Here is a 71,680-nt window from a genome sequence, read left to right on the forward strand (position 1 = left end):
TAGGTTTATTATGATTGCTTAATACAGAATTAATAGTTTTATGTTTATTTGGATTAAACACATTAAATAATATTTTATCTTTATTTATTCCTTGTATTTTCTTTAAGTGATAATAATCATATGGAGGAGGAAGCTTTGGTATTTTTATCTCTTTAATAAACTCTGGTTTATTAAATTTACTAACTCTATTTAGATCACGTGATGCAGGATGTAGATAAGCAATTAAACACCACAATAAACATTTGTTATCAGTATTATGTATATTAAGTATATTTCTAGACATGAATGGTAACTCAGTAGTACAACCACCAGAAGGATAAAACCTATGTATATACATAGTTCTCTTAACAAATCTTTGCATGCTCCAATCAGATTGATTCATCTCTTGTTCTTGCATTCTAGTCTCTAGTTCACTATTCAACATATCCAAGTCATGAGGACCATTATATCGTCTAGTCATTAGACTAAATGTGAATTCGTTTTCTTCTAACTTATCATCTGTAGATTTTGTATACTTTACTACATCAAAGGTGTTAAGCTTGATATGGGGATGTATGTTATACAATTCCTCTAATACATTCAAATATTCCATATCTTCATAATTATTACTTGTTATCATTATTTGATTATACTTCGTATTATACTTCATATTATATCCAGATTTGTCATCAGTATCAGAACGATTAATAAACGAAAAGATTCAAGCTAATAATAAACTTAACAACAATATTAACATTAGAAAAGATATTATGAATTATTATGGAACTGAAACTAATAACTATAATAGGAAGTTAAGTAGATATAAAAATTATATTAACGTAGCTGAGATAACAGAATTACTATTATCATCAATAGCAACAACGGCAACAACAACATCAGTTGCATTAACAGGTATAGGATTACCTTATTCTATACCAACAGCTTTTGCTACAGCAACTGTTTGTGGTTCATTATCAAAAACAATTAATACTAAAATAAGAAATAAAATTATAAAGTATTCACAAATTTATACTTTAAGTAAATAGTTTAGCGACAATTTTAATAAACTATATAATAAATCAATGAAAGATAATAAAATAGATAATGATGAATATAATGAATTAGTCAAGGTATATGAAAAATATCAGAAGAACAAGAATAATAAGTTAAGCGTTTTTTTAGAGTAAAGCTATTAGTGCTTAGTAATAACAATGTTTTTAGTAATAACAATATTAGTATTAATATTTATAGATTAATATAGAGTTTTAACTGAATCTATAGTCTTAGCCTTAGTCATAACTAAATTATCTTATCTTTGTACCTAAGTATAACCCTTTTCCTTTTTGTACAACCTTTATACCTTCACCAGTAGTTGCAAATTTAATTAAATCAGGGGTGGCTGATAAAGAAGCTCTAGGGTTTCTAGATGCAGCTGCACTTCCTATTTTACGTGCTATTTCTAATGCTCTTATTGGATTATTGGCAACTTTCTTTCCAAAGTTAACCGTAGCTTTAACAACACTTTTAAAGAAATCTTTCAATCCCTCAGCTTCTATTTTTCATCACTAACAGTCATTGATTTATTTCTCTCACACTTAACGCAATTACCCTTTAACATCCTAGTACCTTTTGAAGTAATAAAACCTCTTATGTTATTAGTACCAATATAATGTCTACCTCCAACGCAATATGAGTTAGTTTTAAATTTCTGTAAAAGACTCATTTCTATATAAAAAAATAATGGAAGTTAAAAAGTATAATCCTTTTGTTGTTAAACCTAACCCTAACACTACAAGGTATTCACAAATGTATATTTTAAGTAAATAATTTAGCGACAATTTTAATAAACTATATACTAAATCAATGAAAGATAATAAAATAGATAATGATGAAAATAATGAATTAGTCAAGGTATATGAAAAATATAAGAAGAACAAGGAAAATAATTTAAGCGTTTTTTTAGAGTAAAGCTATTAGTGCCTAGTAATAACAATGTTTTTAGTAATAATAATATTAGTATTGATATTTATAGATTAATATAGAGTTTTAACTGAATCTAAAGTCTTAGCCTTAGTCATAACTAAATTATCTTATCTTTGTACCTACGTATAACCCTCTTCCTTTTTGTACAACCTTTATACCTTCACCAGTAGTTGCAAATTTAATTAAATCAGGGGTGGCTGATAAAGAAGCTCTAGGGTTTCTAGATGCAGCTGCACTTCCTATTTTACGTGCTATTTCTAATGCTCTTTTTAGATTATTAGCAACTTTCTTTCCAAAGTTAACCGTATCTTTAACAGCACTTTTAAAGAAATCTTTCAATCCCTCAGCTTCTATTTTTCATCACTAACAGTCATTGATTTATTTCTCTCACACTTAACGCAATTACAATTTAACATCTTAGTACCTTTTGAAGTAATGAAACCTCTTATGTTATTAGTATCAATATAATGTCTACCTCCAACGCAATATGAATTAGTTTTAAATTTCTGTAAAAGACTCATTTCTATATATAAAAATTAATGGAAGTTAAAAAGTATAATCTTTTTGTTGTTAAACTTAACCCTAACACTACGTGTTCCACCCGCGAACGAAGCTCGAAGACTAAGCCTAAGACAAATCTTGAAGCTAAGGGCCTATCTCATGAGATTAAAAAGAAATTAGATATTATTTATGCAAAGGGTTTTGTTAAGACATGTAAGAAATAGTTTAGAGCTATGGGGCTTCGCAAATGTTTCACCATAACAATGTCTATGGGGCTTTGCCCATGTTTCACCATAATTATAACAATGACTAACAGGAACTGCTTCGCAGATAACAATGACCATGACTGTAACTAGGCCTAAGATATAATATCAACCATCTTATTACCATCCATATTAACACTAATAACCTTTCTTGTTAATACTAATGCATGACATATAACATCTGCAACTGCAGCACTAAATTTAAAATTAAGTTGTATTGGTTGTGGTCCTATATGATCACTTTGATATCTAGTATCAAATACATATATTCCATAACTACTTTTGAATGTTCGATGATTTATATATAGTTTTATATTATGTGGTAGCCCATCATAATCTTTATTAAAGCTAACAATCTTTTTAAAAGCCTCATTGTAATTATTGGTACCATAATTCATATCCATTCTATCCTCGGGATAAAACTCACTACCAATCTTACAATAACATTCAGTAACATTCATTATATCAAATGTACTTGCATCATGACTTTGTCCATTAACATTATTATTTTCAGAACCAACTATTATATATTGTGGTCTTTCCGTACCGCTTTCCATACCTAGATCAAACAAGAAGTTAATAGCATTGGGTACATTCTTATGAAATGTCTTTCTTTCATAATAGCTAAAGTCTACATTATTCTTTTTACTTAAACCCTTTCGCACAATAATTCTATTGTCATTACTAGGATCAATACTGGGCACACACCATGATATATCTCTAATATCTTTATTACCATCATTACCAACTGCATCAGCACCAGCATTAACTCTAAATAGAGCTCTGTCATTATTATTTCTTTTTAATATGAGTTTAAATCCTAAACCATATATAATCTTTTCTAAATCATTTTCGAAACCAAATAGACCGCTCATCTTAATCATCATATACATATGACCTCGTTATGCAGCAATATGGTCATCTTTAAGTTGACTATCTCTATTACCTTGATTTCTAACAAAACCACTCTCATGTTCATAAACAGTACTAGTTAATAACTTATACATCAATAGATTAGGATGGCAATGATCTATAAATTCAATAGTCCTAACACCACTAGTTTCGAGCTTAATTGAATTAAACAATGCCATCATACCATAATTAACTAATCTGATATTAGCATTTTTATTAAATACACCACCAGCATCCTTTGATACAACAAACTCTATCTCTAGATATGAATCATGTAAAATTAAATGATTCTCTTCTCTATTGAGAATGATATTAATATTAGTATTAACCGTAATAATTGTTGCTAGATTATTAGGTTTATATTTTATAATCTTACTCCTATGTATATCATTATAATAACCAAAAGTTGTATCCAAATTGATGTCCATTTTTATTAGATAAAAAATGACAGACAATTTAATCACCGGAGGTGCAACTTCGTTAATGTTATGGGAACTACAAAAGATAACTAAAGAATTAACTAAAACTAAAGATGAACAAACACTTTAGAGAGATTAAACCAAATGAAAGATTTCATTTTATTAACCCTATACTTAACACAAAAAATGGTTTAATTAGATTATCTGTTTATAATTCAGTGTTTAATATAATTGAAAGAAATAACCAGTTTAAATTTACTAAACCACAAACTTTCCATCAAGTAGATGCAGCCAAAGAATTTATTATACCACCAGAGTCACACGAGTTAACTGATATGGTAGATATAACAAAACAGGAAACAAATGATAATGTTTTAACAAAAGTAGATAAAAATACATTGAAATGTAAAATGGAGGTGTTACAAGGTGTTATTAATTTTGATGTAGAAAACTCGGTAGCATCATTACTAGGATTTGATAAACAAATATATTCAAGATGTAAGTATTCTTCAAATAAAATTATCGATATAATGGGTTTCAAAACTATTAACATCTATTGGAATATTATATCTGGAGCTAAAGATAATGGTAAAGATACAGATATAATATATACTTTTAATCTAACTGAACCAGCAGTTTGCTTGATATATATTATACCAACTAATATTTTGTATCAAAAGTTAACTAAAGATAGAATAGAATATATAGAGTTTCATATTAAAAATGAGAATGGGAGACCTATAGATTTAATGGCGATGTTTTATGTTTTACTTTATATCTGGTGTAACCAGCAACTTTGTTGATCTTGTCTAAATTATAGATCTAACTCTAGATATTGATTTAAACTGAAACTAAACTACAAAACTCTCCGATCCCAATTAATTCTTAGTTTACCATTAATTTTTTTTTAGTTATATCAATGACAATATAATTATAAGGCTCTTTCCATACCTTATTACATATATTAGCAAAATCATTATTACTAAGTTCAACATTATTAAAGAAATCTTGATATATAGATTTGAGGACTTTACCTCTATGTTAAAACAAAATAAATAGATTACATTTCTCTCTAACACTCTGTCTATCTATTGTGAATAGATTTTGAAGATAAATGATATTGCAATTATTATGTCTACCCCTACAAAAGTATTCATTGATGACCGGTTCTTTGGCTCTAACATAATCGAATATCATAAGTTTCTTTAGGTCTTTGGGTAGTTGATCGGCAAAGGCTAAATCTTTTATATCTTCAACAAACTCAACATCTGTTTTATCGTTTATTCTCTCTACACCTTCATATTGATCACCAGTAGGACCAATGATGTATAGCTTATCAAAGTATATTCTAGCCAGAACTAATTTTTCAAATAAGAATGTCTTACCGCATTCACTAGGACCAGATATTATTCATCTAAAGTTCTCTGGGAGTGTAGCTTCTGTACTTATATTATCATCATTTAGCCATGATTGTAGATCTTCATTTATATTAACAGAGATATTGTTACAAAGATCGTTGAAACCGCTTGGTTTACCACAAACGGAGTCTGTTCGCGGATACTCTTTGTTGTTAGGTTTTCCCCTTTTGATGTTTTTCATCAAATAGATAGAAAAAATTGTCATAAGCATTATCATTAACATTATCTTTAAGATTATCATTAACATTATCATTATCATTAACATTAACATTATCATTATCGTTAACATTAAAATTATCATTATCATTATCATTATCAGTAAAGCTACTTCGTAGATCATAATCTTTATCATTAACATTATCTTTAACACTATCATTATCTTCATCATCATCATTATCATTAACATTATCATTAACATTATCATTATCATTAACATTATCATTAACATTATCATTGTTAGCAAAGCTACTTCGTAGATCTTTACTACAACCTAAACAAAAACACTCATTATATTTTCCTGGATATTTACATTGATTAACTAAAATATTCAAAGCATACTTAATTCTAAATCCTCTATCAATAAGATAGATCATATATAAACAATAAGCCCCACAATAAGATTCATCATATTGTTGTATTCTTTCATTAGAGCCCAGATCAACATATTCTTCTAAAAAAAATGGTTGGGTCTCAACTCCAAAACTATCATAGTAATACACAGGACCACCTTCTCTTCTTATAACTAAAACCCGATGTGTACCATCAGTTGGATGTAGATTGACAATAATGTTGAAGTTAGGTTCACTTGTGTTATCTAGAGTCTGATCTCTCATTACTATTTCAATTGGTGTTAGCCTTATATCTTTTCCTATATCTTTCATTCTGATATCACTCATAGCATTATTATCAATATTAAATTTATTATTGAATTCCTCAAAAGTTAGGATAAGCATTTTTAATAGGTATAAAAATGGAGACAGGTAGCGCAGTTATAATTTTTATTTTCTTAATTGGAATTTGTTAAATAAAATATGATTCAATACCAAGTAAATATACAAAACTAGAAGAAAGCTGTGGTTGATTTATGAATAGGGGTCTATTTAGATTTGAATATGAAAAGTCACCATTACATACTATAGTTTATGGTAGAACTGGTACAGGCAAAACATATTTGATTAGACAATACTTAAAGTTATTCTTAGATCCGCGAAGCGGTTACACCGATCAAAACCAAAACTAAAACCAAAACCAAGACCAAGATCAAGCTAAAAATATAATCATAGTATGTAAAGATGGCAGAGATTGGATAGATCCTGAGACTGGTGAGTTTTATATTGGGTTTAATACATGCGATATAAATATGATCACATCAAAAAATAAGTCTAAATTCAAAGATAGTGTAACTGTTCTTGATGATATGGGTGATAAGTTAAATAAGGATATAGCTTATTATTTCACAGAAGGTAGACATTATATTATTCAAATGGTTGTAATCTGTCGTAAACCAGCTCAAATAATTAATACAGCAAGAATGAGTTGTGATACTATTTATTTAACAACTTATAATGGAGGTGATCTATTTAAAAGTTTTAGTGAAATATGTAAATGTGAACATAACTTCAATAAAATAATTAGTGAGTTAAATAGTAACTATTATAATTGTACAGATGGGATGTCAGATGAACTTCGTTATGGTATAATTAAATATAATAGGAAAGAGAATACTTTTATTTTTATTGATAAGAATAGAACTATGATATATGACTCGAGAGTCGGTTTCCTTGATTTAAAAGCTCTTAATGTGAAAGATAAATTAGAAAATGAAGACAAAAATAAACTTATAGCATATATGAAACCACTCATGATAAAATGCTACAGATAGAAATACTATTAATCATGATAATTATCAGTTCTATTTTAATAAACTTCTTACATTAAAAGGTAATAAAATACAGAATGATGTTTTATCACAAGAAATGGTTAAAGCGGATGGTTTTAGACTAGCATCAACTATTTTAGGAATTATAGGTACATGTTTTATGACATATAATTATATGAGTCCTGATACAACAGTAAAAACTGCTGGACATGTGGCAACGAGTGCAAGTAATATTTTAAATAGAGCAAGTACGTTGGTTACCTTTGGATGCGGAGAAGAAGAGCAAAGAAAACAGTTTATCGATAAGCTACAAGGAGAATATATAAATAAAGAGAATGGAATTTTAAATAAAGAGGGACAAAGGTATTTAAACAGACTATAAGGAAATAATGAAGAATTTAGAGAAGAAATTATAAATTTTGTTAGAGATAAAACGGAATTAGACCTCGAAGTGATTTTAGATAGAAGATATAAAACTAATACACTCAATACGACGGGGAAGAAATATTTGACAGAGTGTGTTGCGTCTAAAGATAATACTAAAGATGTAATTGAAATCTTGGCTAAATATGTTGGGTATAATTGAAATTTGACCAAATATAAATGGTTATAAAATGTTTAGAGTGTAAACATAAATGTGGACTCCCTTTCATTTTAGCTTTTCATTATTCAATATATCATGAAGATAAAATTAGTAAATCTGCATTTGGTGACAAAACATTAAGTGGTATTTGTATGAAAACTGATTGTTCTTTTAAAGATGAACCTGGATATAACTCTAGCTCTAGTATTAACTCTAACTCTAACTCTAGCTCCAGCATTAACTCTAACTCCAACTCTAACTCTAGCATTAACTCTAACTCTAGCATTAACTCTAACTCTAACTATAACTCTAACTCTAACTCTAGCATTAACTCTAACTCTAACTATAACTCTAACTCTAACTCTAGCATTAACTCTAACTCTAGCACTAGCTCTAACTCTAACTATAGCAATTACTCTAACTCTAACTCTAGCATTAGCTCTAACACTAACTCTAACTTTAACACCGAAGTCTTAACTAGAAAAAGTAATAAATGTAATTCTGTAAAACCATTAACCGATTTTGAAGAGAATAAGTATACATGTAGAAATTGTACTTCGGCTAAAGTTAATTGTCTATATTGTCTTTCTGTTGTGAGATATGATGGGATAAGAGCTCATGTAAAGAAACAACATCCAGATGTAGAATTAACTAGAGGATTTAGTAGAAATTTAACTGAAAGATCAGCGAAGCTGGTTCCCAGATCAGTGGAACTGGTTCCCAGATCTGTTATTACTAAAACTGGGGAAAGTTGGTCGTGTAAATATTATATTTTGTATCATTTCTTATTAATAATGGAATAAATATAGAAAAAGTAAAAGAGAATATAAATTTATTGAAGAGTATAGATAATTTAAAATAAAAAAAATATAGAAAAGTAAAAAGATTAAAAATTTTATTAAAAAATTTAGATAATTTTTAAAATTATCTAAAAAAAGAGGGAAATCACTCTTTAAGCGCGATAAATAGTGATTTTGTACTGGGGCATCACTCCGTTAGGGGGCGGTTTCGCTCTTAAAGAGTGATTCGCAAATTATTAGCAAAATTTAAAATTTATAAAAGAGTTAAGCTGGTTTTTTGTTCCAGTTATCCACGAAGTGGTTATATAAATTTTCGCAATTTGGTTTTACGTGCTTGTTACACGGTCTCACTAGTTTTATACTAGTATCTGGGGACGTCCACTGAAGTCAGTGGGGATAGAACCCAAACTATCTGTCTGATAACGGTTAATTACCAGCGTAACTCGACACTCGTGAATTGCACTAAGTGAGACAAGAAATGATAGATTTTAAATATAAAAGAAGTGAATATAGAGTAGTGGATATATAAAGGGAATTAGAGTAATGTGTATATTGGTACCGTATCGCGGCTCTATGCTGCGGAGGTATCAATATACACATTACTTATAAAGTCTCAAGTCAGGCTCTAAAGAGTCTTCTCAGTCTGTAATTGGTGGACAAATCACATAATAGATTTTCATCTGCTGCATCCATCGAGAGTTAAGAGTTTTTACTTGGAGCGTTTGCTGCAGCTAGAAAATCTGTTTGATTCTATGAATTCTTTAGATTGAGTTGATGACGTGTGTAGTCTTTCAATGATTCACAGTTCTTCCTCTGTGAGGTCAGTAAGGATGCCAGTTACTGGATATTATGGCCAGTAACGTCCTGTCCGTGCCAGTTGTCTCCCCCTATCTTGTAGTAACGAGAGTTTAGATCTATTCTGTTTCGCCCCCCCCCCCCCCCAGTGTTTTTTTTTGACCCCCAGTTACAATTTATATGTTTTTATATAGCACGTTACTATGTAAGAAAATAGCACGTGCGCCTGGGGGTCATAAAAGATTTACGGGATTTTTTCCGTTTGTGCCCCCCCCCCCCCCCAGCTTAGTGGGTGCATATTATTTGCAACCCCCAGACGCACGTGCAATATTTTTACATAATGATTTACTATGTAATGACACGTGCTCTGTCACTGGGGGGAGCATAACGTACTGGGGGAGGGGGGGGGGGGGGGGCACAAACGGAAAAGATCCGATTTACGCTCACTAAGCTGGGGGGGGGGGAAACAGAATAGATCCGAGAGTTTTGTGTTCCAAGGAGGTTTTTTGTTATCTCTTTTATTTAATTACAATGAGTTTTTACCATTATATAGCTCCATCACCCATTTTAGTGGTCATACAACCTATACCCCCAAACAGAAATGCTCATATCAGTATCTGGGCAGATCAAAAATACAGACTGAAAATACCATGCTTTTGTTCTGGTTTAAAAATCTTATAACTACAAAAAGCTTTTTGCACACGTCATTCAGTACCTTACAATACTAGAATTGCCATCACATAACCAATTTTTAATCACGTGCAAAATACCAAATTATATGCGCTGTATTTTTATTCTAATGTCCAGCCTTATTTTCGACTTTGGTTAGTTAAATGTAGTATTGTTGGCATTATGGCTATTTTTGCGGCTATTATATCATGTGTCGCAAACTTGGCCACTGTTGAAATTATTCTATCAGCTGTTATTTATGCTGTGCTGGTAAATTATGTCATACAACACTTCTCTACAGAAAAGTATCTGAAACCAAAGTCTTCCACAGATAAGGTACTTCCCCATTACTGCCACCTTTGAAGTATTCATGTTGATTTTTATTAAATGTTTGGGATCTTTTCCGTTCGTGCCCCCCCCCCCCCCCCTAGTACTTTATTGCAACACCCCCCCCCCCCCCATTACAGAACACGTCCCATTATATAGTAAGTTAGTAAATCATTATTAAGCATTTAAGAATTTGGCATGTGCGTCGCGGGTTTTGGGCCCTGGGGGTTGCAAATATTACGCAACCACTAAGCTAAAGGGGACAGAAACGCATGAGATCCAAATTTTGTTTCAACAATTGCGTCCAAGTTTATCACAACTATTATTGTTATCGAGGAATAATCGATTTTGTAGATTAATGGGGGGTTTGAGGGGTTTAAGGGTTCACAGGTTAATAAAATAAACATACCCGGGGAGAGGGGAGGGACACAAACGAAAATCCATTAAATTTTATTTATGATAGGATTTTCACATGGGGGTGTTAAAGTTATATGCCCACTAAGCTGGGTGGGGGAGGGAAACAGAGTAGATCCGTGAAAATGTGGCACGTGCGACTTGGGGTTTTAAAGTTGAACCTTAACTTTACCGTATCAACGATTTACCTTAACTCCGTTAAGAAAAATTACCTTATCTTCATTTAGTGTGCACAACACTGGCAAAATCTAAAGTAGACGACATTGCTCATTGTCCATTCACTTTCTAGAACAATTGAAACCGATCAAGCCAAATTCAAGGACAAAAATTTTATTGTAAAGTCAAATTCAAGGACACGTTTTAATTGTCTATTCAAAATTGAGGACGTTTGCTTTAGTTCCAGCCAAAATCGAGGACGTTTGTTTTAAGTCCAGCCAAAGTTGAGGACATCAGTTAAAGTCCAGACAAATTCTTTTCATACCAAAAATCTGTCGGGGACGGTCTTTCCATAGCTCAAATCGGTCGAGGACGTTCTTTTCATAATTCCAGGTTTAGACTAGGGCGGGGGGGGGGGGGCAGAGTGTATCCGTGATTTATTTATTATATAAGCTAAATAGTTTTGAGTTTCCAATAATGGGGAAAATCAGGTGTACAATTCATGGATTGGACTCTTCTCGATAGTGTGGGACTACTTTTATGTCTCGATCGCGGTCATTATTATTGGTGCACTTATTGTAGTGGTTATCCGAGAATGGAGAAACGTCACTGAATGTTACCAAAAGGAAAAGGCGCTCATAGAGTTTTAAAAATTTAAAAGAACGACAAGCTGAGATAATAGACACAAAAACGGATTGTAATTAGCTGTAGGCTGTGATGACTGGCAGAAGGAAAATACCGCAATCACCGCTCTTAATTCTTACATTTTCATAAACTTTTGTAAGTAATTTGGGAAAACAGATAAAGTGATTAAGATTGATTCCACAACCGAATCAATATTGATTCGGCTGTAAATGTTCTTCATTTTTCAACTGCGCGCACAACGTGTTTTGCATTAGATACCTGAGAAAAGGCTTAAATATAAGTTATTTTTATTAAAAAAAATTCTAAAAAACTGCACGATTCGGCAAAGAGAACAGTTTTTTGAGAATTCGTCAGTTGATTTTTTGGGTCTTTCCCATTATAGCCCCCCCATGAAAATATAGCCCCCCCCCCATTATGGTATAATTACCATGTTTGGGGGGGGGGGGCGATAGGTTATCTGACCACTAAGCTGGGGGGGCTATAATGGGAAAGACCCGATTTTTTTAATAATTGAACAATTAGTTTTAGTGACTTGTCCCATCTGTTCTGAAATGATGAATATTCCTTTTGTTCGCCCTCGTTTTCAATGCTTCAAACAGTTCCCGGGTCGATGTTTGTCGGTGAATATTCATAAGAAATGGGGTGAAATGCGGTGAGAGAAAAATCTTCACATCGTAGGACTTACATCTTTTTGCGATGAATGCGGTGAATTGCGGTGAATTTTTTATTTTCACCGCTTTCTCAGTATTCTTACAAAATATTCACTTCCATACACGGGTTCGAACTTCTTACCTCCTGCATGCCTTTAACTTGTTATTCCAGTGCGCCACCTGTCACTTACTTCTATGAAAATTTTTGTGAAATCAAATCAGATTCAGTAAACATTGGAAAGCAAATGCTGTTAATTTTTGTAAGATATGCGGTGAATTTTCACTGAAATTTTGTAAAACAATGCGGTGACATGCGGTATTAAATTTTTCACGGCATTCACTGCTTTCGCCGCATTTCTTATATTAATTTGCCACAGAAGTCTATGAGGTAAATTTTTGCAAGAAATGCGGTGAAAAACAAATTTTTCACCGCATTCACCGCGTTCACCACATTTCTTACCAACATTCACAGCATTCACCGCATTTCTTACTCACCCAAAACCTCAACCCGGGTTAAGTATTTAATGACGTCGTTTCCTGTACTGCTGAGAACCTGGATATAATATCGCCAGGGTATGTAATTTTGTAAAACTGAAGGTGAAAATGACGTTGTTATGTTTGATGATGACACTAGTTTAATGTGCAATTTTGAAAATATTGATAATATTCCACAAAAAAATGAAAAAATTATTAGAATAAACAGACAATTAACTGACAGAAAATCAACTCTTTTTAAACGCCGATAAAACAGAGATGTTATTTTTTACTAATCAAACTAATTCGGATCCAGAGTTTACTTTTAAAGTTGAAGTTGTCAAACCAGCTCATTCTTGTCGTTATCTGGGAGTACAAATTGATCCAAACCTAACTTCTGAAAATCATTTGAACTCAGTTTTAAGTAAAATGTCAAATGCAATTCGTTCTTTGTATAATTTAAGCAATTAATTTCCTTTGAAAGTAAGAATTGATGTTTTCAAGTCAGTTTTGATCTCTGATCTTTCTATTGGCCGAGTATTTCTTCAAACTCAGGCAGCAAAGAACATAAACCGCATAAACAGGCAAATTAACTGGGGAAAAAAGTTTGATATTTTCGACAAGGATTCGACCACTCTATTGATATTTTCATTGAGGATCGTATCCTGCCAGCCGAATTGTTATCTCAAATTTTAGCCTAATGAAACTACAAGCAGATATAAGACACTGGGAAACATCCAAAGTTTTTAAAATCTTTACTAATTGCCATAACGCTAGACAGAACAAGAGAACAAATCAAATTGTTTTAAAAAAGACAACGAAATGAAGTGGAGTAACCAATCTTTGATCTTGAAAAGCGTTCAAAAATGGAAGAAATTGCCCTCTTCAATAAGAACTTTTTTTAGTAAAATTGTCTTTGAAAAAAATTGGGCCTAATTTTTGCTCAATCAGCAGAAGAAAGTACCCGTTAATCGACAAATAGGAGCCTTCAAATCTTATTTTTACATATGAGAACGAACAGCCACAATTTTATGATTATTATATTAATAACAACACTGATTATTTAACTTAACATTTTAAATGTAGATATCTAACCTTAGGGTTATTTTCTGAATAATTTACATATTCCATCAAAAAAAATTTGGAAGATGAAAGGTGTTTAGTCTTCTCGGCCCAAAATGGAGTCTTTATTCTAATTAAGAAACCAAATTAACTTTAACATGAGAGAATTTGGGACTTTTTTTGCATAATTAAAGTAAAAACAGTTCTTGGACATAATTATAACTCACTTTTGAAAAAATTTTGCTCGTCATATAAACTGCTCGATTTTTTTAAATTCTGTGGCGAATAGTGAGATCTCTACATTCTCCAAGAAATTTGCTGGAATTTAGAAGCAAAGACCCCAAATCACCTTAGCTGATTTTTAATTCTACAGGATACACTATAAAATTTTTCTCGAATCTTAAACTGTCCTCCAGACTCTTAATGATTTTTCAGCTACTGAGTTGTTTCTTCTGAATGAATTATTGAAAATTTTTTTAACAACTACCAAAAAAGAATTTCGGAAAACACTCATAGTGTGATAAAAAATGTTTTTAATTGCTAAAGTTATTGAAATCATTTTCTTAAATATTTTTCAGATGTTGTAAAGCTGATTGCTTGGAATTTTTTTTGAAGATGAGTCGAAAAGACTGAGCTCTCAACTTGAAAATTTTTTTTATTACCATCTCTTTGTTCATCCTTTCCAAATCTTGACTTGTTTTAAGATCAACTATGATGTCTCTACGAACCGGCTCGTCGTAAGAGAAGGCTGGTGAACTTGTAGTTTTTGTGAGGTTTGACATTTGATTCATTTCTTCTCATTTTATAAAAAAAACGTTGCCGATTGAGGCGCGCGGCTCAGGTTGATGCGTTCATCTTTAGTCTGGACATATTTGAATTTGTCTGGTACCTCAAACTGGGAAGTCTCTCGGTACTAGATCAATAGATCGAATGAACAACAGATCAAAAGCCAAAATTGGGAAATATAACCAAAATGAAATTATTCAAGTTGCGTATTGTCCACTTTGTTTTAAGCGCTCATTGATAATACAGGGCATAACATGTTCGGATGTCACAGATTCATCGAGTTGCACGGGCCGCTAAGTCATATCCAAATGTCTAGGGAGCCATGGCGATATAGTGTTATTTTATGCAAGTTTACGCGGTTAAAAGTTTGTCGTGGGGGTATTCTGTATAATCTTAAGGTCGTGCAAATATTTGTCTAATACATCGCGTAAATAGATTTACCCCTTTTATCTAAGCGACCATTATGAGAATAAACTTAAATGTCCAAAGTCTGGAAAAGGGCCCAATAAGTCTTATTCAACGGACAAAGGTTTGATTCTGATCTTTTAAAATTAAAAGGAAAATCCTAAATGAACAGACATCAGTTTACACAATTAATTCAATCACACAAAAGTAACTGATAAGGGTGAGACTTACTTTGTTCTGGTATACACTTATTTTCCAATACCAAATTGCTAACTCGACAATTTCCAATCTTTAAACTTCAATTTTGACAATTCTTAATATTCCAACTTCAACTTTCCAGATTTTCTGAATCTGAGCTAAACCGGTTAAGCAGACTGGATTCTGTTGTTCAAATTCTATTCCTATAACATTCAAGCCCAACTGGCTTCCGCAAATAGTTTTTGGTGTTCTGCTCAACCTAGAGTTCCCGTTTTTTTCTGGTTTTCCGCCATGTGTTTTTAACAAACCTAAACCTGGTTTTTCTGATCACAACAAAGATCAGGCATAATTATCCGATTCTTCGCAGCAATCTGCGACACACACGCGCCTAAATTTATAAAGCTTTGAAATGTGTGGAATCGGAATTATGCGGAATTTCGGGTTCTTATTACTTTCACTTCACTTCTGAATAAGTGGCAGCAGCTGTAATTTTTTAAGAAAAGTCAGACTAACACTTTGGTGTTACCAGGTGAAAACCGAAACTTTGGTTAATAGCAGTTTTAGTTCCCTTATTTCGTAAAAACGTTAATCCGGTCTGCTTGTTCTTAGTTTCCTACTTGGCGCACGCTTGGGGGGGGCTCCCTTTTACCCGTTTACATCTCACCCCAGTCAAATAATAGCAAAAGAATTTAAAATAAAAACATCATAAGAAAACATATAAAAGCTTGAAGCGGATAATGTATAAAATAGTCAAGATGCCATATTGAGGATTTGTTTGTCATTATCTCTTCTTTGTCAGGCGGTTCACAGTTTTATAAAGACTTTTGATCTTTTTCCTCTGACTAGCAATCTTTTTCAATTATATTTTTTCGTTCTTTACGAAGGTATGGCATGTCTTCTCATACTTTTGTAGGGTTTCAGCACATTTCTGTGTAATTTGTCGTTCTATATTGAGAAGCTCAGCTGATCGTTTCTCTCTGTCTTGCCGAACATCTCCCATTTTCTTAGCATTAATACGGTCCTGCGATAGTTGATCTTTCTCCAACCTCAGATTGTCGAATCTCATTTGCAATTCTTTCAGTGTAGATTCTGCATCAGATAATTTATCGTTTTCCAACTTTAAATTATCAAATTTCATCTGAAGTTCCTGAAGATTGGTTTCAGCTTCGTACAAAGAAGTTCGAAGCTGATAATCGCTGACTGGGATTTCGTCAATGGGAATGCCAAATGCAGTAATAGCATCGTATGGCACTGATGTTCGGAGGGTACCTTTGTCTTGTCTCAACATATAAGAGTGCTTTTCGGGATCGCGAGAATCAAGTTTCCAGACGTTGACACGGTGAGGTAAATGCACGTTAGATAGTTGGAAATCATTCGCATCACCCTCAAGGATTATGCCGAATCTCTCGTTCTTCAGGATAACCCTTCCAACAAACGTAAAGTCGTTAGCAGCCAACCGCAGGTTATAACTTAACGTACGTATATACATTGGGTTGTGTGGGTTAATATTCAGCTCTCGTTCCCGTTGCATTTGGAGTTTTGTTGTCAACGTAGGCATTCGAGAACGGCTTAAGCCATCATCGAGGAGGACACGTTTGGTTGGAGGTAGTGTCGATTCAATAATTCGTGAGTGCTGTTCTCGCTCTGGAAAGCCTTTGCGTTTTACAAACGGGGCACGATTTCGTTCAATTTGACGTTCGTCGACCATAAATTTGTCGAGCTGTTTATATTGTTGATGCTGACTTTTGCTGAGTGTGTTTTTCTCAGCAGGAGGGCATTCGTTTGATAATCCCGCAAGATTGCTTTCGGGTTCAACAAGATCAATAACATTTGTTTTTTCTGTGGGCAGCATCGCAAAAACTCTAGAAACCGTTAGAAACATTTTAGAACATCTTTGGTGAATTCAGATAATGCCTCCTTCCAGTTGAAAAGAATTTAGAAAGGGAAAAATTCTTAACTTTTCCTAACCATAAACCTTTCTGCTTAATTCACTGGAGGATTAAAGCAACATTATACATACCTGTAATACTTTACCTGTGAAGACGATGATGTTCCACTGCACCTAGAGAGACATTCCAGTTAATTTAAAACTGAACATTACATTTGCTCATTTTGAAAAAAATTAAAAGAGTTGTGTTCTTAAAATTTAAATAAAGTGAGCTAAAGCGAGGAAATTTGAAATATCATCATGCAATAGTAATTTAGTATTGACTTCATGCGAAAGGCGAAGTGAAGTCTACTTTTTGTTGACAAATCACACAGCTTTTCTTTCGCTGAGAACAATCCCAGCAGAAGTTATATTCAGGATGCAGAGACATATGTCTGCCGTGATAAAGTTGTTGATTCTGTTGGAAACATTGCACACATGTCCTGACGAAGAGGAACTCCGTCAGGGGCTGCCTGCATTCAGGACACTTAAACTCCGTACATAGTTTTCGTGCCATTAGGGCACACTCACGGCACGCCACGTGCAGCCTTTTTGTGCCGTAGTGCAGTACGACCATATCTTGAGGATAGTCCTCAAAGCAATAGCAGCATTTGTAACTTTCTTTTGCGTACAAGGATGTTGCCATCTAAATTTCGCAACAGTAGAGAATTTAATGGCAATCATATTTCTCAAAATCTTAACTTGGAACATTCACTCATTTAAGAGTCAAGAAACTTACAATAAAGAACTAAAGTAAACTAATGCAGTAAGCCGTTTTTGTTTAAGTATTTAAAGTAAAACTTATTTTTTTTCTTTCATTTCAACTGCTTAGTTGAAGTAGGCCAAATAGAACCTATATAATTAAAGAAATATCGAAAGGAATCATTTCCAGTGACCAAAGGTAACTCTATCACGGTAATGCTTGTGCCGATAGGCAGAAAAACCTGAGCGCTATTAAAGAGAAGGGAACAGCTGATCTCAGGGTGATGTTAACAAGTATTGAAGGATTGGTGGCTGAACATCAACAACCACAAAAGTATCTATTCCAGTTTTTCGAGTTACCCTTTACTGGCAAATAAGCAACCAACGACATACCTTCGTCTACATAGATCGAATTAGGACTAGTTTTCTGTGTTTATTTACAAAAATGGTTACATAGTAAAGCAGCGTATATGTATCAAAAAGTAAGCAAACTAATGGTCAAGTAAAATTAGGCGAAGGGGCTCGAGAAGTCGTACTTGATTTTGCAAATAGGACAGTAATTAAGTCTTTGCAGACAGGACCAGCAAATTAGTCGTCCAGTATGCTGTTTCATGTGGGAACCAAGACTGCAATGACGGCCAATAGTACATATTTCGCATGGTTGCAGATCGGGTTGCGTTGTTGTGGGTTCACGACAAAAAGGGCAGGGAGGCAGAGGGTAAAGGCCATATTCGTCAGGGTCATTTTGAGTTTTTATGTGATGGTAAGACAACAGAACACACTTCTTGCAAGCAGCATGCTGTATTTGAACATTTGGATCAAAGTGAAGCATAACTGGGTCTTTTATTGGACTTAAAAAACAGTAGGGGCAAATGTCAGTAAATTTAATGTTTTCCATATTACTGGATTAGGAATCTTCAGGAGGATTCTTTTTGAGGAGTGGTAAAAGATTTAAGTTCGAGGGTATATCCGGAATATCGACTATAGCAAGAAAAAAGTCCCAATATAAGTTATCAGGGAAAACAACAGTAGTATTAGAAACGAAAGGAGGTTCCTCAAACCTGTAATCAATTATAATCATTGGAAGGAGTTTTCCCAAAGTCGGCGTGAAGGATCTTTCGATTCGTGTTATTTTTATAAATTTTCCTTGGAGACAAAAATACATGATTCCTAAGTCAATGAAAAATTTTAAAACATAATCTAAAGAATGAGGTACTAGGTCGGGTGTTGTATTCGAGAGAGCCAAAAAGAAAATCCAAAATGGCGAATCAGGGAATACATAAATGAAATCTTCTTTTATTGAATCCAAGTAGTCGAAGTAAATTATAATGGCTGGGCAAACATGATTCTCATCTGGTGCAAAAACAAAAGATCGTTCGAAGTGGGTAAGGGCAACATAAGCGTTCTGAAATTTGAAAATCATTGGGAGGAAGATTATTTAAATATCAGATCATTCGACTGCATATGATGTGGTAGACAATCAGGGTTGCTCAAACAGAACATGAAATATTTCCAGTAAATTGAACTAGGATAAACAGACATTTCACCAGCATTTGATGAGCCTATCGAACGAATTTTAACGCGGAGAAAAGCTTGTGGTTCCGGTTTTGCTTTGAATGTTTTTTCAAAACCTAGGATTTCAAAAAATTGATGATTGATAAATAGGAACATTGAGCCTGTTCAAGTTAGCGCAGCGGGTTTGCAAATATCTCGCTCGTTACAGAGATAATGGTTTAAGATATTTGGGAGTGATGAAATTTTCCAGGGGGATAAAAGATTTAGCTTGCAAATGCAGAGTAACTCAAAATAACAACCAAGAAAATAAAGATATAGGATGGAAAAAAGGAAGGACAGAAAAAGTATGGTGGTACCAAAAAAAAATTCGATTCCTGATCTGTTTTATTTAAGATATTTCGTACATAAAGTCGATGAACCTGAAAATGTGCGCACTGATTTTAAGTCATACTATTAGTTTTACATCGAAACCCAATAAAATTGTTTCAGTTGAGGTGCTTTCGGATTGAAGATGTTCTATTAGCACGTCGAAGGTAGTGTTTACTGGGAAAACAAGAACATCGTAATATAATGCAGTTGGAAGGTTGATTAAAAAATTAGGAAAACCTTCATTAATAAATTTGACACGTAGGTGAACGAGGTTTTCTGAGTTTGGAATATAATAAGACGAAACTTCGCCAAAGAAATTTAAGAACTGTACAAATAATTTGGAAGACGGGAGGGAAGTAAAGGAAGCAGATGGGTTAAAATCCATTAATAGAGAACTTTAAGGAAGTATGGAGCCAAGTACATTTTTTCATCAGCTGAGGTTCCGAATTCAAGATGAAACACGAGTGTATCAAATGTATCATGTTCTTTATACAAAATTAGTTCATAATAGAGTCGTACAGTCTCATTTATTTCAAGACGAAGAGAGAAGTCAAGTTTAACTTCAACTTTTAAATTAATGATGTTTCTGGATGAGGGGATATAAAAAGAGACAATTTTACCCTGATAATTCAAAAATTCAATTTCAAAATCTAGAGAATAAACAGGGGTAAAAATTGCCAACGGGTTAAAGTCCATGTGATGGTTTACTGTGTTTTTGAGACTCACTAATAAAAAAATCAAGAATTTCCGAGAAGTTATCGTCGTTTTTGTAAAGAATTACATCATATCGTTCCCAAACAACACTAATATAGAGATGAATAAATTTTCGCGAACGGGGTAGGAAAAAAGATCTAACTTGAGCTAATTTTTGTTGATTGAGTATAATGGTGATTTCATGATCAGTTTCTGAGACAAAAATATCAGAAGGATAACCATCATCTGAAGAATCTGATGAAGACAAAGAGAAATCAGAGGAGGAGTCATTAGAGGAGCAACTTGACATTAGTTCCCAACATATACGTCTTAGGTACATTTTCCTCGTGTTGCAAGTAATCTAATAAATTATAAAAGTTGTCATTGCTTCTCGGTACAAATAAATTAATGTCCTCACCAATCAGTTTGCTCCTGGAAAATGCAGGAACAGCAAAGTCTAAGCTAATGCAAACTTTAATTTGGATGTATTTTTTTGATGAAGGTATATGGAAAGCAACAATTCTACCCGTAAAAGAGCGAAAATGGACAGTAACTTTGTTATTAGTCAAATAAGTTAAGCCAGTGTCCCAAATAATCTCCATATAATAAGAAATAAGCTGTAAAATATAGGAAGTAGAGCCACCATAGGTAACTAAAAGGAAGAAAAAATTTGTTTTTTGTGTTTTTTTTTGGATAATTTCACTAGCAAACTTCAAAGCTGAAAGGTAAAAGGATAAAAAGGTACAATTTTTTTTTATAGAGGGGCTATAACGGGGTAGTGTTTATTTCGAGGAGGTTCTTCTGGCAGTTGTTGAGCGTTTTCTGCCTGTGTACAAAAATTGTATTTAGGTGATTCTACGCCTTTGAGCTCAACACCGTGTTCAGCTGCTCTCTCTTTTTGCTCTTCGTTTTCATTAGGTGAAAAAACAGAAGTAAAAATAGAAAGAACGAAAAGGTTATATGTTGCTCCAAGGAGGATTTTCCAAAAACCTGTAGTTTGTTTTGACAAACGATGAATTTCAAGAGCCCGAAGAATTGTGACTAAGATATCAATAAGAAACTTTACGAGAAAAAAACAAACAAATTAGGCACCACATCGTTCAACCCAATAGGCTATTTTTCCAAAGGTGCCAATAAATTGAATCACAAAAGAGGTAGGAGATAGAAGCGAATCAAGATACACCTCGCGATTAAAATTCACTGAGCTAGCAAAATCGTATCCTTTTTGATCATCAAAGTTTATGTTCTCTTTAGTCATTACCGTTCGGGTGATTTTTTTAAGATATCGTTTGAAACGGTATTTTGAATAATGTTTGATCAAAATTGTTTAATTTGCTTAGGTGTGTACATTCCGGCTCGTCGTGTGTCATAAGTGGGAAATTGCGTTATATGACCAATGTCATGGGGTGACATGATCGCGGGAGAGGAAAAAGGCATGGGAGCGGGCATTAACTGGTACCAAGATTTTTCATCATCAACATCAAGTTGGAAGGCATTTTGATAGCCTCCAGAACACTTTATTTCATTAGCAATAGGAAAAGTTTGACGGGTAATAGGATCAACAAACATAGTACGATCTTCATAAAAAATTGGAATTCTATCAAAACAACGATCAAGAACTTTAAGTGGGGACAATTTGTTTGGACAGTGATATAGCCATTCGATACTTCCATCGGTGTCCAAAAACATCGAACGGTTCCCGGTAAGCATATAACCTGCTAATCTATTATTTTGCACAGCAAGCATCATAATAGTTAGTATCTGGGTTCTCTCTAACTCACATTGGTTTTGTAAAAGAGTCGTTTCAGAATGTCTCAACTGTTTTGCATTGAAGTACATAAGTTAGGAGAGTTTGGCGCCTAGATGTAACTCATAGTCTATCTTATCTGTTCCTACAAAATTCCAGTGAAACTTATCTTTTTCAAATTTACCGAGATTAGAAGAGACCTTAGACATCCCGTTTATTGAAACCACATTATTTGAATCAACTGTCATTTTATAATTATTTTTTCCTTGATGAATAACATTTGGTTTGCCCGTACTCATATCAAAACCACCGGAATAAGAAATAAACAAGGAATCAAAATTTGTTCGGTACAGTGCTCCTTTCTTGCCACACAACTCCTGTTTATTGTCTTATATACGAAATTTCATGTCAAGTTTTTCACTGTTTTCATCACGACCATACATTTTTTCTCTCTCAGTTGGTTCAGTATTTCCTTCGCTCACAATGTAGTATTGAGCGGGCGTAGGATCAAAAAGATACTTAACCATTTTAGCTTTATTTTGGAAAAGAACAGAGAGAAGGCAATTACTAGGTTGGGTCCAAGTGTACGCAAATGGATCTAAGGAGGTGGATTCACATCCACCGTCAGTCAGACTGCACGGTAAGACAAAACCATATGGGTTCTGTACCTTTTTGTTGTCTGCATTTACTTTTAATTCCACTTGCTGCATGTAAGTTTCAAATGTGTAATGTTTAATATGGCCTCTGCCATCACAATCAGTTACACTATCTTTTTCTCTAGTTTGACCGTGATTATAATTTGACTGAATTTTTTCATTAAACTTAATTGGAAGTGTAAAAGTGTGACCAAATTCCTTTACAACAATTTCATGTTTTTTTGAAGCGAGTGCACATTGTTCCGGAGATATGATCAGGTCGTACGTAATACTGTTTTGGTTATGAATTATAGAGGAGTGTGAGTTCACTCCGCAATGAAAACTTAAAGGGAAAACTTTCACGCGACACATTGTCCCGTTGAGTGAAACACGATAGGATCTTTGATACAATGTAACAGAAACCTCTGTTACATAAAGGTTTTCAGGGCTGAGTTTGCAGGGAGCTACTTGATTTAAGGCATACATTCGATTTTCATTGGGGTGAGAACAGTCATAATGAGAAACTTTTAATGTGTTGGACACATCTTCGTGATGAGACTCAGAGTAAGTAAAGTAAAAAAGAAAATAGAAGGAAACGATATAAAGAAGATAGGAAAAAGCATACAAAATAAAGAACTAACTAAACTGGTGAAGCATGCATATGAAGTGACCAGAAACTGTGGGAATGAAGGAACCGTGGCAGAGTTGATCTACAATGATTGATAAGTCGTTTTTATCAATTTGTGCAGACGATTCTATAACATAAAAAAATATATTTTATTATTAGCTCAGGTGAAGCCTGCTTGGTAAAAATTTGGTCGTCTACGGGTACGAAAAGATGTCGAGGGCAAATTTCCGTAATCATTATCTGAGGGCATTTGAGGTGAGCTGATTACACGAGATCGACTGTCAGGAGGGGTACTTCTAGATGACACATTAGTGCGATTAGAATCTTGGTATGGTGTTGAGGTTCTACCCCTTGGTCTATGCGGTAGAGTCGATGAGGGTGTAAGTATTCTCGAGGGAAAAGTGAAATCAGGAAAACCCGAACCCAAAGTTTCAGTTTTTGTTGTGAATTTTGTGGTTCATTTACTTGTGAATCAGTAGTTGAAGGAGAGCTTAACAATTCCACAGGCACATATTCAACTTGTTCAAATGGATTTTGAAAACTAAATTTGTTAAGGGGGGCATTTAGTTTGTCGATCTGAGATGTTAATAAACCTCGATAAAAAGTTTTCTTATCATCATTTGTTAGTCCGTAGTTAGTAGTCAGATCTACTTTTTTTCCTCAATTGGAAAATATTCGATGAGATGGTTCCGGTGGACCACGCTTTTGTGACTTTCATCCTTATCTAATGTTATTTCATAGTTCACATTTGTTATTTTTCTTGTGATAGTGTAAGGTCCACTTCGCAGTTCGTGCAATTTTTTTGATTTCCCGTCTTGAAAAGAATGATTTTCGAGGAGAACTTTTCTGCCGACCGGCAATGTTTTTCCAAGCTTATGTTTATTCCTAAGCGTATGTGATTTATCTGTTGCCGAAAAGCTTCTTAAATAAGCCGTATTGTAAAGATGTTTAAAAGTGTTTTCACGTAACAAGAGTTTTGTACTTAAATTATTTTTAATAGCCTGTCAATATCTTGGTTCTCGGATTGTTGTTGGGTGTGCCTATGTAATGGGAGATCCTTACAAAAAGCGGAGGAGCAATTTAGCTCGGAATTTCTCAGCGAACCTAATTTTAGGGAAAGGGGGATTTGTGGTTTTTCTCCAAATACAATTTCATAAGGTGTTAGGCCAGTGGCGGAGTTTATAGTGGTGTAATGTGAAAAAGCAAATTTTTTTGCTAAGTCAGGCCACTGACTTTTTGAATTGTCTAAAAAAATTCTGAAATGAGCTGCGAGATGCTTGTTTTGAATTTCAACTTTCCCGTTCGTCCAAGGTGAATGAGAGGTGCGAGGGGCATGTGTTATTCCTAATTCGTGAGTCCAGCTGGCAAACTCTTCGCTCATAAACCCGAACCCCTATCATAGACTAGTTTTTGAGGAATACCAAAGCTTAAAATGAAGTTTTCGAAAGCTTTTATTGTATCCTCCGCACCTACGCTTGCAACAGGATAAACTTGAATGAACCTAGAAAAAGCATCTACCACTACCAGACAATGTCCTTTTCCTCTTGAAGGGGGGTTTAGGGGACCCTTGTGGTCAATATGAATCGTGTGGAAAAGAAAAGGGACCATACTAGACCACGGTTCCAATGGCGCTTCATTTACGTCTTTTCGTTTCTGCTTGTTTTTTTGGCAATCTAAACAATCCTGACATAAAGCATGAACCCATTTGTAGAGTCCGGGACAAAAAAAGAAACGTTGGATATTTGGTAACACTTTTTCTTTACAAGAGTGGCCAGCGTAACAATTGCGGTGACTTAGTTCAAAAACTTTCAAAATTAGTGAAAAGGCACGCAAATTTTGACACTAAAATCTGGGGAATCTGGGAAATATTTTTTAATGCAAAGCAAGTTTCCTACAAGGCAAAGATCTTCGAATTGATTCATGTAAGCTCTTAAGCCTTTTGATTGCCGATATTGTACAGTTTTTAATTTATTTTTGTCATTATCTTGGAAAGCTTTTCTCACAATACTTAGCACTGGATCATTCATCTGCTCATGCATGATGACCTCGATATTTAAATCAACTTTTTTTTGCAAACTCAGAAAGTTTAGTTATTAATTCGGCGCCGTCAGTTTTTTGTGAAAAATCGGAGTCCGAAAATTGTTCTAGTAGCGAAACTGATTGAAACTTTTTTTTAGAATTGTTGCCTGCAAAAACTTATCTCTTCCTGAAGAGCTTGATCTGGGATTTCGAGGTTTTGGCTGATCAAATTTTGGTCAGAGCCCTCAACGCTTTCTGCTGAGGTTTCAAGTTCGGAGGAGTCAAGAGTTTGTGTGGTGAAATCGTTATAGTCCTCCGAATCAGAAGTCTCTGAAATCTGAGAGTAAGAATGTTCTTCCTCAGATTCGGGTTCAAAATTTTTTATTACCCTAGGAATTTTGAGTTTTCGATAGTGATTTATTGAATTTCCTAAGGATTCGTTTATGTTAGAAAGGGAGCACACCGTTTGATCATTTTCGGTATGTGATTCGGACACAGTTTCTGTTTCCGAAATTTGTAATTTTTCCTTTCCATTCACCTTTTGTTTAATTATTGGGAAAAAGTGGTTTGTTTTTCCTCGCTCAGTGTCATGGACAATGAAGTATTTTTCCTCAAGTCCCTTTTCATCAAAAAATTTAGTATCTTTCGGAATTTTTTTGTGTTTTAGTTGGTATCTGTCTAGTTCACGGAGTTTAACATTTCTACTCAAGATATCAGGAAAAGCGAAGTGATATCTTAAACTTGCGAACTTGATATCTAAAAAAACGATGAGAAAGTTTTCCGCGTCTTCCCCACAAGTAAATTATTGGTTTGTGGTCACAATAAACATATATGGGATGCGGCGAACCTAAAAGATAGTGTTCATATGTTTGTAGTGCGGACACGATACCACATAACTCCCTGTGCGTAGTTGACATTTTTTGTTCAGACTTATCAAAAACTCTGGAATTATACGACACAATGCGTTTTCCTTCGGGGAATTCCTGAACAATGATGGAACCTCTTCCTATTGAGGAAGAATCAACATGAACATGGAAAGGATGTTTAGTGTTAGGAATAGCTAGTACAGTGTCAGAACTTAATCTATTTTTTATTTCACAGAATAATTTTTCATGTTCTGGTTTCCATTCAAAAACAGTGTCATCACCTATAAGGTCGTAAAAGGGCTTACAATCGACGTGAAGATTTTTTATGTACATGCTATAAAAAACTAGACAACCAAGTACTCGCATAACATCTCTCTTATTTTCAGGAGATTTTAGGGCGTGAAAGTCTGCTACCCTTTTTTTAACAGGTTGAATGCCGTCTTTACCTACTACATGACCAAGAAATTGAACTTTTCGCAGGAAAAATTTAGTTTTCTCTGGCTGGGCTTTTAATCCGGATTTCCGTAGCAGATGGTGATAATGAATGATAATTCTAAACATCTCACCTTGTGTTTGAGCTTGCATGGTAGTATCGTCGATGTAAGTGATTGCTTGGTTGTTTCTAATCAAGGGCACAAAATCAATTGTCATTATTCTACTGAAAAAATTTTCACCTGTTCTACTGAAAAATTGCAAACCACAAAGTCCATAAAAAACCACGTTGGAAAGTGTATTGCTTTGAGCCAATAAAAAAACTTGTTAGTTTTTGGGTTTCCTCCGTTAGAGGGACTTGATTATATGCGGAACAAAGATCACTCGTAGTGAAATATTTACCATTGAGCCTATGTAACAAAGCACCCACTGGTTCAAGTGGCCAGGAGTACGACGTCAAGTCGGTAATTGAATTTAAGTGTCGAGCATCTATGACAAGCTGGACAATGTTCCCTTTGGGTAGGATGATTATGGGGTTAATAAACATCGAACCCATTTCATTATCGTCACTCATTTCTCGGATAAAACCCGATTGGATTAGTTGTTCAAGTAATGATTTGAGCTTTTCCTCAAAGTGCAGAGGAACACGTGAGGGTCGTTGTTTGCGGAAAAGAGCATTTGGGAGTAACTTAACGTGAAATTTTTGCTTTATGACGCCAACGTCGTATTTGTGAAGAGAATAAACGTCTTTATTTAGGACAAGAATTTCTAGACGTTCTGCCAATTGTTTTTCATCGATATCTGATTGACTAAAATCAAACTTTTGTAGGAATTCACGGTCAGATTTTTGAAACTTTGATAATAATTTTTTGTCCAACTTTTCATCCCTTATTGTTATAAAGGTTTGTTCGGCTTTTGGTTTCAGATTTTTCAATTCGTCACTAAAATCTGTTGGTAGCTCATAGTTTTCAGAAAAATTTTGTTGTTTTTGTTTTATTCGTTTACCGATGGCAGGATTAATTTTGTCATCTTCTTTTTTATCAAGTTCATTAATGATTGATGGAAGTACGCAATCCGTGACGTGGAAAAAATGATTGATATCCGCATCATTCTTCAAGATTAAATCTATAAAAGCGATATTGTCAAAAACTGAAAATTGAATGAACTGCTCGTAGTCAATATCAAGGATTGTATGTCCGATATAACCTTTTGCTAAAACCACTTTCCGGTGTCCCGGATTGTTCAGCATTACAGGAAGTTCTTTCTCATCTTGTGAGCAAAAAACGTTATAAGAGTGTACACCCTTAGCCGTTATTTTTTCACTTAAAACAAAACTCGTTCCCTTGGGAATTTTATAGTTAGGCGGATGTACTGTTATGATGCGTGTTGTTAGCGGTGCAATCTCAATAACATTATCAAGGCAAACTTGATTGAATATCCCAATGTAGGGAAAGCTTTTGGACTGAAATGTGAAAAGTTTTGCGGACACTCCTGGATGAATTTTTAGATCCATTTTGGGTGTCGTTAGATCAATGTTATTTGAGCATGATTGAAGAAAATCCATTCCTAATATGTTATGCTTCGCGCCATTTTTTTCGGATACAAGGATTCTATGTTCCACTTCGTACTGCCCTTCGATGTCAAAAGATGATTTTAGAACTATGCTCCCAAGGATTTTGAGACGTTCACCATTAACTGCAATAGTGCTTGACTTTGTTGGGGTGATCGTTAGTTTTTGTACATTACAAAGGTATTCGTATGAATAGTAGTTTAACAAGGAACAAGTTGCGCCAGTGTCTACAAGGAACTGAGTTTCATAACCGTTATATTTTTTATCGTCTCCAACGGGTCGTTGATACAAGTTCATGTAAATATGAGATTTATCAATTATCGGAGACTGCTCTAGTTTAAATTAAACTCATTTCTGCCTGGGTCCTGAACTTGTGCACGCTCTGATGGAAAGTGAACAGTTTTTCTGTCCCTACTTGGACTTCGAGAATCGTTGGAATTTTGTCTAGAATACGCAGGATTTTGTACTCTGTTATACTCAGATCGGTATCGCTCCCTACTATTATCTCGATAATTTTCTTGAGAGCGGTTTTTAGGTTCAAAACTTCGAGAACGCAATCGCGTGTCTGCATTTTGTGCAACACGATTTTGATAATTTTCTTGAGAGCGGTTTTTAGGTTCAAAACTTCGAAAACGCGATCGCGTGTCTGCATTTTGTGCAACACGATATGAATCGGGATATCGTTGCATCGAGTAATTCGATGGTGACCGAGCAGGGTTGTGGTAAAACTTAGGACTATTATTATAATCAATGTTTTTGTTATTACTTGAAAAAAGTCCCTAGCTCTGCCCCGAGAATTTTGTTTGGGAGTGTTTTGTCTATTGTATTCATTTGATCGAGAACGTCGGTAGTTATCAGTAAATTTGTCCCGATAACTAGGGGGTTGCCTGTTTTGCTCGTCATGTCTTTTTTTCTCAAAACAATAAGCAATAGTGTGACCTGATCTTTTGCAATAATTACAAAAACGTGTATGATTTTGTCGATTTCTTGGTTGGTTGGGGTCATAAGTTGCATTTATTTTGTTTTCTTTCATTAGGTTTTTAAGTTCTGTTAGTTGATTTTTTACTGCCTGAATTTCGGATTGATTATCAAAATTGGAGCAGCCGGCGCAAGCATACTCACTACTCACTGTGTAACTTAGATCTCTGTTAATTACATAGTCTTGTAGATCTTGCCAAGTATCCCATGGATGCTCAATTTGTCGTTGGTGAGCTTTGTTTTAAACTTGGGGGCGTTAATCCGCGCACTAAAAACTCCATTTTTTTGTGGTTCTTTGTTCATATGTGAAGGGGTTTGGCCAGCCTTTTTCTACTGCTGTGTTGACTCGATGAATATAACTTTTAATCAATTCGTTTGGTTGCCGTTTAATATTTTCAATTTCGATGCGCTTACAGTACTGATCTCGGTTATCTGAGAATCTATTGACAAATGCGTCACTTATTTGAACCCAGGTTTGGCCAGCGGGAAGGGTTTCAAACCATTCAGCGGCCGGGCCTCGTAAGACAGAGCCAAAAAGTGCTCGTTTTCTAGCGTCATACGCCGGTTGGTCACCAAGATCGGCAGGTCGTATTCCTAGTGAAAAGTCGATTTTTTTATTGATTAGGTTCAAAAAATCTTGTGCATCCTCTGATGGGTCTAGACCGGTGAACTTTTCCAATGCTAGGTCGGGATAAGCAACAATGTTGTCCATTATGAAAGTTTTTAGCAAAACATAGAGAATTAAAAGTATTTATGTGGTACAAAAATTTTTCAAAAAGCAGAGAAAGTCAGCGTTCGGAATATATCGGAAAGTATAACACAGAGTTCGATAAAATTTGTTTTAATGGAGCAAGGGTGGGAAATATGTTCCAAGTTAAGAAATTGATCTTTATGTAAAACTCAATCGAAAAGGGAAAATTTATTTTAAAGAATTGTTTATGATAAAAGTAAAAAGTTTATTTACCCATTGGTTGCTATTAAAAACTGAAAGTGCGGGGGGAGATTTTAGAAGAACAAAATTAGTCCATATAAAATTTGAGAAACACCAAGAAATACCAGTTATAGGCGAGCGCAATTTTGGTTAGACAGCAACTAATAAAAATATTCCAGAAAAAAATAGCTGAACAGATCTAAGAGGGAACATTCGGTTTCAGAATAGAACACAATTCACAGAGGAGAATTCGTTTTTTGCCATAAGCGAACTTGAATCGTGGTTCGAAACAGAGGTTCTCGTTAGTCACTGGGGCCGAAGCCATAGAGACGACGTAGCATCTAAATTTTTGGTTTGGAAAACTCAAGTCTGTGAATCGAACATCTATCTTCCACCACCTAATACATTCGACGAACTGATTTTGAATCAGTTGTCAGCCTAGGGAAAAAAGAATTATCACAGTTAAAGATTCTTTAAAATTGTTTGTAATGTTAATGTCAAAATGTATATTGAGTTCAGCTGCTGTCGCACCAGATTTACGCGGTTAAAAGTTTGTCGTGGGGTATTCTGTATAATCTTAAGGTCGTGCAAATATTTGTCTAATACATCGCGTAAATAGATTTACCCCTTTTATCTAAGCGACCATTATGAGAATAAACTTAAATGTCCAAAGTCTGGAAAAGGGCCCAATAAGTCTTATTCAACGGACAAAGGTTTGATTCTGATCTTTTAAAATTAAAAGGAAAATCCTAAATGAACAGACATCAGTTTACACAATTAATTCAATCACACAAAAGTAACTGATAAGGGTGAGACTTACTTTGTTCTGGTATACACTTATTTTCCAATACCAAATTGCTAACTCGACAATTTCCAATCTTTAAACTTCAATTTTGACAATTCTTAATATTCCAACTTCAACTTTCCAGATTTTCTGAATCTGAGCTAAACCGGTTAAGCAGACTGGATTCTGTTGTTCAAATTCTATTCCTATAACATTCAAGCCCAACTGGCTTCCGCAAATAGTTTTTGCTGTTCTGCTCAACCTAGAGTTCCCGTTTTTTTCTGGTTTTCCGCCATGTGTTTTTAACAAACCTAAACCTGGTTTTTCTGATCACAACAAAGATCAGGCATAATTATCCGATTCTTCGCAGCAATCTGCGACACACACGCGCCTAAATTTATAAAGCTTTGAAATGTGTGGAATCGGAATTATGCGGAATTTCGGGTTCTTATTACTTTCACTTCACTTCTGAATAAGTGGCAGCAGCTGTAATTTTTTAAGAAAAGTCAGACTAACACTTTGGTGTTACCAGGTGAAAACCGAAACTTTGGTTAATAGCAGTTTTAGTTCCCTTATTTCGTAAAAACGTTAATCCGGTCTGCTTGTTCTTAGTTTCCTACTTGGCGCACGCTTGGGGGGGGGGGGCTCCCTTTTACCCGTTTACACAAGCTCGAAAATATTGTTTAATTTCAGCCAATTCGAATTAAGATTAATTTAGTGCAGAGGTTGGAGGCTACTCTAAGCTCTGAATATAGTCTGATCCTGATTTTTCATGCTATTTAGGGCATATACAGCCAAAACATGCATAATGTTCATGGTAATATCAGAATTGGAGTTCATAATGTTAAGAATAAACTCAGAATATTTTTGAAAATTTTACATTAGAAAAGTCTTTGACAATTTTACAGTTTATTTTATCTTTGTTAGCATAATATTAAAAATAAATTGTTTCTGGTAGCGTCGAGAAACAGTACCATTGAGAAAATTACAAAGTACTACATACCAGACAAAATGGACGCTACCAGGACGCTGTTGAACCTATCTGGTTTGTTTTTAAAAACCCATTGGAAGAGTTGCGCGTACCTAAAGTTCAGTGACAATCAGGACTGATTCAGAACAATTTCTAAGAAATTTCAAGTTTTAGTACTGATTCAGAAAATTTCAGACCTAACTGTGAAGCGATTACAATTATCTGAATCAGAGCAACATTCAGAGAAAATATTCTGTATTCTTCTGAATCAGAAGATAATTCAGAATGAATCACTGAATTAGCTCTGAATCAGAGAATTTCAGTGCCAAATGCAACCTGAATTAGACTCTGATTCAGTACTGAATTCGACTGAGAGTTAGGTACGGGCGGGCAATTTGCAAGTTGTTCAATTGTATAATTCATAGAAAAAAATAACACAACAGAAAGTTTGAGCGTTTTCACCAATAAAAAACTTTTTTTGTGCATATAACTGGCAGGCCAAACGAGGACTTTTGTTGGTATGCAAGTTGATGAAGGAGACAGAGCAGCAGCGAACTGCTCTATTAGTCGAAAACGCAATCATTGATCAGATAGCAGAATCTCAGCGAAAACTAGCGCGTGAAAGTAGCAGTTTGCAGAAGATGGTATCTGAACAGTCGGACAAGTTGGCTGACGCAGATTGTAACTACAAGAAACCATTTTCTATTTTTAGGTAAGAAATTAAAAACAAGCTGAACAGTTTTTGGCTCTTTCTCATTATGTAGACGTCTCTCATTAAATTTAATCAACACCCCATTTCTCATGATGGGGGGATATCATGGTCAATGCCCACTAAGCAGCGGTTTGGGCTGGTTTCATTGTTCAAGTACTTGGTCATTTATGCTTGTTGCTGAATTCTTATGATAAATTTACCCTATTCAGCGCCCGCCAATTGCTGCAAGGCACTCCCCGACAGAGCATAAGCAGCAAACAGGCCAGTGAGCTGTTCCAGAGACGTCTAAGAGACCTGGACTTGAGCTCCCAGCTGAAGTCGCCTCGAGATGCGTTATTCGACGCTGTTTCGGATGACAGGTTGAAATTACTTCGACTACATGGACAGTGTGAACAAGTTATGACCAGGGATTTAGATTGTAATGTGAAGCCATTCTGTGAGAGCCGCAGGTAATGTAGAACATTTTTTGTTCCGTAATTTCTGAGTAGGGTTCCCTGTAGGGAAGGGGGTACAACTTGAGGGTAGTTCGTTATATTAAATCTAATCAACAGTTTCATCTAAGTTAGTTTCATTCTTGGATAATTTTTCCTTGATATAAAATCTCGATAAAGACAAAATATTGTTCTGAGACTTCTGTGCGTCATCTTTGAAAAATTCATATGGCATTTTTTTCATTGAAATGCAAATGTGTTACAACCAAAATGGGGATTTTTTTTCAATTTCGAACGCCAAAACGTTTAATGTAACCCCCGTGACAATATCATTAGATCCTATTTGAATGATTTTTAGAACTGGCACTTGCAATCTGAACCAGATAGACAGTGCATATATTAGCCAGAGCCCAGAAAAACCAGGTGTTGTGAAGCAAAATGCATCTATTGGAAATTTTGGTACTTTGTGGTCGAGAAAACTGGCCAATGAGAATACTGATCATGATTGTGCATCAGTGGACGAAAATAGTCGGCGAGAAAGTGAGCATTTCTCGCGTCTCAGACATTGATAATAACAGTAATTGGAACACCTCAGGTAAAATGAGAGGAGGAAGATTCGTAATTCGCCTTTGCTTCCATCTTTGTCCACCAAATGAAAAAAACTCATTAAAAAGTAGACAATAAATTTATTCCAAGATTCTCATGGTCTTTAATGTTCTTAAAAAGGACTGAAACAAAAAATAACCATTAATTATAAATAAGAAATCTATTAGCCGCATAATATTGCCCTTGTTCTTGCATAAAACGGTCTGACCATTATGAAAATATTCGAAAGCAGAGATCCTTAATAATAATTCAGATAGAGGAATTTATTATTTTTTGAGGCTGAACCGTATAATTTTTATACGGTATAGTTTTTTTGTTTAAAATATTGAGAAAATAAAAGCAACATTTTAATTGTATGCATGTTCGAGTGTTGAATATAATAAGAAAGCATTTTCTAAAATGCATTCGTTGGTAATTTTTAATAGTTACCCGGACTTTGGTCGCAGTGAGTTTCATTGCTGTACCATTGACTTTGAATTTTAACCATTACTGAACCAGGCAAATAGAAGTATAAAAATTTTTGTCAGTCTGCCCAGACTACATTAAGAAACATCCCCCTCTGTCCCTCTTCTTCGCAGCCTCATTTACATTCTTGCTCAATACTGCACAGAATGTTTCACGTTTCTCTCATCATCAGACTGTGCATACAAAAAACTGACAGACTGCGCATAGCAAATTTTGAAAATTTCGAATAACTGATCTCATGCATAAAGTTATTTAAGATGGCGATACCTTGAAGAGCCATTCTAGCTCTAGCTAAACCATATATTGGCGCGTTTACATCTAAACCATTTTTTGGTGCATCGGTGGAAGTCGGCGGAGGCCGATGGAGGTCGGTAGCGGAGGTTGGCGGAGGTCGGTAGCGGAGGTCGGCGGAGGTCGGTAGCGGAGGTCGGAGGTCGGAGGCGGAGGTCGGTAGCGGAGGTCGGTGGAGGTCGGTAGCGGAGGTCGGTGGAGGTCAGTAGCTGAGGTCGGCGGAGGTCGGTAGCGGAGGTCGGCGGAGGTCGGTAGCGTAGGTCGGCGGAGGTCGGTAACGGAGGTCGGTAGCGGAGGTCGGTAGCGAAGGTCGGAGGCGGAGGTCGGACGCGGAGGTAGGAGGCGGAGGTCGGAGGTCGTTGTGCGAGTCAGAATTAGTTGTGTAGTAGTAGAAGGTAGAAGTAGCTGTGGAAGCATCGGGCTTCGCCCGTGGGTTCTCAATCCCAGTGTTCATCAGTGTGTTTCCGTTTATCTTTTCCGGTGTCTGAATAGTAGACTCAATGGTAGACTCATATGTTGTGTATTTCAGATTTGATTGTTGCTTTGTTTTTACTCATTTGTTTTCCTAACTTTACAGTTTTTACTCCAGTTAAATATCCATCCTAGGCATAGAAATGGCAGATAAAGTCTATGAATTTTACTATGATATGTGTAAAATATGTCATTATCAGAACTCTTGTAAGACAAAAATACATGAAGAAAAGATGCTGATTCATTGCTGAAATGAACTGCAAGTAAACTCCGGGTAGACTTTTGTTATGACTACAGACATTTAGTTCACTTTCTGCACTAATGGCTCTTGGCCACTTAAAAAAGTCAGTTAGTGGAAAAGAGCTGGCCGCGTGTAGAATCTAAGCAATGCTAAAAATCGAATTTTCGAAAAAAATTTACAAACATTTATTTAGGAAAAAATTATATTTCAATATAGAGGAGAATGGCCCCATTCAATGTCACAATGCAAGTTTAAATTAGAACTGAAGCAAAAAAACACATAGTCACCAAAACAGAAGTTTCTAGGTTTGGCACTGAGTAAAGTTTGCTTTGAAATTTGCAGAAAAAAACTGACGCAGATTTTTTGCATGATTTCTGGAAAGCTTTATAAATTAGAATTACTATTTTTTCTATGAAAAAAGTTAAGAAAGAACTTGGCTTGAAGAAAAGAACTGAAAAACAACTGAAGGGCATTGAAAAAACTTTCTTCCGCTGAATCGAACGCACATTTCATTATGGCAATCAATTGTTCTCTAACTGTCATCTGAATAATGGAATCGACAAATTTTTTTTGAATGCAGTAGAATAAACCAGACCTTGGTTTCTAAACTCTGTTGTAATGCTGTAGTTTGGTCAATTTTGATCTAGGTAACTCTAGGTTTCCACATAAGAAATACTGAAGATCATTTTTTCAAGGAATGCTGCAAAACGGGAGCCAGCTGAAGCTCAATAAAGAAACCTCTAGTGTAAAGTTTTCTATGCGCATTTTCTATTCGCAAATAGCGCGAAGACTAAAAACATTGACAATGCGTTCAAACGTCGTACTTCTTCTGCAGAAAATTTGATAGGTTCCTATATAAAATCAGTTTTGTTTAACTTTGATAGAATCTACGGGACTAGAGGATATCATCTATATGATTTCAGTTTTATCCATGTTAAATGAAATTATTCAGCCGCAGACTATCTTTTCAAATCACACAACCAATAGTTTTTAATCTTCCTGGGGTTTCAGCTGATGTAAATATTTATATGATGGTTGCATAATGGTGCTTCTTGTAAAACTAAAATTTTAACTTATTGCTATGGCTTATCTAAACGTTAATGCTGAGCAATAAAAAAAACAAAACAATTAATAGGATAATAGGAAAACTGCAAAAGGTCAAAAACGTCCAAACAATTATTAAACAAAGTGCTTTTTGATTAAAACATTCGATTTAACTCTTGTTCAAAACTTTGTTGAGTTTATGAGTTTATTAAGTGCAGAAAAAAATCGGTGGGAGCAGCAACAATCGCGAAATTTAGCAGAATAGTAATTTTTAATTTTATTTTTTCATAGGATTTCATACGGACTTTAAAAAAACAGAACACAGCTAAAAGCTTCTAATTAGTAAAAGCTTCTTATGGATAACATTTTAATGTTAGAATATTAGTGATAGATTGAGTTCTCAATTATTAATTAATCAAGTAGATTTTTTTCCAATAAGCCAAATTCCGGTTTGCTGTGCGAAGTAGAACAACTGTTCTTACTTATACGTTTGGTTAAACGAAGATTGATCAAGTGCTACAGAAGAGCCATAAAATTATGATGGTTTCTTCATAGACAGGTTGTTTCAAAATACCGATGACGAAAATATTTATTATATTTATTAAGTTTCTTTCAAAGAAACTGTCTTGTTTGTTGTAGTTAAAAAATAGATTGTTGTATCTTAATGATGTTGTTCTATCAGCAGCCGATGTAGGCACCTCCAATTAAAAAGACATGACGCCACATTAAAAATACGAGGACAATGACGCGTGACCAAAAGCTGCTCGCTCGAATGAACAAAATTTTGCAATGTTGGAACCAAAAACCCTTGCAACTGAGACAAAGGCGGGTGTACATTAGACGGACCAAGTTCTAATGCTGAAAGGAGCACTCCCACTATTAAGTTTCTGTTTATGAAACTTTGTTAAGTTGAGGCACTAATTCTTGGTGCAAGTTTTTGTCACGTCTTCTGATTTCATTTGGCGCAGTCCATGAATGTCTTAACCTCAATTCAATTGAAAAACAAATCAAAATAAATCAAAATCTAACGACAAAGCCACATAAGTCAAAATCTGACAGAGCGACATAAGTCAAAATCAAGAAAAAAGAACAAGGCGTACATAAAATTTTTTTAAAAAATAGGAAAATATAAAAATTAGTTTTTTGAGCAGATGACGGCGGTTAGTTAGAAAATTTTTGACTAATAAAAAATATAGCACGACAACTCTTGAAGAACATTCAGAAACATTTTTGAATTAAATTGCAAAAGTGAATATAAATCTGATTTATAGAAATCAACCCTAAGATTAAAAAAAATATGCAAGCGCAGGAGACACGGTGTATATGAACAAACAAATAATGCACCAAGACTTGTCGCTCAAAAGAATAGCTTTTGAAAACATGTAAAAAAAATTTACATTATTAAATTCAATGAGAAGAATTTATCTTACCGCAGAACAACAGATTAGGAGAACCTGGCGTTGAACCCTCCGAGGCAAATTTATACAAAATACAAAAATAGCAAAAAATTGAATTGTAACATCAGTTAATGCGGATTAGGAATTTATGAGGGCAGAAAAATGTTTAAATTTATTGGAATATCGAATCCTTAGTTTTTTAACGAAACTTTAGAAGAGAAAATGCAACTATGCTACCTATTGGAATAAACATCGAAACTAGAAAAAAGTTCATTCAATATTTCTCTATTTTTTTCATTGTCTTTGAAGTCGCTCATTTATGTTTGTTTTTCACTTTCTTTCTCTCACACAGAAAAACATCCCACACATTTTGGTGAAATTAATTTTTTTGTGAAAAGTGAGAAATCAAAATAATCAAACTTTGTTTTCTTTTGTTCTTACAAGTTTTTTCTCACATTTTCCTTTTCATTCTACTCATCTCTGATGTTATAAACTGCTCAATGCGTCTTTTTCCCCCCACATGAATCACGCCCATTCCGCTAACTTCCTTAGATCTCTTTTAACCTCATTTAAGGGCGAAAGGTCGACAGAACACTTAACTGGAATTACCAACGTTTGCAATAATTCGATGTTCTCTTTCAGCTACTTCTCCGTTCAGTCGTCCGCTGGTTATGGCAGAAACCACTTCGTTGCTGGCTAGTCATAGATACACGCCACCACAACACAACACATGTCAGTCTGAAGGAGAACACAGAGGTCATTTGAACTCGAACATTCTCACTAAATCAGCATCTGAAATGCAAAGCACATATGAGGTTAATGTGGGACCCCAAAATAGCAACGAGACAGGTATAGCTTCATTTAATTCCTCACTTTGATTTCAGCTGAACGTGAAGATAATCTGAAGATCAATTTGGCAGATTTTTTAAAGATGAAATTGTTAAAAAAACAAAATGGCACAAGAGTGCTACAATGGGGGGGGGGGTTAGAGCGAAGCCCTCCAGTTGCATGCTTGACTCTAGCAATATTTTGTACCCTCCTTGGTGTCTCATTGTAGCCCAAAAGTTGTATGAGCTTTGAGCTGCACTTTATTTTTTCAAATTCTACCATTACAGACCGACTCTTTACTTATTTTGGGGCTGAAAAAAAACAATTTTTGTGTATCTGGATATTGGCACACAATTTTATTTCCACTTATTAACTTGAAGCACGTGAACAAAATTGATTTTAAACTTATAAGAATTAGGAGATGGAACCTCGAAATCTGTTTAGGTGTTTCTCCTCAAAATAGTGAGCCAAGCCACAAAGTGTCCGAGCTCATTCGAAGACGAAACGAAACAAGACGTCAAATTGACCTGTGTCTCAACCAATTAGACGAGTCCGTAATCTCTCAATGCGACTCAATAGCCACTCAGCAGTCGTTTATAACGTCGCCAAAATATCATACCCAGCATCAGTCATCACTTCATAAGCGACCAAGTGCAGCAGCGGACTCATCAAGGGCTGTTCGGGAAGTTTTTCACGAGATTGAGAGCGAGTTTGCTGAACAGGAATTGGAGCCAGAGTCGGAATCAGAGTTTAAAGAGGTCGAGAACGAGCGTTTTGAGAATCATCATGTTGATGAGACGAATACATACTTGGAACCGAAATCCGCTTTGGATAAGAAACAAGCCGGTTGAGATCCAACCTAGGATCATAACAGTATATGTCTTTTTCTATGCACCTGTAAAAATAAACATATCAAAGCTGAACTTAGTTGCGATCAGTTATGCTGCGCACTTAAAACGTGATGGCGCGATAGCCCAGAGGTAAGGTGTGTGTTTGACCTGCCAATGATTGATCGTTCGATAACCTGCCTCCGTGAAGCTGTCTGTGTGAAGATGAGCGCTCACTTCACCATAGATTCGTGTTGACCGTAACCTGACCAATACTGACTGCAATGATGGTACCAAATGAAAGTTTCAGACTCAAAATAAGTGGCCTAAGTCACCGAAAAGAGCATTAATTATCACAAAACAACCAGTTTGAATTATTGGGAAAAATAGAAAAGAAGGACAGTTGAGACCAGTTTACTGTTAATGCACTGCAGAATAAAAGAGCCCAATTCTGCTCCACTGCGCTCACGCAGAAACAAAACTGTTAATACTAAAATTAGAGATATTGAGAGCTTTGTAATCTTACGAAAAGCACATACATATTTTTTACTAAAACACAACAATTTTATGATATATCAGATCTTTTACTTAACATGGAGGATCGCTAATGTGCGTTTCCATATGATGTTCCGACCCGAGCTCATGTACATTTTTGACCTAATTGTCTACCACATGAGGAGATAAACAAAAATAGATGTTTGAGTTTAAAGAAAACGTTACACACCCCGACTAATAACTGAATTACATAATACCATGCTTTATTAATGCGCTCATGAAATTTACCATTACTAAAACTACGACAAACCAACAAAACAAGCAAAAACACGAAGCATTTACGGAAAAACTCAAAATTTAAATCTAAAGAAACCTAATAACAACGTCAAATTTTAATCAAACAAAACCCTAACTACACAAATTTACTTTTTTATTTTACCTGGGCCTCATTTGATAGTCTGTGGGATGTTATACTACGTGAATTTGCTAAAAGAAACACAAATATTGACCACTCACAATACGTTTATGAAAACGCATATTGACCATCAACAAAACGAGAGTTACAACATAATATCAATAAAACGGTTCCATTACAGGAAGCGCATGGGTCCTCTATATGATGAGAATAAGTTACAAGTTGAGAAAAAGAACAACCAAACTGAAAAGATCTAAAAAACATTGAAAATAATTATCAGAAATTTTAAGACCTTCAGCTATACGCTGACTGAATTGAACAAGTTGATTCAATCCTCAATTAGAAGATTATGAGAACTCTCAGCATTTCGAACAAAATTTGCGACTACATTTAAACTAAATCAGCAACAGATTTAAACAAAATTGAGGTTAAAAATAAACAGGGCTAGAAACATCACCTCGCAAAATAAATTGATATACCTATTATGAAAAACATAAAATATGGATTTTCATGCAAAGATCTTATCATGATTTTGAATTGTTTTCAAGATACGTGCAATCTATCAAGAGAGTTGCTTATGTATCAAGAAACAACTTCTTGGCAAGTTGAGCGAGAAAGTTATCAAAGACATGAACAGAAATGTGCAAGCTCAGTTAAGAACAATGTCAGTCTAAAAATGTCCTCGTTTGATTGCGTTAAACTTTGCTCTAAAGATATTAAGAACAATTTCAGTTTAAAAAATGTCTTATTTGAAACTCCATATTTTGCTCACAATACTAGCGCAAAACATGCATCTCAACCAGTGCCAGGACCCTCTCTTGATGTATTGAAACTGATACCTCCAAACCCACCCCAAATACCATCCAACGCAAGCAGTGTGGACGAGGGATACAACCAAGAGAGTCCCAATGACGCAAACGTATTCAAGAGTTTCGAAAGTAACAATGACTTTGAGAATGAAGACGATGACGAAGATGATTACGAGGCCTCATTCGAAACTGGAGTCAGCGATTATCATGATCCAAAAATAACTTACAGGTAAAAAGCTCTCATCAAATGTGATCGTTTAATCGCATATTTTTGTTTTTTTTTCTGATATAAGGACGAAGAGAAAAACCAAAACAATTGATTGCTTAAAAAATGTCGCTGCTCATATTTGGAACATTTTGGATTATTGCATATGCAGAATCATTTCGGGAGTCAGCCCTGGTAGTGCTGGTTTGTTAGCCTTTCTCTGATGAAGCTTCTAGGCTCAAATTCCGTGCCGAGACGTCAAAAGCCGTAAAAGTTTTTTTTTTAAAAATGTTAGATTGACGGTGAAAACGGTTCATAATTGGATTTAAAAATTATACAACTTTAACAATCATTATGGTCAACTGGCGCTGTGATAAAAGATCCGACTTTCCTAAGGAATTATAAACTATAGACCTAAACGAGTCTAAAAATAAGTAAGATCAACATTGACTTTATGAAAGTTAAAGCGTTGACTTTACAAAAGTTACAAGCATTCAAATAAGTCAATGCAATTTTATGCAAAAAAATAGGGTTGAGGAATTTCACTTTTAATTGCAAACAAGGAGGCTCGGTAATGTGCGTCCGGCGATAATGTTCCGACCCCGCTTATCCACATTCTTGACGTAATTGGCAACCAAATGAAGAAGAGATAAGAGATAGAAACTTTCAAAAACAAACATATCGTTCAATAAATCACTAATTGTGTAAAAAAAATGCCACGTTAGAGGGCCGATTAACCTTGTTGTTAATATGACTACTAGAAAAGACTGTCATAAAAATCAAATAACAAACATCAATTAAGACAAAAACTTGCTATCAAAATTTGTAAAAGAACTAATTTTAAAATCAATTTGGCATCAAATAAAGCCTATACTAAACAAACTAACCTATACTTGATTAGAAAAGATATGGGACCTGTCCTCAAAGTGACTGGGTAACAGTTAGACCAAAAAGAGCAAATAAACTCGCAAACTTCAAAAATACGTTTCTATTTTTGAAACAATTATTTTTAAAGTGACTAAAATCTTTAAAATATAAACTGAAGTCACTAAAAGGTTTATTTTTATCTCCATAAGAAGCAATTGCGACCTGTCGTTATCATGTGTACTTCATATGACTTCACAAATGACAAGAAATACCTGCAGAATTAAAATGTTATAACAGACTTTGCGTGTAAACGGCAAGGAAGCCGTCAAAACCATAATTTTGTCTCTTAGAACATTAAAAAGGTTCAATTGCGTTTTTTAAATACTAATAGGACCTACCAAAAATGTTGAAAGTTAAAAAGAAAACAAAGTCCTATAAAGTGTACAAATATCTAAAAATCAGAAATTGTTATGAAAGCTAGTACTAACGAAGCCGACAAACATGGGCTGAAACAAAAACTATAAAAAAATAAGTTACAGGTCACTAGATAAATTTTGTTAGCTCTCTTTACAGTAACTAAGCTACGAAATTGCCGAAAAAAAAACAAAAAACTAATGGCTAAGCTTAAAAATGCAAAGTTGTCTTTGAGAACAAACATTTTAAAAAGTTGTGACAGACACAACATTTCAACTAAAAGAAAAGATGCATTTACTTGCTGCACCTTAGGAAGCCACTTGCTTCTGTTATTAATGAGGCATTGTCACAAGACTTTAAAATTACATCAAATACCAGCATAAGCCACAATTTCACAAACAATTTTACGACATCAGATTCTTGGAAGCTTTAAATTTATAAGTTGTTATCTGCAAGTATTTTAAATCTTTAGACGCTTTTCATCTGAAGATCAAAAAGTTTTTCGAAAATAAAACTATTGAGAAATGCCAACAAAAAGGAACTCGGATGTTATCGAAAACACGAAAAGTTTTTATGAAAACGAATGTTCGTAGCCGTCAGTCAAAACATAACCAACAGAGAATTTAATGTCTGAGTTGACAAAAAGAGTTCTAATATCTTCGTAACAAACTGAAATACATTATGGCGAAATTGAGAGTATAACGGAGACATATCATACAAACTTTAATTTTTGAAATATTTTCTTTTGAGAACCATTACGTACGATAAATAGCAATAAATTGAAATCTAAATATAGGTTCAAATAAACATCTATTGGAAGCAATTGAGACATTTCATACAGAAAATTGTTGTATTGCAACAAAAAGAACGAAAAACACAGGCAAAATTCAAAAATCCAACTGAATTTTATGAGATAATTGTGTGTCAACGCATAAAAGCATATACAATTCAACAAAGCAAATGAACATGTTCAATTGCACATTTTTGCAACACTGTGGATTCCGTCAACAGTGTATTCGTTCAGTTGGCTCCACCAATATTGTGGAAATTCGACAAGAAAACAAAAGGGAAATAAAGGTTTGCAATTATGCTCAAAAATCAAATTTTTTTTTTAAAAAAACTTGTAGTATTAAAACCAATAGTGATACTATCTGTCGTTACTGAGACTACGCTACAAGTTGAAAAAATAAGCTATAATGATTGCTATGATCAATATTTTGTCAACATTTTCTTAAAACGAACACATTTAAAGTCATAAGAGACATTGGCATTAGATAACAACTGAAAGTATTGGCTAGTTTTACTTATATCTCTTGAAGAGGTCACTTCGATCTTTCTTTGGCAACTAAGTTGATTTTTCTTTTGATTGAATCTCAGTTATCAGTCTAGGAAAAGTATGACAAATGAAAGGAGAACATAGGAAATCGTTAAAATTTTGTGAAAACGCTTTTTCAAAGCTCTAAAAACCATGAGCTTATCTCTGGAACCAGGATACTTGTTCGTGGGGCCTATTTGTATTGTAATTGCTATCTGTCACCAATGGAGCCCACCTTTGAAAGTCTCGTCAAAAATAACATAAAACAATATAAAAGCGGAAATCCTTTGAAAAAAGTCCGCGCCAATAAGATCCAGAAGTTTTATTGCAAGGATCTATGGTGAGATCAAGATCAGCCCCGGTATTGCTGCGCGTCTAATAAAACACATCATTTTGTTACAAATGGTTGTGAAAAGTATCAATTTTTAAACTAAGTTTTTCAATATATCAAAAATAATTAATGCATTTGATCTAAATTGCGTCGTGTCTAAATTTGCGAAAACACTCGAAGAAAAAAATTTCTAGACTAAGATTCTTATGGCAAACGGGTGTAGACCAATCTACTTTTTAGAGGTTACGAAAAAAATGTACGCAGTTTTCTTTTGTATACGACCAGCATAAAAACACAAAATGAGCTAAAAAACAAATTTGGTGCAACATTTGACGAAAATATCGGAATTGTTTTAAAAAAATGCAAAAATTCAAACCAAGAAACGCGAATCGAACTATTGAGCAAAACTCTCTATCGTTAACGATTAAACCAATAACTTTAGTGTTAACAATTTTAAAATATTTTAGCAAAATTGAGGAAAGTTTGGACAAAAATTACTGAAAATGTGAGCAAAAGCATCTTAAATCGGTTGAATGTTAACAAAACTTAAAAACTCGATAACTTCCTGTTAATAACAAAATTTTGAAAACAATCTTTTTAATTCCATATTCTACTTTGGACGGGTTTTCTAATGATTCCACTCAAAACTCTGTGATGTAAATACAGATCGGCCAAAATTGACTGATCAAAAAAACCCTTTGAGTATATAGTTCCTCCTCTCACTAAATTGGGTAGGAAAAATTAAAAATGGTTAAGCTTAAAACTGCGGTTTGTTGGCTGTAACACCCACCAGCGCATACGCTCAAACAAAACAATTTCATGAAACAATTTTGTACTGCTTTTTAGTACGGACTCATATAGGTCTGATGGGTTTGTCATGCCCCTTCAGTTATGGATGATGTATTGGGTTACCTAGTTAGCTTAATGAGGATGTTAAAGTCTGAGTTTACATTTTTCACTGTTTGCTCTTCTTCGAGGTTGTCGAATGAGAAGCAACACACCTATCGGACTGAGTCGTCTGGTAGTATAAAAGGCGACACGTACCGGTCAAGAGCTAATTCGAAAGTTTCAAAAGAAATTCTACATCAATCTCTCGAGTTGCAGCCTGAAGTATTCCCAAGCCCTCGGGGATCGAGTGCGGCGCCAAGCAACTGTCCTTCAGCCGAGACAAATGAGGATATTGAAGACAAACTGTTAGAGGGCGATGATTCAGATAATGTTGATAATATACAACAGGGCACGTGTCGGATCAGCACTCCATTTTACACGAATGGTTCTTTTACGAGCAGTACAGATTTGGACAAGTTCGGGTTAGTTTTTTCAGATTTTAACAAGTTTTGTTACTAGTTTTCAGAGAAATTAGACTGTAAATGTGATTGACAAACAGTAACTTCCTAAAATTAGGGATGACAAGATTATATTAAAGGCGGCACACTATAAGATTGCACTCCAATTATCTTTCCAAACGGCTTATAAAAAGACTTCAGCTCGACTTGTATGAATTTTTCGCTGAATTCTGCTCCTTCCATTTTTTGCACTGTAAATTTTTGAGCTGCTCTTATTGTGACGTAATATCACCCTGGGCTTTGTACGACCCAAAAATATACAGAAATTGAGCCGAGTTATGACCAAATCATGGGTCAAATAAGTGTTTTTTTTCTCTGTCTCGACAAGAACTGTCGATTTTAAGCAAAAATAGTATTTTGTATGGCAGACAACTCGTACCTCTCTCATTTTCCTGGGCTGCAATGCTGGTAGCATTTTTATGTTTTGGTGTTAAAAGGCGAAATAAATAAAAATCAAATACAAATCTTTGCTAAAGATAAAATAATTCTAACAGTCAGTCCATTCAGCTTCATTTATCATGGAATTTATCAGCCGCGCCGATGCCTCGCAACAAGTTTCAGAAAATATCTCCCAGGTAGAGGTGCCATCTGGAAGTGACTTCTGATCACACCGTGCCAGACGAAAGTAACCTCTGATCAGACCATCACAGACCAAAGTATCCTATGATCAGACTAACGTGCGCTCGAAACATCATGTGCGCTCGAAGTGCGCTCGAAACTGTCTCTGATCAGAACTTTCCAGACGGAAAGGACTCCTGATCAGACCGAAATCAGACCATTGTCCAGACGATTGTGTGACCATGGCCCAGACCAAACCCAGACCATCGTCCAGACGATTGTGCGCTCAAAGTCACTTCTGATAAGGCTATTGTGCGCTCGAAAGACACCCCTGATCAGACTATTGTGCGCTCGAAATCACCTCTGATCAGACTCAATTCCGCTCAAAATAGTCTCATCAGTGAATGGTTTCACTATGAACGCATTTTGGTATAGTATATTCATTTCATGAAAATTTATGTTTGCAGTAATAAATTATCTAAAAAAGACCATTCTCGAAGCATTATTGCTAAAAAAAAGAAAACCCAACTGCTGAGAAATAATTATTTAGCATTAGTGCATATTTCGAGCTCAGTGGATGAATTTAGACAGCTTTCCATTTGAAACGTCGTGTTCTACAGTTTATTAAAATTTCCTTTTAAGGGGACTGGCGTTTTCTAGCAGCTGGACTGATAAAAGCCCTTTGGTTTTGATTAAAGCCATCAGAATCTAGATGTGTCTGTGATCCGAATGCTGCTTTTTGTGGCCTCTTGTCAAAGCCAACATCTCTCGGTAAAAAAAAACAAAAATAAAAAAAAATTCAGCTCGAAATGCTCTCTGATCTGACTAATGTGCGCTTGAATCCGCCTCTGATCAGACCGTTCCCATCCTGAACTGACCTTTGATTATATCATCCCCAGACCGAAGCAACCTCTGATCATACTGTTGTGCGCTCGAACTAAATCTCAGACACTGTAAATTTGGTCTGGGAACACACAGTGTGCGTTGAAATTGGTCTGATCAGAGTTCACTTCCGGATAGCACCTCAACCTGGGCTGAAAGCAGACACGTTTTTATTATCTAGTAAAAACCCTTACTCAGAAAACAGGGGTCTTGAAAATCGTTCAATTTTAACTAGGAGCTAGTCTCTGTCATTTTAGCGAATAATAACCTCACATGTTTAAACATTAATGTTTTATTGACTTTCGTTTGTCAGCGTCAAAAAAAGTGAAAATTATTTATCAAAATTACTTAAGAAAATTGAATATTCATTTTTAATTTTAGCTGTGGAAGTGGAAACACCCTGGTTCAGAATTGTTTGCTTTTAAAGGTGAAAAAATTGTCCGAACATTCAATTTCAGTTAAAATAAAACGGAGAATTATTTGAAATAAACGTCCGATTTATTTGTTCTTCTGTATCGTTGGTGTGTTCATTTTTGACATGTAAGATTTTTTCAAAATGTTTGCTTTTCAAACATAGAAACTTGTCGGAATATTCGGTATCAAACGTCAGCAACCACTGGCTTGATCTGCTTCAAATGTAGGAAATCGTCGATATGTTTCCGGTTTTGAAGAAAACATATCAAAACTTTTTGAATATAAAAAGTTTATCAGAGCTCACATCACTTCATCAAATATTTTAAACTGCTATTAAAAGAGAGCATCTCTAAAGAGTTAGTTTGAAATCCTTGCAAAAAGAAGTCTATCATAACGTTTGACTTTACTTTATACAAAAAATGCAAAATTTTGTATGAATGAAGGGCAGTTTCTCGCATTTCAAACCAAACATACCAAACATTTATTACGTTTATAAGCACAACTAACCAACTTACACAAAACCGAGCTTACCTTTAGAAGCTATCTTAAATTCCACGCTGATCACACCTGTGATTTTCTAATTTGAAATCCAACTGTCGAATGAGAAGCAACACACCTATTGCACTGAGTCGTCAGGTAGTATAAAAGGCGACACATACCGGCCAACAGCCTATTCGAAAGTTTCAAAAAAAATTCTGCGTCAATCTCTCGAGTTGCAGCCTGAAATTTTCCCGAGACCTCGGGGTTCAAATGCGGCTCCTAGCAACTTTCTTTCAGCCGAGACAAATGAGGATATTGAAGACAAAATATTACAGGGTGATTAATCGGATAATGTTGATAATATACGACAGCGCACTTGTCGCATCAGCACTTCATTTTATGCGAATGCGTCTTTCACGAGCTGTACTGACTTGGATAAGTTCGGGTGAGGTTTTTGAATTTTCAACTAGATTTTGAACAGTTTTCAGGGACAATAGACTGTAAATTGCGATTGAAAACAGTCATTTCCAATTATTAGGGATAACAAGATTACACTAACGGTGGCGGTACACTATAAAATTGCACTCCAATTGTCTTCACAAATTGCTTATAAGTAGACTTCAGTTCGTCTTATATGAAATTTGCTCTGAATTCTGCTCCTTCCATTTTTTGCATTGTGAACTTTTGACATGCTCTTAAGGTGACGTAATATCACCTTGGGCTTTGTACGACCAAAAAAATTACAGAAAATAAACCGAGTTATGAACAAATTGCGGGTCAGGTAGGTGTTTTGTTCTGTCGTAACAAGAAATGTCGATTTTAAACAAAAATAGTTTTTTGTCTGGCAGACAACTCGTGCTTCTCCCATTTTCCTGGGCTGCATTGATTGTTTGGCTTTCACTATAGACAAAGTGATAGCATTTTTATGTTTTTGCTGTTATAAATTGAAATGAAAAAAAAAATCAAATAAAAATCATTGCTAAAGATAAAACAATTTAACATTCAGTCCATTCAGCTTCATTTTATCCTATACTTTATCAGACGCGCCGATGCTTCGCGACAACCTTTAAAAAAAGACACTTTTTTATTATCAAATAAAAACCCTTACTAAAAAAGCATGGGTTTTAAAATTTGTTTAAATTTAGCTAAGGAGCTATTCTCTGCCATTTTAGCTAATAATAACCTAACATTTATTTTTTACTGATTTTCGTTTGTCAGCGTCTAAATGCGCTCCTTATCAATAGTGAATGTCCATTTTCATTTTCACGGTTGAATTGGAAGCACCTTGGTTCAGAATTATTTGCTTTCAAAGGTCAACAAATGTCCCAATTTTCAGTTCCAATTAGAATAAAACGAAAACTTATTTGAAAAAAAACGTCCGATTTTTTTGTTTTTCGGTTTTTTTTTGTTTTTTTGTTCATTTGTCGCTTGTACGATTTTTTTCAAAATGTTTGGTTTTCAAACATAGAAAATTGTCGGAATGCTCGGTATCAAACTTCAGCAACCATTGGCTTGATCTGCTTCAAATGTAAGAAACCGTCAAATATGTCCCAGGTTTCGACGAAAAAATATCAGAACTTCTTGAATGCAGAAAATTTTACAGAGCTCACATCACTTCACCAAGTATTTTACAATGACTTTACAAATGATCATCTCTAAGAAATTAGTTTGAAATTCCTGCAAAAACAAGGCTATCATAACGTTTGACTTCATTATAATAGAAAAAAAACAATATATTGTGTGAAAAAACGGCAATTTCTCGCGTTTCAATCCGAACACACCAAACATTTTTTATCTTTTTAAACACAAAAAACTGATTCGTAAAAACCGACCATATTTTAAAAACCTATCTTCTATTCCAGGCCGACCACATCTATGGTTTTCTTGTTTGAAACCAAACTTGTCGAAGAAGCCGAGCGTACCCAGGTTGAGATACCATCCGGAGGTGACCTCTGATCAGACCGTGCCAGACGAAAGTAACTTTCGATCAGACCATCCCAGACCAAAGTATCTTCTGATCAGACTAATGTGCGGTCGAAACACCGTGTGCGTTAGAAGTGTGCTCAAAATTGTCTCTGACCAGACTGTTCCAGACGGAAAGGACCTCTAATCAGACCAAATGTAAACATTTGTCCAGACGGTTGTGCGCTCAAAATCACTTCTAATCAGACTATTGTGCGCTCAAAAGTCACTCCTGATCAAACTATTGTTGGCTCAAAATCACCTTTGATCAGACTCAATTGTGCTCGAAATAGTCTGATCAGTAAATAGTTTTCAATATGAACAAATTTTGTTATAATTTATTCATTTCATAAAAATTGATGTTTGCATTATTAAATTCATCTAAGGAAAATACCATTCTAAAACTGTTATTGATAAAGAAAAGAAAACCCAACTGCTGAAAAAAAATTTATTTAGTAAACATTAGTGCATATTTCGAACTCAATGGATTAATTTAAAGAGCTTTCCATATAAAACGTCGTGTTCTACAGATAAACGAATTTTCCTTTTAAGGGGACTGGCATGTTCCATAAGCTGGAGGAAGCCATTTTCGTTCTGATTATGGCCATCAGACTCTAGATTTGTCTGTGATCAGAATGCTGCTTTTTGTTGCCTCTTGGCAGAGCCAACATCTCTCGGTAAAAAAAAGAAAAAAATCAGGAAAATTTCAGCTCGAAATGGTCTCTGATCAGACTAATGTGCGCTTGAATCCGCCTCTGATCAGAAAATTCCCATCCTGAAGTGACCTCTGATCATACCATCCCCAGACCGAAGTGACTTAATCACAGACCCTGTAATTTTGGTCTGGGAACACAACGTGTGCGTTGGACTTGGTCTGATCAGAGGTCACTTCCGGATGGCACCTCAACCTGGGTGCAGACGATTTCTTTCTTAGTTTTTGTGCGGTATTCTGGACTAGACCTGATCCGAATATTGTTTAGGGCCTTAGTCTTGGATAATTAATATCTCGCACAAGTCTGTAAATTCCTACCCACTGATTTGTACCTCCTTTTGAGTCTTAGACTCTTGTTCTTTTCAGCTTCGCGAGCGCTCATGGCGATGACGTGTTTAACCAACATTACAAGCCAAATATGGGGGCTAAGAAGTCTGATAACTGTAACTCTTCAAGTTCCGGAGACCACCTGTCACCGGCTATCACCCACGAAAATTTGAGCATTGCATCAAAGTCACAAATTTTCGAAAGCAACGATCGTTTGAACATTTTGAGCGCTGTTGGTCGAAACATGCATATATTTACATCAACCGTTGAAACTGAAAGCGATTTCTTCAAAAGTGATCCTACATTTGACAGCGGAGAATTAGCGCATAATGAGCTAGATACTATGCGAGAATATATACGCAATCGTGGGGTTCCGACCTGGGATCGAACCGACGCCTGCAACAAGGCATTGAAACCCTCGCGCATGGAAAGTTTATCCTGGTCAACGGTTAGTTCCAACCAAAATTGGAAGTTGTCCGAAAAATTTGTATTTATTTTTGCTGTTTTGCTGCAAATAACCTTTTCTTTCAATAACCTGCATGTTTAAAGGGAGGATACGTTTGTGAAAATTGTTTACCCTCGGTGGTGGCAAAAAAGATTGCACGTGACTGCAGATATTATAAATTGCAACCCTGTGTAACCTGGTCCTTAAGAAATGACAAATTACAACTGACAAATGTTATGATTGATTATTGAAAAGAATCAACCCGTATTTCATAAAGCTATACACATGTTCATATATGCTTGAAAAAGAAATATTTAGACAATTACTTAGCCTTAAATAATGTTAGAAATTGTTTTTCCCATTGTCTTGGGGGGGGGGAGACAATGGCAAAGACAATTTTTGATAATATTCAAATATTTTAAATATATTTAATATATTTAAATAATGTATTTACCGACTTATTTTTAATATATTCAGATAATTTTTTAAATATATTTACCGCTAAGAAATAGACAAAGCATGAGCCAACTATTGACTATTAGCTAGCGAACTATTATCAAAATATTGTTCCGTTCTAGGAACCGGATGCTACAGCTCCACTATTTGTGAGAGAAGTTCCAAAAACAGAGACCTGTCTAATCGACAAGAGCCTCTGTCTGCAAAGCGAGTTTGCAACACTCTCTTTCCAAGGCAACTCAATTGACGGACAGACTCCTCGTGATCTTAACATATCACAATGCGTGCAAAAGGGCTCTTTGCTTGAGATGCTTATAAACATTGTTTAAGCAATGTTTTAACGTAATTATAAAACTCGAGAGTTTAATTTGAATGCGACACCCGACCGTGCATCATGGTCAACGCGGACCGGAACCGTCCAAGACCAAAATGGCCAGATCGAACTCAACGGTTCTTAAAATTTTTTCTACGCTCGAAAGTCACTTGTTTTAATCTCACATCAGACTCAAGTGCGCTAAAAAAAATTTGCATGCGTTCTAAATGCGCTCAACATGCCTTCTTAACAGACTTGCTTTTGCTTTTTGATCAAACCAAAGTGCACTCGAATTCACTTCAGGTAAGACAACGCTTGGAGTTTCTTCACCTCGTTGGACAAAAAACAATTCGAAGCGTTTTCTAAGCGGTGAACTTACGTTATTTCACCACTAAGTTAAGCGGTGAATTTGGGTAATTTCACCGCATTCACCGCTTAACTCATATAATTTGGACACTTTTTTCCAAAGCGGTGAATTTATGTAACTTCGCCGCTAAATTCAGCCGTGAAATTATGTAATTTCACCGCTACCGGGCGATAAAGTTATTTTTCACCGCATTCACCGCCTGATTTATGTAATTTCACCGCATTCTCCGCTTATCTTACAAAATTTTTCACATTCACAGCTTATCTTACATAATTTTGCGTTGGATGGCGGTGACACCTCGACCCGGGCTCACATCAGATGAGAATGTGTAATCGCGAGATTTTTCTTATATAAGGACGAAGAGAAAAATCAAAACATTCGATGGCTTGAAAAAATGGGGCTATTTTTGGAACATTTTGGCATCATGCATGGGCAGAACCAGTTTGAGAGTAACCACAGATATTGCTGGTTCTTTTGCGGTTCGCTGATCAATTTTCTAGGTAGAATTACTGCGCAGAAGTGTTATTAGCTCTTAAATCGGCACCAATATGTCAGACACAAAATATCAGATTTGCATAGGAATTTATCTCCTTTCCCCTCTCTTAACAATAGTTTATAGCAATTTTTAAAAATGACTAGCTTTCGTACCTGGTGGACCTCTGAATTCTAATCAGAGTCAATAAAGTAAATTGGAATCTCTGATTAGACCCAGTCAATACTCTTAATCAAACAATTACCAAAATTTCGGAAAAGAATTACCAAAAATTGCAAAAACATTTTCGGGCTCTGATTGGAGCCACTTGCGCACAAAATTGTCTCTCATCAGACCCAATCATTCCTAAAATTGCCTCTCAACTGACCTACTTGCGCAAGTAATTGTATCTGATTTGATCCATCTGTGTTCAAAAATTACTTCTGATAAAGCTCAGGAGTTGGAGCGCTTTTTCATCGGACTTAAGCGCCTTCAAAGCCGCCTTTGACTGGAATTCATTGAGCCCATAGTTCGCCTCTGATCAGACAGACTATCTTGAGTTCTTGAGGTTGCCCATGCATGTAACTTTGATCAAAGAATGCATAGGTATGCTCTCGACTGAGTCTGTTCACAGGTTTTTGTCGCAACTGGGACCGCAAACTGGGTAAGGCCGTGTCTTGGTTTCAAAAGAAAAATTGATCTGATTTCTGTTTTCAAAAGATTGCAATTTCGAGTAAATCATTCATTAATTATAAACAAATTAAGTGTTTTATTAAGACTTTCTAAATTTGATATTAACTATTTTAAGAAGAATAATTGAAACAATTTTAATTACTTAAGTTGAATTGTTTCATCTATTTGAGTATCAATCTATTTTTGGGTACTATTCTTAGCGTGGTCTTTCATGCTGTTCACATTTTTTATGGCAAAAATAATGTCGACCTTATGTTCACTAAGAAAAGTATTTTTGGGGGTTTCCTGTTCCAAGAAATGAGGATATTTGGGATTAAACTAGCAAAGAGCGGTTAAAAGATATACAAAGACAGCCGATATCTCAACACCAAAATTGACAGATGTCATCCAGTTGACATGAGTGTCATACTACACAAATGCCGAGAAGAGGAACACGAGTCTATTTTGTCATTCGAATTACTCTCTTTCCTTAGTGACATCTACATCGAGAAGCCGATTGTCCGAAAGGGGCCAAGGTTGAATAGCAGAAGCAGCACCCTTACAACTCCTCCGCAATATTCTAGCGCTGAAAACAGAAATTTGTCCAGGTAAATCTGTATTTTTGAGCAAATAAATGCAGATAATAGTGAGTACATTTTTTGTTCAATATTTCACTGTCATGCAGTAAGAATCAATTTTATGCTTATGTCCTGTGCTTGATTTTGGATATTGTTTTTTTTTTATTTTTGTTAATTCTCAAGCCAAAAACGGTTGAGGAGTATTTTACCAGTTTGATGTAAAATTTGCGATTGCAGCCCTACCGACTCTATTCAGAAGCAATCGAGACTACCTGTGCCCGTGAACAGATATCCCTCATCGAATAGCAACTGGTCGGCCAAAGGATCTCCTCGGCTAACTGCAACTATGGGACCTACAGTGTCGACGAGAGACAGCAATGCTTTGCACAGTGAACAAGCATCATCTAGCCGAAGTGTCACTAGAAAGAATAGTAGGTGAGTGTTTACACACTATAACTTGAAACACTGAAACTGGAAACAGTGAAATCATTTCAATTAAAAAAAAACTGGAAACAGTGAAATCATTTCAATTAGAAAAACTCGCGTTTCATGATGTTACCCAAAATAAAAATTGGAGTTACTCAGTTTCGAAAACAATTTTTCTCGGAAAAATGTGATTTTGAGCACGTTAGTTATCGACTGTTTAATTTCTCGTTAATCATGAACAAAATTATTTGTTATCACAAAATATTAATTATCACAATTTCTTTCTCAAGTTTAACAATAGTACTGACCATATCATTCTGAGTTGTTCTTAGAAAAATGTTAGCTATTTTTATTGAAAAATAACGTTTTTTAATGATAAATAAAAGAACTTAATTGACGAAAATACTTGGTTATAAAATCAACGGTTGAAAACTGCTCAAGTTGCTTTTCTTCAGAAATAGCTTCAAGAAAGTTTCGCTGAGCACAGAAATGGAGCCATTTCTCTACGAGAGCGACAGAGAACCACATCACAAACAAAACCAACCAGAAATGGATCAATTTAGACCCGATGTTGAAGAATCGGAAACCTCAGATAGCCGAAAAAGTTCGAAGAAAGGCAGCAAAAAGAGTCAAAAGAATGAGAGTGAAGGAAAACGAAAAGATGGGAAAAACTTGAACCTGTCGTCAGCTTTGAAAGAGTATTCAAGGTCAAGGCAAAATGTATTTAACAGACTGTACAAGTAAATACAAACAGTATTTTCCCGAAAACTATTCTTAACAATTGACAATTATGGAAAGCTTTAATGCGGTTCATTTTGCTAATTTGAGCTCTCTAATGAGAAGGCGCCAAAACTAACTAAGAAATTTTGGCAATAGTTGTGACAAATTTTTGGCCAACTTTTATGTTCTGGATGAAAGTAACGTGCGTTGAATTGGTGCTCAGACAAGGTATCGAAAGACAAATAGACGGAAACGCAAAAAATGTGTCAGGAGATCCAAAAGGAAATTTATTTCAGTTGAAATGGCCAATCGGATTAAAGAACACACTGAGGATCTTTTCTGTTTTGGCCCCACCCTCCTCCCCCCCTTCTAGTCCTATATAAACAGTCTGTTTGCACGCACCAAATATGTACTTTTTGGTCCTTAGAGATCCCTTATTTTAGTCATAATAAATCGGCGGCACCGGTACAAGATGGAATGAATTTGTGCTACTGGTTGTCAAAAAATCGATTCCATAATGCCAGTCTTATGAAAGATAAGCTCAAAAATAGTAAAAGCAGGAAATGTCATTTGTCTGCTTGCATTATAGGCAAATTGAATTACTGCAAATGCATTAATTTCAAAATTTTGGTGCATAATTAAATTTTAAATACCGTTTTTGCTTAAGTGTATATGTAATTGCATGAAATGCAAACAATTCGCTATACCATATGCAAGGGGGGGTTGCAAATGGACGTGGGGGGCAAAAAAAGAAAAAATACCACACTGACATTATTGCGAATCAAATATGTGAGTTCCCGAGCGTTGTCGAGGTATGACCCGGGATCGCAGGGCATGGTGGAATGCGCTCATGTAAAAGTATAAGCTAGAAAAAAGCGCTAAATTTTCACCAAATAGATATTTTTTCTGACGAATCTCCCGATTTTCTGTTTTTCATCTCTTGTCTTTTCGATTTTCGGGTCACAAGTTGAACTATCACTCTCTTATTTTTGGTCGGTATGTATAGCAAACTGTCTATTCATGGATCGTGAACTTATTGGGAAATTGCATAACAATTGCAGCGAATAGTGGTCTAAAAAATTTTATTCCAAAGTGGACTCGATTTTTAATGTTGAACGGGACTATAAAGATAAATTTTGCAGAAAATGATTCGAAAGTTTGCGATTATTAGCTGTAGACTTTTTCAAAGTTTTTAACGCAAATCTTTAAAATTTTAACTCAAAGAGGCCACATTTGAATCCATGCCTTGTAAGCGGTGATTTTTTTAACACCCAGGTGGTGAAAAAAAGTTTCGCGATCTGATCACCAGAACACCAACTCTGATATTTTGTTAGCTTACTGCAAGCAGTAGAAACAGGAGGTGAATTCTTTGTTAGATTTGCAATTTTTAGTTTAGTTACGTTTCCTCTTATTTCAACGCAGTCAACGCTAAAACCCCAATTAACACAACAATCCAGTTCAATCAGCAAAATTTATAAAATGTTTGTAGTTCTTAATAGCGTAACCCAGGATTATCTTTGATTGAAGTTAATGTCGGACAAGCAATAACTCCGCCAAAAAAAGTTAATCAACGAACATACAAAAAGGAGATCAGAATCTCTACCTTTTAAAACCATATTCCTAATTTGCTAGAAAATAAAATTGATTCCCAATTAATGGGAATCAAGTTGAATTTTTAGTTTGAGTTTTAAAAACTGAATGTGTTAACAGCGGGGACGTCTTGAGGCTTAGTCTTTAGTGTTATCTTAGGGGGGCATGTAGTGGCTACTATTAGGAAAGGGGACCAGTAGTGGATTCGCGAGCACCTCCTTCTTGCAAATTTAGTTTGCTAGCCCTTACATTAAAGGGTCCGTAGCTCTCAATTTTTGGTATCTCTTATTCATCTTTTCTTATTCCTCAAGGTTTGATCGCTCCAGCCAAGCAAACGTTGAGCAAGTAACGCTTCTTATTGGGCCAAGTCAAGATTCTCTTTTGTAAAATTTTGTTTTACTCCGTCTCTTTCAACCGTCTAATATTTTATAAATTGTTCCTAAAGTAGCTTTGCTGGCCATTTTTGCAATGATAAAGTACAACGTTAGATAAGCAAATGGCCAAAACAACTAGTTTGCTTCACTGATTTCACCTCTATTCAAAATTGTTTTCAATCAACAAAGTACATTCATTCTGTTCACTGGTTTCTTCTTGCCCGAAAAATCACTCAAGAAAACCCAAATTTTAAACATTCATTATGTTGCCTTATGAAACAATCGGGTCAGTTCAAAAATTTTAATGGTGGCTGAAACTGCGGACTTTAAGAAACAGCAATAATCTACAATAGATTTAAAAAAAGATATTGGAACTGCTAATCTACCCCGTATTTTTTATGTTCAATAATTTTCAACTACTTCACCCAAATATCGATAAGGATATTATAATTTTTTAAGTTGATCGAACTTCCCAACCATAGGAAACATGAAAAATTCGTGCCCATCGACTAGAATTCGACAGATTCTTGTGCGTTTATTCGTATCAAAGATCGACAATACCTTCTTTTTTATGGCTAAAGGCCGGTTATTACAGTAACGAAATGGGAAAGTAACGTCATTCCAAAACTGTCTATGTTTTCTGCTAACATGATAATAGGATTAGAGTAACTGATATCCACATATTTGTTTAATATGGTCAACTTGTTTGCTAAATAAGTTTGTTCTCAATGCAAAGTGATTCAATATTCCTCGAGATGAAAATTTTTCTCCAAAACAAATCAAAGTTTTTTTTTCTATCTTTTTGTCTGCTTCGGCTGTTTTCTTCGATTTCGAACTTTATAGCTGTCGTATAGCAAGTTTCTCAATCAAATCTTCTTCTGAGGCGGTATGATTACAGATACAGCTATAACAATTTCTCTATTGAATCAGAAAAAAAAACACAGCACACACATTGGTAAGTTTCTCTACTGCAAGAAGTCCTCGTACTTTTATTGGGTAACCATCATTATTTTTCAAACAGGTAGAAGAAACCACGGCAAATATGTTGATCAAAATTGGGAAAAACTGATGTGTACATTGATAAACAAATAACTAATAAATGCGTACGATTCTCGTAAAAAATAATTGGTTTTTGAAAATCACTCTGTTTGAGTTGTTTCTTCATTAAGGCTCTTAGACTCTCACTCATTGCTATCTAAAAACCGTTCTTGAAACATGTTAGCTGTACTGAAAGAAAACTTAGAACCACTTGTTACAAATTTGAAAAATGGAGATCAATGGTGCTTTTTCTCAAAATGGATCTTACCAAAATAAATTGAAAAGAAAAGGGACATCAAAAATCGAACAGGTATGGTGCAATCAGATGTGAGATAAAGCTGTTTGCTTTATTTCTTTCCCATTTCTTGATTTGTATTAAAATTTGTCAATGGCCAGTTCAGCGGAGGCTCATTGATTGATTATAGAGGCAGGAATCTGAAAAAATACCCGCAGGATGTTTTATGAGCGTTGAGCAAATTTTTGGTAACCGCCTTTCTTTATACATTTAATTGTGTACTAAATTGCAGCTCTTTACAGCTGCAAAGCGTGTTTCTTCATAGAGAACAAAAAATTAATACTTTGAAAAATTCAACAAACTTAATTCTTCAAAATTAGTAAGTCTACTACTCTTACCATAAGTTTTCAATAAATATGACACTGGAGCAAATGATAGCCTCTATGGGAAATTAACGCCATTCAAAAACTGCCTTTTGTTTTTTGCTAACATGATATTGATTAGAGTAACTGACAGCCACATATTTGTTCAATGTGGTACATTGTTTGTTAAATAAATTTGTTCTCAATGAAAAACGATTCAATGTTCCCCGAGATGAAAATTACTTTGCCAAAACAAATCAAAGCCTTTCTTTTCTTTCTTTCTGTCTTTTTGGGCTGTTTTTTCAATTTCGAACTCAAATTTTTTTTGAGGCGGTATATCTTCGGTTACAAGTATAATTATTTCTCTACTAAATCGAAAAAAATCACAGCACACACGTTGGAAGGTTTCTTTTTTGCAAGAAGTCCTCGTAATTTTAGTTGTATAGCCAGCAATTTTTTCAATCGAGTAGAAGAAGGCACGGCATATATATTGATCAGAATTGGGCAAAACTGATGTGTACATTGAAAAACACGTAGCTAATAAATGCGGGCGCTTCTTTGTATTAAATATTTGGTTTATGAAAATCACTGCGTTTGGGTTGTTTCATCATTAAGGCTCATAGTCTCCCCCTCATTGCTATGTAAAAACAGTTCAAAAACAGTTTAGAAATGGAGTTTACGAAAATTTGATTGAGAAGATTACTGACATCAAAAAACAAACAGGTTTGACCATGGTGCTCTCAGGTGTTAGATAAAGTCACTCAGTTTATAATTTTCTTGTTCTTGGTTTGTACGATACTTTGTCAATGGCCAGCTCAGCGTAGGCTCATTGATTCATTGTAGAGGAAGGAATCTGAAAAAAATACTCGGAGGATGTTTTATGAGCGTTGAGCAAATTTTTGGTAACCACTTTTATTTATACATTTAATTGTGTACTAAATTGCAGCTCCTTATAGCTGCAAAGTGTGTTCCTTCATAGAGAACAAAAAAATAAAATTTTGAAAAATTCGACAAACTTAACTTTTCAAAATTAGTAAATCTATTTTTCTTACCATCAGTTTTTCAATAAATATGGCACTGGAACGATGATAGCCTCTATGTAATCTGTAGTATAGATTTTTTTGTTTCAAAAATTAAATTAATTGACCTTATTGACCCCCTAAAGATGTTTTACTCACTGATTTCACTGATCTATAATTATTAGAAATCTTTTCCGATAGCCAATGTTATTAAATGTTAAGATACAGCTTATGAAAAATGAATATTTTCTGTAGTTGCCCTCTCTAATCCTATGTAAACAATCTGCCTGCACCCACAATTGTGTATTTTTGATGCGCTGAGATCCCACATTTTAGTCGTAACAAAATGCCGGCACCTCTAGCCGATTGACTGGATTTCTGGTTCCCGTTGCCAAAAAAATGGGACCATAAAACTAATTTAGTACAAAAATAAGCGGAAAAAACAGTAAAAACACGCAACATTTTTTGTCTGCTTTTCTTATGAGCGGAGTTTAAATACCGTATATCTCTTAGTCTGAAAATTTCGCTGCGTAAATAAATTGTAGATGCCATTTTTGCATAGTTGTAATAAATGCAAACAAATTTTCTTAACATTTATACTGGGGTGCGAATGGATTTGGGGGGCAAAAATAGAAAATATCATGGAAAATTTTGTTAGAGACCAAATCAAATTGTTTATCATTTTTAAAAATTGCACTATTATTGCTCGGAGATTCTTAGCTGAATGAAATATTGGACGAATAGAGGGCAAAAATTGAATTAACCAATTAGAACTAAGAACGCAAAAAGATTGTTGCAATGAATACACACTAAGTGAAGCCACGATAATAATACTCTAACAAAGCTAAGTTGTTTTTCAAGGTAAAAATAAGTTAAACGGTACCTTAACCTGTCCTAAATGTGAGTTAAGTTTTTTTTGAGTATTGTACAGAAAAATTACTTTAATTTAATTTTCACTGGCCTTTTTATTATGCACTGAAAACTCAAAAGATACCTCTTCAAAAAGTTGAAATTTTATGATTGAGATCGAACATCATCAAAGATGTTTTTTTGAAAGTTGCGTAATTAAATACACTTTCAAGTTTCAGTTTCCCATATACAACTTATATTATGTCTAAGTAAAGGGGATAACTACGATTTTTTCATGATATGGTAAATCAAGTATATAACTTTTGAATTACGTCATGCCAAATCTAATCAATTATCAAAAAACGGATTTATCAAAAAACGTCCCTTAAAAATAGTTCCCAAAATTTTCCGCAGTTTAATGTTGACAAAGATTTTAATCTGGGTCTTAATATCTCACTATATAAAAGTCCAATAAAAAACGTTAACAAAAAAGTTTTCAACGTTAGTGGAACAACTATTTTTTGACCTTTAAATCAACCTTGTATACAGCAATAAAGTTATCAGGTAGGTTGTTATTAGAAGTCATTTGTGTTCCAAAAGTCGTTCGCTGAAATTTTTATTGCGTAAATTCTAAGATATGTTTAAAGCATTTTAAAGATTTGATAAACAATCCTGCAAAACTTATTATAAATCGATGACAGGTACGGATTGACGCATTTAAAGATACTAAATCTTATTGATCAAATTTGCTTCTAATTATTTCCTAAATAAGTTCAATCACTCGGATTACCTCATCATAAAGCATAAAAAGACTAAAGTGAACTTCCTTATTTTGTAATAATTGCCCAAAGGTGGCAAAAACGAGTTGTAAATCTTTTTTGAGACGCTTCCTTCTTTTTTCGCCTTTTTCGAAGTTATAAGATATAATTCGTTATCACATTCGAGATTATAAACTAGCATTTTTCTCTAGAGTTTTTGTTCTGTCTTTCTAATGTTTTTCTATTGTCTTTTGTGTTGTCTTAATTTATTAATTTACTGTTGGCTTCGCCACGCGAAGACAAACTTTCAATTGTATTTGGATTTCGCTTTGAAATGAAAACGCTTACTGAATTCTACACCTGACCTTGGCGAGCGGAATCAAAGAGATTGAGGCAACTGATATTGAATTGAGAATTGGGAAGAATAAAATTGAAGTGGTTGTCAACTAATGAAATCAAGTGGACAGACATGTCTGAGCCCAAGGTGGGAAATAGCAATCAACTGAATAAAAGCAACTTAAAGCGGGAAACTTGAAATAATGACTAGACGTAAAAAAAGATGAAGGATGAAATAAAATAAGAACTAATTTATAACATCGTATCAAATTTTACTGCACTAAACAAAATGCACAAGTAACAATGAACGCACAGGTATCACATATCTCCTTGAGTGAGAAAAAGATTGTACAATTAGACATTTTTTAATAATAGTAACAATTTTTACAAAACTTGTTCTTGCTCCTCGGTTAAAAATGCAGTATCAAGAATTTTAAAGGCTATCAAGCTTGTGAATTCAACAACAATTTAATGCGAATTTTAATGAGGTCAATTTTAGTTAATCAGAGTTTTTCTTGATTTTCAGCCTCGTAAACTGTCATTGAAATGACGACTTTTTCGAGACTCTTATAGTCTGCTAGAGCACGCATTCGCGGGTCAAATGGCAAAACTGTTCCGATTACCGTGGTTATACAGCAACTTGCTCAGCTGTTGGCTGGTCTGTTTCCACAACCGAAACGTTTGGGGTTTGAAATTTTCCACGTCACCTGCTCCACGTTATCTTCTTGGAGGTGCCAAAATTTCCGAGTCTGGTGAGGAATCCTCGAAACCGGAGTATGAACGGCTTTGACTGTTTCAGCTGGAAGAGCGTTTGTCTTTAATAGTCTTGGTTGTGGACGGTGGAATTTGTTGCAGCGCTGAGGCCGGGACTTTCGGTGGGGGGATGATTTGTTCGCTTGGCGAATCAGTGTTTGTCAACTCTTGTTGACTTCTAGCGCGAGCGATGTTTGATCTCGAGAAAATTACGCCGCTGCAGGGTCCCGTCGCTTATGCTTCATTTTCTTACCCCCTTTCAATTCCCGTGTGAATTCTTTTATGAGCTTTTGAATTCGTTCTTCTATTATCTCGTTGCTACTGCGCGGTCTACGGTGGTCGGCATGCAGTTTTAGGGGTATCTGGCGTTCTTGTGGAATTCCAAAAATAGCAGTGTCACTATTGCGGACAGTGAAAATTCACTTCCCCGGTTCTTTAATTTAGGAAATTGTTTGGTTGACCTTGAGAATATTGGATCCAAGTGCAAGCACTTTGTATAATCCATCAAAATTTTTTTTTGATCTGCACTTCCCATGCACTTTTCGGCATAGTTAGACGTGCACCGCGTGTTCCAAAAATGGTATGGGCCTGAAAAGCGATGTACGGGGATTCGAGGCTCTCCATCGGTGCTATTTCTATCCCGATCATCGTATCATCCCCTTCTCAACCTCGATATTGCCTCTATTGCCATTTTCCCTCTTGTGATAAGGAACGGCTTCGGGAGTAACTGTTTCTTCACTTAAATAATAACCTGCAATATTCTCGCAGAAGAGGTTAGAGAAGTCAGGTGTAGTACAGATTACGCTCAGCGGAGGACTAGGCCTGCTACCAATTTGTTGTGCTTCGAAGGCCGAAATCACTGTCGTTCTCTGTTTAACTTCTCGCAATTGGTGAATTATTATCTTAAGTGCATGTTTTATGTAGAACGAATTAGTAGCCGATTTTTCTTCTCTAATACATTCAAGTTTACTTCTAATTGTCTGTATTAGTTTTTCTACCAGTCCAATAGCTCGATGATTGTTGACAGGGACTTCAATGGTTTTAAATTAATTTTATTACAGAAAACCTTTACTTGTTGTCCCACAAGACATTTTGCTCGACTTAAACGAATGGAGCGTGGTTTTCGTGATTTTCAATATACATGTTTAAAGAATTTGTTACATTAGGGCCATTTGCTTTATCAAATATAAATTTAGTAGGAACTTTAGAAAAGCAATCTATTGCAGCGAGTGTATTGCGGCAAAGTGTATTGTTTGCTTTTTCTGGTCGTAAATTGGTCAACCAAAATCGAATTGTAATTCATGGTTTGATTCAGCACACGGTACATAAGGATGAAATTTCTTAGCGGGATTTAACTTCAGTTGATCTGACGATCAGTTCCTTATTCATGTGGAGCCAGTAGCAATGTGTAGCCATACATATCATGGCCCAGGTACCTGGGTGGCTTGCGTGCAAGTCATCAATGGGCGCTTCCCGCAAAACCTCGGGTATCGCTATCTTTTCGTGTATACAGACCGAATTGGAGCGCACATGAAGTTCCCGCCAATAGGAGTGGATATACGGTTTTAGCTCCTAAGTCTTGCTTTATTGTTAGTAAGGATGCAATCACGCACTTCTTTGTGGACCGCATATTTGCTCGTTAATGACGCATTCTAAGACTGGGCGTGAGTGGTGTATTGATTTTTGATGATGCCGCTGGGGATGTTGGTGGGAGAGTTGTAGAGGGTGGATCCACTGTGCGGGAGGAGTCACCAAATCAAACTCTATTGATTCGTTTCTTGTGGGGAATATTGATCTTGTTTACTGTATTTAAATTATTTTGATTAAGATTCTAATGAAAGGTGAAACGTGATTTTGCGACAAAATTTGACCACTTATTTTTATAGTTATATTGGTCAAAAGCACTGATTTTGTTTTTGGTGGTTGACTTATGCAGTTACAATTGGAACGTCTTCTAATTAGCGGGAAATTAGGCTTTTAAAATTGCGTTTCTCGCCCCGCGGAAAACTTTACATTCTGAATCTAGAAAGAATGTTTAATATGAGGTGAATTTCGCTTAGTGAATGTGGTGTTTATTGATATTTGCGACACGGGGTATGCATATTTGAAAGTTATTGCATTTGTAGTTGGTATATACTAATGAATTTCACTTTGCGAGTGAGAAGTGAAATGCATGCGCATGTGACTGAGTGTCAAGTAAGCTTAATTTATTTATTGAAATCATGATAGATTGACGCTTAGTAGAGATTGGCAATGCTGGTTATATGTTTTAAGAAAATTGTGTAGATGAGGTGCAGATTGATTTGAGGTTAATGTCAAGGTATTTGCGGAAGCGGAAATTCATTTAAGTTTTGCAACAATAATTTCCTCATTATAAGCAGTACTTTTTTGATTTTTGTTTAGGGTCTCGAGATTTTTAATCGAAACAGATCCTTTTTTTGTTCCCGACATCGGTTCAATTCCAAACTGATAAGGTAGAACTCTATCTACACAACGAAAAAGGCGGCCATTGTGTGAAAAAGGCGGCTATTGTGGCGGCTAAAAAGTTTTCTTTTAATATTAAAATAAGTGCTCTGTGATCTATGATGACTTTAATTTGTTTACCGTACAAATAGTTTTCAAAAAATACAATAGACAAAACTGCACAAAGTAGTTCATAATCATTGACACTATGCCTCTCTTTACAAGAATTCATGAACCTAGAAATAATAGCGATTGGTTTCCATCCGTTCACTGTCATTTGTTCAATGGCAGCACCGAGACCGAAACGTGGAACATCACATTTGACACGTTTTCCGAGTTGCGGGCTGTAATGACAATTTTCAGTTGCATTTGCTATGCGAATCACTTTTTTGAGAATAAAATATGTTTTTCAATGAGTTTAGTAGATTTTTTCAATAAAGGTCGTACAGGATGTCTAATTTGTGCCAGATTTTGATTGAAATTATTTATGTAATGTATTGATCACAGGAAACAAATAAATTAATTACAAAAGTGATTTGCAGATAAAATAGCGAAATATAAAATTCCAGAGTTTTTACTTTTGATCGGCATTTATGCGATTGTGAGATATGATAACCTAACCCATCGTTTTCTAATTTAGCAAAACGACATTTTGGGAGATGAATAGAATAATTCTGAGATTTTTTTCATTGAGTTTTTCGAAGCAGCAGAATATATAATGTTTATTATCTTTTTCTGATATATTGCTAACAATTAGAATATCATCAAGAAAGCAATATGTGTTTTTTATTCCTAATATGATGTAATCCATGGGCCTTTGAAATTCCTCTCACATATTTGTAAATAGGTAAAATTCAGCTCAAAATCTGTAAGTGTCTGTCAAATTGCAGCTTATTAAAATGCAATTACAAAATTTAGCTGCATCGAGGTATAATTTTTTTTGTTTGTACGCATACTTAAGATATATCGTTAAAATATATCTTCTGCTTTGCGACGCAAGATCAGAATTTTGTTGAGAAATGGATTCGATGAGCGTATCGTTATTCGGCATTTGATACTTGTTTTTGCATATCGCTTTATTGAGTTTTATTGAATCAGGTGCAAGCTTTATTGACTGTTCCTTTTTAATAGTGACTACAATTGGTGTAGTAAAATATTTTTTAGGGCAATTTGTATGTTTTGTTATGTGTTTTTCATCAAACATTTTTCTAAGTTCAGTGTTTATTTTATCTTGCAAATTATTGGGTTTGCGTCGCCAATTTTGATATTGAGGTTGAAGATTTTTGTGAATCCTTAATTTTGTTACTTGGTTTTTGATAGTCCAAACCGAGATATTAAATCTGGGAATTGTAGAGCTATCTTTTCTTTAAATGCAGAGATTGATGATGTATTGTTTATTTGATTACCCTGTTGCGATGAGGATTGTGTGACTGCAAGTTCTAGTTGATCAAAGAGATCACATCAGTTCAATGGTTTGAGGCCATAAGTAACAACTGTGAAAGTGGTGGCTGTAGTATGCTAGCCATTGCTAGTTACGGGTGTTTGGATGTTACCCTCAATTTGTATCGGTTTGTTTGAGATTAAACGCAATTGTGGTTTTTGACTTCGCGTACCCAGATTGCATATGAGTTGCTATTGACCACTTCGTCGCGAGAAACTTATTCAAAAAACTACAGCCATTTCTTGTATCGTGATGTAAAATTTAGGAAATATTACCAATTTTGATATGCATATTAAGGGGTTCTATTTTCTCGAGATTGCTGTGAGTTATATCCACCATGTTTTAGTTGCCGCTACTGTAGTCAGATTTGTAAAGTTTTAAGGATGATTGTAGGAAGTTTACACAATCCTCGGGGTTAGGTTCTTCATCTACTGTGTTGACCAACCTTTTCTTTGGATTCTGAAATTTCTGATTCTTTTGTTTGCGACATACTTGTGCGAAGTAGTTTAACAAACCTCAATTATTGCAAATTTTACCTCTGTCGAGGTTTTTGTTCACGTGATTAAGAAGTCAACTTTCCCCACAAATTGAACAATATATAGGGGGTGGACGCTTGCCGTGCCTGTGGAAATTCTTCGATAGAGAGCAATTCGAGAAGCGGGAACTAGGTGGATACCGAATTGCATTGAGGCTGAATGAGAGTCTTGTTTTGTGCTTGATTTGGATGCTGATTTTGTATCCCAAATTTCATATTTAGTGCAAGCTCTAGCGTTTTGTTCGGCTGTAGTCTGTTTTAAGAGTTTCTTTTGTACTTCAGGGTCGATTAAAATAGTCATGAAGACGTGTCTGATCAAAGTTTCTTCCTTGTTCACTAAATCGCACTTTTCAGCCAAATCCCTGAGTTTTCCCAAAAAATTTTTTACAGTTTCTCCCCGGATTTGATTTGTGATGAGGAAAACGTGTCGGTCAAAAGTTTTCTTTCTGAGCCTGATGAACGCCATTTCTACGATTTTCCCAAATTAAACTGTTGTAAGGGTTTCAATCATTATGTATATATTCTTGCTGTTAAGGATTCTGCGCCCCTGCACCATTACTGAGATAAAGGAAATAGGCTCTTTTTCAGGCGGTGAGTGGCCATGGTTTGTCTCCGCACATTATTCCTTTTTCGATGAGTCTTTGGCATTTATTTTGCCAATTAATCTTTTGTTGAGCATTTCGGGCATTGCGTTCCCGTTCGGATTGCGCTGACAATCTGATGACCGTTTCTTTGTATACCGGCTCCAGAGTAAGTTCAACCATTACAAGATTCGGGCCGAGAAGTGTGTCCAGAATAATGTTTTCATTGGCAAGCAAGACTAGTTTATACTGTACCCTCCGTTTTTCACATCAGAGAGGTGGATCATGTGTAGGCTTATCCCAATACGCGTCAGTTTCTAGTGCAGTTCGTTTGTTAGCTGACTTTGCCATGTCGTACTTTATTATATTACTGTCGGCTTGTCTACGCGAAGACACAATCTCAGTTGTAGTTGGATTACGCTAGGCAAAAGGCTTACTGAATTCTACAATTCATGTTGCGGCGCGGAATCAAAGAGATGGAGGCAACTGATATTGAATTGAGAATTAAGAAGAATAAAACTGAAGTGGTTGTCAACTAAAAAAAATCAAATGGACAGACATATCTGAGCACGAGGCGGGAAATAACAATCAACTGAATAAAAGCACTTTAAAGCGGGAAACGTGAAATAATGACTAGAGGTAATATAAGGATGAAGGGTAAAATAAAATAAGTACTACATTATGACATGGTATCAAATTTTACTGCACTAAAGGAAATGAACAATTGATGATGATGATGCTCAAGATATTCTAGGCGACAACAAAATTTTGTAGAGTTTGTAGTCCAAGACGCATTGCGTCATCAATAATGAAAATTACGTTAGCGAAACATTACCACCAGGTTACATCAATAACTTTTGTTGTAGCAACTCTGGTTACTAATTATATTCGAAGAAATAAACATTATAACAACACTTTTCGCCACATAAGTTAAGAGACAAAGTTCTGAAATCAACTTTTTTATTTGGAGCTTCAAAATTGTGTTTCATCTTTTAAGACTCTGAAAACGAAGTTGAGTTGATCATTCCAATAATTTGTCTCATTTATTCTTGTGACTGAAGTTCGGTTTTTGAATGTCCTATTCAGCTACAAGCCTTAGACAGCATATAGAGTTGTTATGACAATTAGTATTACAAAGAGAATCTTTTCCATTAATATTGCCCTGAAAAATTGATATTTTCGCAATTCGACTAACTGTCTGACACTGGAATGTGAGCCACCGTGGGCCGGATTGCTAATTTATCAAAAGATTATGAAAGTATAATATCAATTTTTTTTTAAATCGAAGCATCCAATTTCCTTACCAAAAGCCTCTATAATCAAAGCTTGTTCCATTCAGAAATTTTAATGAGTTTTTTTTGGAAAAACAATTACGCAAGTTTTCAACCTCCTTTTTGCCATGAGAAATAAAAAAGCCGCATTAAAAGATTTGACAGTGACGTGTGAATCGAAACTTAAAACACCCTAATGAGACATGCACGGTCTCAAAATCTTTTGATAAACTTGAAACAACAGCCAACAAAATAAAACAACAAGGTTTGTCGCTATATCTTGATAAGATCATGGTAAAATCTTATCAAGGTAAACCAAGAGACTTTTTTACAGCTCGTGAAAAGTCTTTTTTATTTGTTCTGCTCCTAACTCTTCTTATCGTCAAAGCTGTCGAAGAATTTAACTTTCATGATATCAAATTATGACTGGAGAGTAAAGTGAATCTTTAGCAATATTCAATCTCATAATCCTGGAAATTTGTTAATTGACATAGAGTGAGCAGGAAAAGATGCCAAGAAATGTCGGCAAGGGGTAATAAAAAATGTTTGCTTGCGTGCTGTGAATCCTTTTTTTTTATTTCAAGACATTCTCATTTTTTTCGAAAAACAATTTGAGAAGTATTTTGCTATTCAATTTGCTCAAATCTAAAATAACAGTACCTCATCTGTTCTTTGACCTGTTAATTCATGTAAATTTACGGAATTTTTCAATGTAGTTTCATAAATTTTTGTGCGACCTTAGTAGGGTTTTCTCACCGGTGCTCCTGTATAAGCTGCGTACTTCTATCCTCCTATGAAATCCATTAAAATGGAAAAAGTAGGCTCAGTTATTCTTCAGTAAACTAACAGGAGCTTAATTTTCCTACATTACTTGACAGTGCCCGCTCAATGAACTCCTGCTATAACTTGTTTAAATGTGGTCTTTATTTTCTTCAAATTGCTTGTTATGGCAAAGTAATTTTTCTTGTTTGTCCCGCCAAGATCTTGTTTTGTTCTACCCATGCAAAAATCTTAAATTTTCGTGCCAATCTGGATGTTTTCATAGCAAGAGCATTGTAAAGATTTGCGCATGATTTAACAAGTTTTAGTTTGTTTCTTATCAAGGTGTATCAAGTTTCGGTTCACTGCGATGATGTTTATGGTAAAACAATTCATTCGATTGATATATTTGTCATAGAGATTTTTTGTACTAGAAAGCACTTCAAGTGTAGAAGGTAAAAGACAAAAAGGCAGTCTTTTTCGAGTTGTTATCGAAGTTTAAAATTTGTGTGATATTTTTACTTCGTGTACTGATATTGTTCATTCTTATAATTTTTATAAAAGTTATATGCTAATTTTTGCCCAATTATAAGCCCCTTTTTAGCACGATTTCATTTAATCCTGATGCGATACCGAGACTGTGTTTTGGGTCTCATCGGAGTTTTTCAAAAAGGAGCCGCTTGCATTTGGATGTAAATTTTTGGACTATAGGAGCCATTTTTCTGTTTTTTCCGTGGTCATATGACTTTTAATTTGTTTTTTTTCAAGCGCCTTTGATGCGAAGTATACTAATTCCGATTCTTTTTTTTCTAATGCTGAGTATTATTTGTTGTGTGCAGTGATCTGTGGGCAACTAATGATTTTGTCGAATTTGAATTCAATTGACTTTGTCAATTTTGTCTATACTTGAAACCAAGTTTTCTGTTTAATTGATTGCTATTCATTGATTCATATTTGTTGCCGGTTGCGGTTAGTATTGCAAAAAATAACAAGAAAATTTTTAATAATGTCCATGTTTGCTTTGTCTATATATATATATATATATATATATATATATATATATATATATATATATATATATATATATATATATATATACATATATATATATATATATATATATATATATATTTGATTCGCTCACTAAAAAATCTTTCAAATACTGCAAATCTTTCAAATACTGCAAATTTGAATTAATTTTATATTACAGTGCGTTTTTTTTCTAGTATTCCTTCTAGTGAAATAAACAAAATTGATCTCGCGGCTTTGTTGATCTCGCGGCTTCTTTGCATACACATCTGTCTTTGGGAATATATCAGAGTTTAGCAATTGAGTCAAGCAGATGCGGTGTGATGGTGGACAGATGTTGTTGTCCAGATTGGTCTTAGAGCAACTATTGATTGTGTTAACTTTGACACTACGTAATTTCATTAAAATTTTAAAGTTTTGTCCCTTTTCATGTCATACTGTTTTGCTGCTAAGAATTAATACCGAGATGTCTTCTTTAAAATTATTTAGACATTTATAAATCTGCGTGCGGTGTCTTTTTTACAATTCATGTGTTGATTACATTGAAAGCATTTGTTTAACGGCCACTTTTTGCTGCAAATATATTACAGTTTTGAGATTTAGTTTGAAAGAGTTTTATGCTTTTTTTCAGTTTTTTAGTGAAATAAAGAAATCTGATCTCTCTGTTGTGAACCCTATTTTGTACAGAGGTCTATCTTTATTAAAGAACCTATCAAATTTTATATAACAAAAAATGAACAACTTCTTTAACGGAAAGTTATCGCTGTTTCATTTGGTAGACCATTGAGACAAGACTGCGGATCAACGGGGTTCGAACATTATGTGCCATCGCACATGAGCAAGCCTCCTTAGCGAGACTAAGTATAAGTGTTATTGTGTTTTTTAATCATGGAGACCAATTGCCCGAAG

The 71,680-nt window shown here is 34.9% G+C and overlaps 1 protein-coding gene across 4 annotated transcripts; it reads left to right on the plus strand.

Moving 5' to 3' along the window:
* The first annotated feature begins 10,274 nt into the window (after positions 1 to 10,274).
* On the plus strand, positions 10,275 to 55,456 carry LOC142342118 (uncharacterized). Of its 4 annotated transcripts, none has more exons than XM_075393312.1 (14): positions 10,275 to 10,537; positions 11,590 to 11,722; positions 32,580 to 32,796; positions 33,006 to 33,245; positions 33,586 to 33,767; positions 38,385 to 38,591; positions 39,015 to 39,416; positions 41,111 to 41,345; positions 45,226 to 45,558; positions 50,969 to 51,377; positions 51,953 to 52,118; positions 54,010 to 54,262; positions 54,470 to 54,667; positions 55,114 to 55,456. In XM_075393312.1, exons 1-14 carry the CDS (start codon positions 10,385 to 10,387, stop codon positions 55,400 to 55,402), a joined length of 3,417 nt encoding a protein of 1,138 aa, XP_075249427.1. In that variant the 5' UTR covers positions 10,275 to 10,384; the 3' UTR covers positions 55,403 to 55,456. The 4 variants fall into 4 exon arrangements, with proteins under 4 accessions (XP_075249427.1, XP_075249428.1, XP_075249430.1 ...); XM_075393313.1 differs by having other exon boundaries at positions 41,117 to 41,345; XM_075393315.1 differs by lacking the exon at positions 11,590 to 11,722 and having other exon boundaries at positions 32,582 to 32,796.
* The last annotated feature ends 16,224 nt before the right edge of the window (positions 55,457 to 71,680 follow it).

This window comes from Convolutriloba macropyga, chromosome 7, assembly GCF_964194025.1.
Source record: "Convolutriloba macropyga chromosome 7, txConMacr16.3, whole genome shotgun sequence".
NCBI classification, from domain to species: Eukaryota; Metazoa; Xenacoelomorpha; order Acoela; family Convolutidae; genus Convolutriloba; species Convolutriloba macropyga.

Coding starts and splice junctions, on each gene's coding strand:
- LOC142342118 (XM_075393312.1), top strand. CDS start 10,385: ATGGCTATTTTTGCGGCTATTATATCATGTGTCGCAAACTTGGCCACT. Junction 51,378..51,952: donor AAAGTTTATCCTGGTCAACG/GTTAGTTCCAAC, acceptor GTTCCGTTCTAG/GAACCGGATGCTACAGCTCC. Junction 52,119..54,009: donor TAACATATCACAATGCGTGC/AAAAGGGCTCTT, acceptor CAAAGAGCGGTT/AAAAGATATACAAAGACAGC.